This window comes from Suricata suricatta, chromosome 8, assembly GCF_006229205.1.
Source record: "Suricata suricatta isolate VVHF042 chromosome 8, meerkat_22Aug2017_6uvM2_HiC, whole genome shotgun sequence".
Taxonomy (NCBI): Eukaryota; Metazoa; Chordata; class Mammalia; order Carnivora; family Herpestidae; genus Suricata; species Suricata suricatta.
Window position 1 is genome coordinate 122,893,498 of NC_043707.1, and position 71,152 is coordinate 122,964,649.

Genomic DNA, 71,152 nt, shown 5'->3' on the forward strand with positions numbered 1-71,152 from the left:
GTCTCTTTGCCCAGTGTCTTCACTAAGGGATGGACTTACTTTCCCTGCATGCATCTGGCTTTCCCGCAGGAGAGAGGTCTTTGTTCCTGCTGTCTGCTGCTCCTGCCATTCACCTTGCTCAGCTAACTCCACCTCATCCCACAGGAATCAGCCAAAGCTCCACTCCTGCAGGGAGCCTGCTGACTTTCCTGGGGCTCGGTCTTATTCCTCTAGGTTCTCATGCCACGTCTTCATCCTTCTATCCCTGTACTCATTCATTCATTCATCCAACAAATCCTTATTGAATACTAAACATGGGCCAGGTTTTAGGTCAGGCAAAGAACAATAACAACTAAACTCATATTACACTTACCATGTGCCACACACAACTCTAAGTGCAAGTGTATTAGCTCATTTAATCCTCTCCTAGGGGGACTCTGAGGAAGGTACTGTTATCATCCCCATTTACAGATGGGAATGCAGAGGCCCAGGCAGTCAGGTAGCATGCCTAAATTCCCACATCTTAGCCAGGTTTTGGACCCAATCAATTCAGCCCTTTAACCATTGGACCTGTCTCTTGAGAGACAGGTACACCCCCATTCTTGTAGAACTGCACCTTCCCTGAGAAAGACCAGGAAGCAGGCAATTACAGAACGAAGAGGGGGAGACCGTGGGAGGGCACAGAGGGGCTGCCCAAGGCAGGGGGCCAGAGGAGTCATTCCAAGAAGTGACTCCTATCCTAAGACTTGAAGGACAAAGTAGGTTTTTTTTAGAAAAACCACTGTGGCTACCCATAAGGGAACAGACAGGAAAGGGCAAGAGTGGAGACAGGGACCTTTTTTTTTTTTTTTAAGGTTCATTCATTCGGTCATTCCACAACTACTTAAAGAGCCCTCACTGTGGGCCAGGCGGGATCTAGAAACAGGGAACAAAGCAGACAGAATCTTGCCCTCATGGAGTTCACCTTCCAGGGTGGGGAGATTGGCCATGAACGAAAATAAATAAAATATCTCCTGTTATTTGGCAACAAATCCGGAGAAGGGGAGGGGCCGCAGAGTTACATGGGACCAACAGGGAAGGCTGGCTGAAAAGCTGGCATCTGAGGCGAGGGAGTGAGTGGAGAGTGTGTGCAAGGTCTGGTCACTCCAGCAGCAGGCGAGAAGCCAGGGCACAGGTTCCGGGGTCGGGGGAAGGTGTGCATGTGATGTGAGAAGCATGGTCTGACTTGTTTCTGTGACACCTCTCGGACCTCAGGGAAGAAGCTGGTGTAGGGACAGAGACAGAAGCAGGACGCCCCGGTGGCCCAGGTGAGCCATGCGGGGGAGCCCTGATGGTGACCAGGACCAGGGTGGCAGGGGTGAGAAGTAGTTGGATTCTGGGCGTATTTTGAGCTAGTGCAAAATGACAGATGTGGTGATGGGCTGGATGTGAGATTTGGCCTGAGCAGGATGGCGCTGTCCTCAAGGAGGACAGGGAAGACTGAGTGGGGAGCTCATCTGGGGGAGGTCAGGAGTTCGGTTCTCAGGCTTCAGCCTCATTCACGCATCTCATCCCAGCACTAGGGTCATAAATGTCCAATAAACACTTGTTGAATGAGTGAATGGATGGATGGGCGGACAGAGCTGGGGGTGCTAGGAGGCCGGGGCCGGCTGGTGTGGGCTTGGTAGAGGACAACTGCTTCCGAGCCCCCAGCCCCGGGCACCCTGGCTGGCTCATGACTATGTCCATACTTTTGTAAACACACACAAGCTGGCTCCTCCCTTCGGCCCTGCGAGGGAGGCTCACAGGCTGGCTGGGCCCTGGGCTCATCGGGCCTGCGATTCAGGTGGTTGTCCTGCAGCTTGGATGGAGGAAGAGAAGGCAGGGCATGCTGGCAGGCAGGACTGAGCTGGGCTCTTGCTAAAAATATACTGCTGAGCTCTGCCCAAAGCTGGGGCCTCCACCAAGCTCTTCAGGGCTCATCAAAGCCACCAGGAGTTCTCATCCTATAGCTGGGCTCTGATCAATGGCACAGTAGCCAACACTTTGGAGAGAGGGGGGTGAGACAGGACAGGAGGGAAGGGACAGCAGTGAGGAGGAGGAGGAGAAGGCCTGGACTCTGGCTCTGGAGAAGGCCTGGGCGTGGGGAGGCTTCTGGGAGAAGGCAGCACTTTTGTTTCCTGCAGGGTTGAAGCAGACCTCGATGTGCATTGGAGACGAAGAGGAGCCCTGGATGGCATCCCGGAGCAGGAGCAGTGCGGTATTTGCTTTGGAGCTATGGTGGCATCAAGCCACCTGGGGGCCGCCTGAGTGTGGGCTTGCTTCCTGCCCCAGGTGCCGGGTAACATACTGGCCAAGTGCCCCAGGCAGAAAGTGGGGGCTAACATCACTGTGTTTGATCTGGTGTGTTCCCTCTTTACACCCTGCTTCTGCCTCCCTCCTGTCTTTCCTTCTCTGGAACGGACTTAAAATTTCTAGATGGAATGTACCTCGTCTTCCAAGAGAAAGGGGGCTGAGCGTTGGCTCAGGTGCTCCTAAAAGCTATGTGTTCTTATGTAAGTTACTTCACCTTCCTGTGCTGCTGTTTCCCTCTGTCTAAAATGCTGATAACAGCACACTCCTCAAAGGCTTCTCGGGAAGAGGATTACATGAGATCATGAATGGACAACCTTCAACACGGCATGCCTGCCACAAAGCAGGCACCTAACAAATGGGTCTCCTCTGTGCTCCTCCGACCCTGGGGGAGGTGAGTCGGCAAGCACCAAGCTGTCCCTCTGGGGTGGATCAGGGCCAGGACTTGGGCTTTCTCTCCTGTGCTAGTGTTTTTCCGGCTGCACCTCCATCTCTGTTCAGAAAGACAGACACTTGGAGCTCCAGGAGGTGATCACCATGGCAACCCATCTGCTGCTTCTTGTCTGTTGCTGTTTTTTCCTCCAGCCTGAGCTTTCTGGGTGTCTCACTGCAGAATTCACAAGTGTTGGGGGCTGGAGGCCATGAGAGGCTCTAGGGTCCCGGCTCTCACTTGCTTGAGCACAGATAGCCCCAGATGGCGAGTCCCTGCAGGACTCTATGTTATTAATCAGGCTTCAGCTAAAGTGGGTTAACCCCAGTATGCAGAGCAGTTCCTGCCGACCGTGGAGAACTCAGACTTGGAACCCAGACCTGGGGCAGGACCAAGGAAGCTGCCCAGGAGACCTGGAGATGGGAGTCAGTAAAAATCAAGTTCTGGCCTCTGCCACTCCCCCAGGTACAGCTGTGTAACTTTGGACAAGTCACACCCTTTTTCTGGACCTCAATTTCTTCTTTTTAATTTTTTTATAATTCTTTCTTGGTGTTTATTTTTCTTTGAGACAGAGTGTGCGGGGGAAGAGTAGAGAGAGAAGGAGATAGAATCTGAAGCAGGCTCCAGGCTCCAAGCTGTCAGCACTGAGTCTGACATGGGGCTCGAACGCACAAACTGTGAGATCATGACCTGAGCCAAAGTCAGATGCTTAACTGATGGAGCCACCCAGGCACCCCTGGACCTTAGTTTCTTATTTTCAGCCTAACATAAGAGTAGAACTAGCTGTTTAGATGGAAAAGATCTGGAATTCTTACTCATAAATAATTCTGACAGTTTGGAAGGCCTTCCCTTTCCTATCCTATGAACACTTGACTTTGTGAGGAAAAATATACAAAACCTGGAGACGAGGCAGTGAGGAGACTGTGTGAACATCCAGCATCCCCTGGAATATCATCCAAAAAGCCCCCAAAGTTCATATAACCCACTGCTATCTATGTCTTTGGACCCAGACATTTTATAAGTATAATATCAAAGACACAAAGTTCTGGAAAACAGGTAAGATAAAATACAACACAAATGATTCCTGAGTTCTTTCCAGAGGTTATAAGTCATGCCCTGTAAGGTATTTCCTGGGTTAGAATCTGACTAGTAATCTTACATGAGCATTCTCTGTGCTTTATCTCTGATTTTCAGTAATATCCCTGGACCAGCTCTCTCATCCTATAGTTTCCTTATGAATGAGTGAAATACAACTTTGACACATGCTCACTATGCATTGGTATGATCATTTTTTTTTTAACACTCGGAAGATTATAAGTTGAGAGCTCAGTGAACTCCATTTCACTCTTCTGTAAAATTCAAGGGAGGAATTCAAGGAACTTCAAAGGAGGGGCCAGTACATTTGCTCCCCATGGGCCAGACACTCTTGAACTCTTTGGATCCATGATTTCATTTGAGCCTCACAGTAAAGCTGTGAGGATGGGTGTCCGTTCTCCCCATTGAACAGGTGAGGTTAGTGAGGTTCAGAGAGGTGAAGTGATTGCCCCAAGGCTACACAGCCAGTCAGTACCAGCCTAGATTTGAACCACTACTTCACAGGGGGTTAATTCCTGCTTCAGAGATTTATTGAGGAGCTGGTGGAAGGGGACAACACGTGGGAAAGGGCTCGGAAACTGGACAGACATGTGCTCATGTGAATAATTATGATTAGCCAAGGCTACCTTCTAACCAGCCACACGCAGACACAGCCCGGGGTCTGGGTCCTCTGCCCCTGGGAGGTGGGTCTCTGCTTCTCCTGGCTGGGTGTCTATGAGCTGGAGAAAGCCAGAGGGGATTGAGGTGAGCAGGCATTCTGGTCCAGCCACTCACAAACAGGTTACCATCCTTGCCTGAAACTGCAACTTTCAGCCCTGGCCACTCCTTTGGGCCTGTATTCCTGAGACAGGGGTCTTGGGGCAGGGGCTGGGGGACAGCAGGCCAGGACTGGACAGGCCAAGTAAAGGAAATTTCAAACCTGGTCATAGTCATTCCATTCCCCCCTCCTGAGTGTTTCACTAGAATTAGTCCCTCTCTGAAGGCTCCAGAGCCATGCCCAGCTGCCTCATTTCCTCGACCATGCCAGGGCTGCCCACACCCACACTCCTCCACCTCAGCCCCGGGTGCCAAGGGGTTAATCGACAGGCCAGCTTGACAAGTGTTTACATAGCGGTTGGGCTGCTTGGAACCCCAGGTAATTAACAGCCTGCTTTTCAAAGCCAAGGCAGGAAGATTTATTTCTCTTCTCCTCCCTCCCCAGGGATGCCGCTTGGCAGAGTAAACACAGCTTTCTGTTGGCTCTTTGAGGAGGTGCCCAGCAGAGGACTAGGAGGTAGCGGCTGGAATTAGGCCCAGAGGTGGGCTTCAAGGAGGAGATGAAGGGGACTCAGTTCCATTTCTCTGGGAGTCTTGGCCCCACCTCCAGAAGCCTGGCTCAGAATGACATTCCTTAAGACATGATTATTATTGCTGTAATTGATGGGAGAGCATGCAAGGGCTGGGCCCCTTCTATCGCCTCATTTAATCCCTGCAATCACCAGAAGAGCTAGTGCCTCCGGATTAGGGAAAGGAGATGCAGAGAGATGAAATCACTTGTCTAGGGTCACCCAGCTAGTAGAATGTAGAGCCAGGACCAAACCATGATCTGTCTGACATCGGACCTGCTGGACTTTATACTTTCTCTTATGGAAGAAAAAAGCCTGTTTATTTGTTTATTTGTTGAGTACCTACTATGTGCCAGACACTGTGTTGGACACTTTATTTCCATCTCTAATCTGGGAGTATCATCTCCTAGAGTCTCTTCATTAACATCAGAATAGTGAGATAGTACAGACCATACTGGGGGAGGAAACACAGGCATGAATCCTGGCAATAGGGACAGGAGGGGCCGCTTACAAGTTGCCTCTTGCAATCCAAACGGCGCCCTCAGCAGATGCCCATCAGGTCCCACTGGCCCCAGTTTGAAACAAACCCTGACAGTAGCCTGGCTACCAGCTCCTGCCCCCATCTAGTCCAAGCCCACCATAATTTCGTGTGTGTGTGTGTGTGTGTGTGTGTGTGTGTGTGTGTGTATCATTACATTGTCCTCTGGCCTCTCTTTCCTCTTGTCTCACTAAAATACTATTTCCTCACATCAGCCAGAGGGCTTTGTTAGTGTAAACCCCTATATTAACCTAGGCTGTAACCCTATATTAACCATGTCTTCTTATTTTCTGTATGTTGATGCTTTGACACTGGGGCCTTGCTGCCCCTCCCAAGGCTAGCCCATTCCTGGAGATAATAACAAGTCACTCTTGAGCTTGCCTTTCAAAAATTTTCAATGTTTATTTTTATTTTGGGGAGGAAGAGAGAGAACATGAGTGGGAGAGGGGCAGACAGCAAGGGAGACACAGAATCCAAAGCAGGCTCCAGGCTCCGAGCTGTCAGCCCAGAGCCCAGACATGGGGCTTGAGCTCTCCAATTGAGATCTTGACCTGAGCCAAAGTCATCACTCAACCAACTGAGCCACCCACGAGCCTCTTGAGCTTGTATTTCAAATGCAAGCCAGCAGGTCCAGAGCCCAGACCCCCAGACACCTCCTTAGGGCTCTCAGACTCAGGACCACTATCTCCTTCTCTCACCCCAGGGCCAGATACTAGACTCCTGGAGACGGCCTTTATGTCTCAGAGCCTGCGGGCATTATTCATATGAGCCAATCCTACGCCACCTTCCCCTACCTTATCAATTCCTCCCACAGACACTGCCGTAAAATCCCCTGCCCAGTTTTCTTCCCCTTCTCCCTCTGCCTCCTGACCCCTCGAAGCAAGGTGTCTTGAGACCTGTGAGTAAAACAAACTTTCTCTTCAGTCCTAGTTGTCTCCTGATTGGTTGGCCTAGCCATACCTAAATAATAAAACCTCTTTTTTATGAAACAAAATTTTAATGTTTATTTTTGAGAGAGAGACAGAGTGCAAGTTGGGAAGGGGCAGAAAGAGAGAGGGAGACACAGAATCTGAAACAGGGTCCAGGCTCTGAGCTGTCAACACAGAGCCGGATGTGGGACTCGAACTCACAAACCCGGGAGACCATGGCCTCGAAGGCCCTATGTGTTCTAGCCCCTGCCTCCCCTGCAGAGCTTGGTCTCCGGCCCCCTCTCTGGCTCACTGCTCTCCAGCCCACTGCCTTCTCTCTACTTCTCTGACCCAGCAAAGCCACTTCACCTTATAATCTTTCCCCTGGTTCTTTCCTCTGCCTAGAACATTCTTCTCCCAGAGCTCAGCAAGGGTTCCAGCACCCAAGGCTCTGTGGACGTGTCGCCTTCATGGAGCGGCCTTCTCTGAACACTGGCCATCATGGAATAATAATAAGAGTAGTGCTTCCTGGGTGTTTTCCATGTGCTGGGCACAATCTCATATACTTTCCATGTCTTCGCTTTTTGAATCCTCACTATAACCCCATAAGGTAGGTGTTATTATTTCCATTTTGCAAGTGAGGTAAGCGAGGCTCAGAGAGGTTAAGTGACATGACCCAAGGCTCACAGCTAATAGGCGGGAGGGCTGGGACCCAAACCTGGCAGCCCATTTCCAGAGTCCACACTCTGAGCCACTGTACTGTCTTTCCTGGTGCAGAGTAAGTTCATCATTAGCTACTGCTGTTGTCGTTAACAGGGGCTGAATTTCACTCACCCGTTTTCTTTCATCGAATTCAAATTCCTTTGGGCAAATCACTCAGTCCAGTTTGCCACAGTCCTTCCTGCTCCCGACCACGTTACAGTGGTTTGGTTGAGTTGCTTGGACCCCAAAGGCACTTCTGTTTCAACCCCTGCTCTGGGTGTCTCTTACTCATTCGCTCATTCTCTTACCCAACACCCACTTTGCCAGGCAGAGGACATCCTTGTCCTTGAGGAGCCCCTGGCCAGGTGGGGAGGCACACCTGTCACAAGAATGTCAGCGTGTGTTAGGGGAGCACCCTAGAGCACAGTGGGGTTCAGACAGGATTCCCCAGAGGAAGAGACATCTCTGCTGGGTTTGGAAGATGGGACAGGAAGCAAATGGGAATGGTGCAGGAGACACAAATGGAAACAGGAAAAATACGTGAAGGTAGCTGAGCACATGCATGTCTGGGGACCAGGCGGTCGCTTTGCAGAAGGAAGAGTGAATCTGACTGGCAGAAGGAGGAGACTCAGATCATGAAGAGCTTCCAGGGAGGACCGTGAGCTTAGTTGTGGAGGCCAAAAGCTGTCCTGAAAGGATTAAAAAAAAATTTTTTTTACTGTTTTTATTTATTTGAGAGAGAGAGAGAGAGAGAGAGAGTGAGCGAGCATGAGCAGGGAAGGGTCAGAGAGAGAGCGCTAGCTTGACACAGAGCCTGATGCGGGGCTCAAACCCACAAACCGTAGATCACGACCTGAGGCGAAGTTGGATGCTTAACTGACTGAGGCACCAGGCACCCCGAAAGGATTTTAAGTAAGGACTGACATGAGATGGCTGGTAAAAGCTCCACCCTACCCAACTCCATCTTCCCAAACCTGCCATGAACTTGGTGACTGCCAGGCCAGCTCCTGTTCTGCAGGCTGGTGAGCCTTTACCAGACATCTGATGGGCTTGATCTGATGGGCTTGATGATAACAAGGCTGGGGGTCAGGAAGAAAAAAATTGAAAGTGGGAATTCACGACCTCCTTGGCCTCTGGGCATCCCTGAACTGGCTTAGCCTTCAAGAACCATTTTTGATGAGAAATTCTGGGAAGTAGGTCATTGCCAAGACCAAGTAAATGCCTGAAGACATAGAAGGAGCCAGGAAGTAGAAAGGGTAATGCCTTCACCAGTTTTCCCCTCCCTGGTGTGGGTGAGCCGGATGCCCAGCCCCCTCCTTTGCAGGAAGCCCCTTCAGCCTGGCCTCCTTCCTCTGGGTTCCATAGTCCCTGTGCCTTTCAGCCGGGTGCTCTGTGACCACGTTGGGGGATGTCCCCTTAGCTGGAGAGTTAGGTCTGACAGAGGGGAGATGTTGGAATAACCTCAGAGACCCCTGTGTTTACCTGTTTCCTCCAGCCAGATGCCGGTTATGGTAGCAGAACTGGTAGACCTGGGTTTTGGTCCTGACTTCATCTTCAGGCGCATTGTCACAGGGCATAGTTGTTAGGACTGTGAACCTGGAATCACACTGCAGTTCTGCCACTTGGTTGGGTGGCCTTGGGAAAGTCATTTAGTCTGTCTTAGTCTGAGTCCCCTCGAAAGCAGACCCTGAGACTTAGGGGCTTGTAGTCTATTTGAGGGGTGATATCAAGAAACAGAAGTAAAGGCATGGAGGAGGTGAGTCCAGAAGTGGAGACAAGTTAATACAGGCAGGGCACTTTCATGTGAGGTTTGCTGCCAGGAGCCACTGGGTTCAGTGCTCCCCGGGGACTCTCTGAAAGACAGCATGAAATGCACCTCAAAATCACCTTAGCTCAGGATAGGGAGGCACCAACTTCCTTGATGGCTGAAGGCTGCCCTTGGGGTATGGAACGCTGTCACTCCCTTCCCCTTCCAGGCTCACAGATGCCTAAGAATGCCCTCAGGCAAGGAAGCAGGCAGAAGCAGGACCTTGAGTGGAGGGGCCCTCAGTGTGCTGTAAAGTACCACACTAGCAAGGGAGCTCAGAGAAGATGTGAGGAGAGATGCTGCAGGTATTAGCACTTCTATTACCTCTTTGAGCCTCTGTCTTCTTGTCTGAAAAGTAGAAAGACCATGATATATTTTCCAAGCAGATTAAATGACATAAAGTATTGGCAAGTTCCTAACGACATATCTGACACAGAGTAGACAATCCAGAAATGGTAGGTGTGGTTGAGCTCAGCTCAAATGCAGGATCTTCATGGAATCCTTCTCTGACCATTCTATTGGTCTCCATCAAAGCATCCTGTCTGTTTCTGTAGAACATTTAATATAGCATGTGATTCTCTTGGTTATATATGTTTGTTATCTGCCTCTCTCCAATAGAATGAAAGTACCATGTGGGTAGGGCATTAATTTCTGGATGTGCTGCCTGATCCCGAGTGTTTAGGACAGTGCCTGCGACATGCTAAATACATAATATTTTTTTAATGGAAGAATTATTATGTTACTAATAATAGAGAAGGACAGTTACAATTCTTTATTAAGTATATACTCTATCTGTTAACAGGACATTAAAGATCTAGCTGAATTCATCTGGACTCCAGCCGGGGCCCAGTGCTGAAAATAGTAAGTAGAGCTATATTCAGAGCAGGACCCAAGTCCGTTCCTCAAACGCTAGCCTACAAACTTCCAGGCTATGATGCAGGAAAGAGCTAAGAGTAGTCAAGCAGGTTTCAGCCAGGACAAGGGTATTTTGGGAGAACTTGTTTGAAAACAGTGATTTGAAAGATTGAAGATATTGCATAATTTTGCCTCTTCCCAAGGTCAGAGTTTTAGAGAAGCTAATAAAGTTTAAGCTTCAGCATCCCTTCCAAGGCCCTGGGAGGGTAACTAGCAATGTGTTCATATGGTCACATGTTTTACAAATTTTGTAAGAGTGGGGCACCTGGGTGGTTCAGTCGCTTGAGTGTCCCGCTTCGGCTCAGGTCATGATCTCATGGTTTGTAAATTTGAGCCCCACGTTGAGTTCTGTGCTGACAGCTAGCTCAGAGCCTGGAGCTTGTTTTGGGTTCTGTGTCTCCGTCACTCCCTCTCTCTCTGGTATTCTCTCTCTCTCTCTCTCTCTCTCTCTCTCTCTTTCTCTCCCTCTCTCTTTCTCTCAAAAATAAATAAACACTAATTTTTTTTTAATGTTTATTTACTTTTAAGACAGAGACAGAGCATGAGCAGAGGAGGGGCAGAGAGAGAGGGAGACATAGAATCTGAATCCGCTGTCAGCACAGAGCCTGATTCAGGGCCCAAACCAGTGAACTGTGAGATCATGACCTGAGCTGAAGTTGCATGCTCAACCGACTGAGCCCCCTAGGCACCCCATAAACATTTTAAAAAATTAAAAACAAAGAAACAAAATTTGAAAATGTAAGATATTTAAAATTCTTTAAAAAGAGGGTCTCCTGGAATTCTCTGAGCTTCAAGCCCCACAAAATCTGCATCCACCTCTGGCCCCACCAAATCCAAGCTATTTAAGTAACCAATGATCCAGGGATTAGCTCGTTTGATCCTGGCATCAATTCCATAATGTAGATGCTATTGTTGTCCCTATAATAGATGGGGAAACTGAGACCTGGAAATAGTAGTCATTGCCCAAGCTCTCTGTTAGTAAGTAGCAGATCTGGGATTTAAGTTTGTAGCTTATCTCCGGGGCCCAGACTCTGTGCTTTCCAATGGTATATATTTGTTCTCTTGCCCATTTCATGACCAGCCATGAGGTTCCCAAGGACACAAAGGCAAGTAATTTCTATTTACCCAGCCCAGAGCAGACATCAACGTATGTTGATATATGAGCAAGAGGAAAGCAGCCCCTGACCTCCAGGAGTTGGCCTGGGACTCACACTTGAGCCTTGGTGTACCTAAGCTGAACAGAAACAATTTCATAGAACATCCATATCGGACAAGGCCACTCTGTGTCCATGATGGACCAAGATACAAACAGGACCTTTCCATAATCATGTCTGAACAAAATACGGACATTGTCCAAGCCACAAAAAACACCAACCATCCCCCTCTTCTGGCTAACAAAAAAGACTATTGCTTCTTACTAATGACAGCTTTTACCTAACTGATATCTTCTCCTCCTTCTAGATAAAATTAAGATCCCTGGCCATAGAATCACCCCTACTTCCGGATAGCACACAATCCAGAGCAAAGCTCTGCTTCCTTCAAGTCTCCTTGAAATCATCTAACAAAAGCCCCAATTCTAAATCTCTCCTGAGCTGGCCCACGGTTCCTTTTCATGTTTGCTCTCCCTCATTGTAACCAGTATCCAATTTATTCAATTACAGCTGTGTTTCTGGTGGTCTTGTACTGCAATGGCATCAGGTATCGATCAATGATGATCGACCAGCATAAATATCACTGTCGGGGCGCCTAGGGTGGCTCAGTTGGTTAAGCATCCAACTCTTGATTTCAGCTCGGGTCATGATCTCACAGTTTGTGGGTTTAAGCCCTGCATTGGGCTGCCCGTTGAAAGCATGAAGCCTGCTTGGGATTCACTCTCTTCCTCTCTCTGCCTCTCTCTCTCTCTCAAAATAAGTAAACAAACTAAAAAAAAAAAAAAAACCACTATCAAAAGTTACAAAATGTTGCTCACCCCAAATTAGTTGATGATGATAGAAAAAAAATAGTGGTTCCCTTTGGGGGATGAGTTGTTATAAACTGGGAAGGAACATGAGACAACCTTTTGGGGTATTGGAAATGTTCCACATTTCAAACTAAGTGATGGTTACACCAATTTTTTAAAAAGGATTAAGCCGTACACTTAATACTAGTGCACTTTACACACTTTATTGTATACATATTATAGTTTGATTTTAAAAAGTGTTGTCCAACAACTTCAGCAGGTTGGAGGGGGGGACAGGAAATCCAAACTAGTCACCTAAATATCAGTTTAGTAACTTAGCAACAAGGAGAAGGCTAGAGTGGGATGGTGGCCAACTGGAAGGGGAACTTGGGCCATTGGAGGATGGGATCTATGACGAAAGCCTAGAAAGTCAAATGCTTGCTAAAAATGTAAAGCATTTGGGTTGTTTATCTCAGAAAAGACTAGTTTGCAATGAAATGCAATTGAGCTCAAGGAATTTATTTTGCAACAGGAGTTTGGGCCCAAGACAGATCTTCCTAACAGTGACCAAAGAGGTAAAGGAGACTGTGATGTCACTGTCCTTGGGAAGTTTAAAAGTCAGTTGCCCAGCAAAGACACTCTCCGTGGCCCAGTCAGGGAGTAGGAGACACAGGAGATGTGAGCTGCCCCTCTCGTAATTAGGGACTCTGCTTAGTTGTGGCTGTGCTAGGCCAGCTGCAGAGCACCGATTAATTAACGCCAAAGAGCATTCTCAGATCTGCACTAAGCTTTTTATATTCTGCCGTCAGTGCCACCAGCCGCAGCTTTAATTAAATCCAGGGCTTAATTACCACAGTGCGGGGCTACCATCACTCTTTCCTGATGGGTTTATCTTGGCTCCTGGAAGGCTGGTGGTGATGACAGCATGTCAGGAGCAGAGGTGAGCCTAAAGAAGCCTAAAACAGGGACTCTGGACCCTGGTGATCTGAGGGTATGTGAGATGGGGGGAGGGGGTCACCTGTAGGACTCAGCACCTGACCTCTGAGAGCTCACAATTTCTTGGAGGGTTAAGACCTCCCACTTAGGACATGACACAAGGCAGTGGGAGGTAAGCCCCCAAATGAGAGGTGCACACAAATATATCAGCAACTGAGAATGGGTAGAGGTCCTTTGGGACTGGAGGAATCAGGGAAGCTTCATGGGGAAGAGGACCTATTGGACTTTTAAAGGAAGAAGAGGATTAGACAGGTCACCAGGCAGGACAGCACCTAGTGGAGGGAAGAGCATGACTTAAAGGGTGGAGGTAACAACAAAAACCCATCTCAGAAATGGCGAGGAGATGAACTAGCGGGAGGCAGAGCAGAAGAGAGGAGATCCCGGTCAGAGAAGCATGAGCACCACTTCTGGGGAAGTAGTAGGAAGCCAGGTCGGGGAGGATCTCCAATGCCAAGCTGAGACACGGAAACTGAAGGAATCTCTTGAGAGAAAAAGCTATTTTTTTTTCTTTTGCCTCTTTTGGGCTTCTATTCTTGCTAGGACCTGCACCTCCACCCTATGGATGCCTTATTGTATGTCCTCCTTATAGGGAAAAAGAGTTAATGATATCTTTGGAGTCTTCTAGCACAATAGATAATATCTAAGGAATTACTGGACAATTGCTTCTCGGCCTTTTGGCTAAGATCAAGTGTAGGAATTACTGGACAAAGCCATCATGTGCATGTTCCAAACGACTGGCACTAGACATCTCGATGCCAAGACCCCTGGCTCTAAGGAGTGAGTGACTTATGATGGACACGTGGACATGTCCTTTTGTTGACCAGTTCTTGGATGTCTGAGAGAACACGTGCATCAGATCACAATTGTCGACAAATCCCTCAGATCCCAAGCAAAGACGAGACTCATGCTCGCTCCTTTTCGAGTCTCCCAGATGCTCTCTGTCTGTGTCTGTTCTTCCTGTATCTTTGATAAACTGCTTTCACCTCCTGCTGGCTCGAGTTTGATTTCCATCCTGCGTGGAGCCAAGGACCTTCTTTGGGTCTTCAGATCCTGCATGCCTGCATCGAAGCAAAGAAGTTGGGATCTCGTTCAGTAAGTAGTCTGAAGCTGTTGAAAGTTTTTGTTGTTGTTGTTGTTGAAAGTTGCTCAAATGATCCAAATTTCTTGCAGAAGTTTACAAGACTCGAGGGTGTGACATCCCTCACACTCGTAAAACATTCTTCACAATCCCTGCACTCCTGGCTAAGTCCTAGTCCCTCAGTTCTTAATTTTAACATAGGTTTTTAAAAAATCTTGCTGACACCATCCCATTTCCCCCAAGCCTGAGCAGGTGTCCCTTTCAGGGTTGCCACGCCCCTCGCTGTGTCCCCCATTAGCGCCCATATCGGTGTGTTGTAGTTCATTTGTCGGTCTCCTCCGCTAGATTGTGATTTCACAGTATCTTATTCACCACTGTGTCCCTAAGACCAGCATAGGGGTAGCAAAGTGATGATGGATGGAAGGGCTGGGCTGAGGGCGGGGAGTACCAATGATCACTCAGGTTCGTCCCTGTTCTGTGTGAGTTTCTGGAGGACAATGGAAAATCACAATTGTCAACAGGTTACGGATGGGTAGGAAATGTGCGCTTAATTTGAACGATCAGTCTCATACTCTTATAGGAAGCAAAATGGGGGGGAGCCAAAAAAAAAAAGCTCCGATCCTTCCCCTTCCCCCCGCAACTCCTTGAGAATAAAACGGAAGCCATTGCTATTTCTAGGCACGCCCGGGAATTATTTGAGGAACGGTGAGGCGGAGGGTTACTAACCGAGACTAGTAAACTGTAACCCTCCGCGCGGGTCTTGTAATTGTGGTGGCGACACCGCAGACCACCAGGGGGAGGAATCGCGCCGCATCCCGGACCTTCGGAGGTTTCATCGAACAAGGAGGGGGTCGCGTGGAACTCTGGGGATTGTAGTTCTAGAGTCGTTAATGCACAATCTCACTCGAGGCACCTCGGGAGTTGTAGTTCCGGACAGAGAACAGGGGACTCCTTTAAGGCGCAAATGGTGAGTTCTGGAAACTACAACTACCAAAGGGCTACGAGCTCCCGGAGTAGTTTTTGGTTTCCGTCAGTTGACCTTCTGAGCTACTTCTGAGGGGTCAACTTGACTGGGTAAGTTGGGTTGGAGAACGCTCTTGTTCTGAACTGAGATGTGAGCCAACCTTTTTATCCTCCAGCCGGTATTGGGGGCTGTTCGTCTCGATCCGAGGAAGACTGACCGCGTTAATCCTTCATCCTTTTCTGTTTCCTGTTCAGACACCTCCAGTATCCACCCGCAGCGTTCACCCTTCCACTATCACCTTGCTCCTTCACCCCCAACGGCCCTGGAATCCCACACTTAGCTCTGGTGCTAGGACACCCCTCCCCGCCAACCCTTCTCTGAGCACACAATGTGACCTCCCTGAGACCTGGGCTTCTTTATGCTCCACACCTCCTGTGTGCTTTCTCACCCCCACTTTCCGGTTTTTCATGGAAGTGGAAGAAAGGTCGCCATTCCTTCTTCCTAGTGGAAGAGCCCTGGACGCAGCCGACCCGGGATCTAGTCCACCGCTGCAGCTCACTCGCTGTGTGACCTTGGGCACCTCAAGCAATCTCTCTGCGGCTCTGCTCTTCATTTACAAAATGAAGATGGTTATTGCTCAGTCGCTCTTAGGGCGAGGCTGTGTTGTGGAGCCAGTAAGCTAATATGTGTGAAAGGGATTTTGAAACTGTAAGGCCTCCACAAGCGAGAGAGCTTATTTTTATTATACTGATTGCTCTGGAACACTCTTATCTTGGCTCCTTTTCTATCTCTGCCCCCTTGTTGCTCAAGCACTTGCTGCCTCCATTCTCTAAGAGCAGGATATTTCCTCACTTCCTCCAGAGACCAAAGGTCAGACTAAGGAGCTGTAGGTCTCCAGAGAGCTTTGTCTGAGAGGAAGCCCCAGAGAAGTGTTAATCGTGGACTCTGTCCCGAAATAGCCAGTGAGGAGAAGTCCACCCGGCTGGACCGAAGGGTGGTTGGTTTCTGCTCACTGGAAGCAGGGCCCCAGCAGGAGAGGGACAGCTGCATTGTGGACACTGTCCATTCCTTGTGGGCTCTTGTGGGCCTTTTTAGTGCATTGTGGTTTTGGTTTGGGTGTTTCTGCCCCAAAAAGCCTGGGAAGAAAGAATCCATTTTGCCAAAGGGCTTAATCCAGAATAAACGAAAGAGATCTTGGTTAGGTATGGCGAAAGAGAGACATAGCGTAGTTAATTAATTTTTAAAATTTTATGGGCACTTAAAATGTACAAGCCACAGGCAATATCAGTGATCTTACTTAAATTTAACTAGAAGTGACCTCATTTTCCTTACAAAGAACCTAGGCTCAGAGCTACCATCTCTGGCTCTAGTGCCTTCTACATTTCAGGTGCTTTATATACATTATTTCATTTAATTCTCATCAACAACTTCATGAGTACTATTACTTCTATCATATGGATAAATTACCAGAGGCTTGGAACTTAAGGAATTGCTCAAGGTCACTGCTGATTAAGAATTGGGATTCAGACTGTTGCAAAGCCTTTTACACTATACCATATAGTCTTATATTTAGGTAAAAAAGGCAGATTAAAGAATTGGGGTTTAAGTCAAAGCCAAATAAGCATTTATTGGGTCCTTACTACATAGGGAAAGCATGAAGAAAAATAGTTTTGCCATTTTTAGTATAAAACACAGCCTTTATCTCTGGTATACCCAAAGAAATGAGGCATAAGTGTGTAAAAAAGCTAAATCAGATTCATTGGATAAGTTCATTACTGAGAGTAGTTGTATGCAGGGCACTACATTAAGCCTTGTAACCAGCAAGAACGTTCTGGGTGGCCATGGGGATTAAACTTGATGAAATCGTATTCATTATCATTTCATTAATATGCAGTGGGGGGTTGGAACACTGTATACACTCAGTAAATATATGTTGCACGCGTGCATCTCTGAATAACAAGTTCTATGTTCCTTCTGGACCAGAGATTCTCAAACCTTGCTGATGAAAAACATGGGCAGCTTTGAAAAACTGACCTCTGGGAATGAGGGCCCTAAAGTCTATGTCTTTGAATGTTTCTTGGGTGATGGTGATGATAGGTTCAGGAACCTCTGAACTAGGTTCTACTTGGACTATTCATAGACAAGTCACGGGTTGAAAACTGCTAGAATAGGCAGTAATCCAAGAGCTATCCTAAAGCAGCCCATGATTGGTTACCAGCTGCGGGATGCGGACAGTGCTTAGATTTGACGGGAGGGAAAGTGGAAGGACTTGGGAAAGCTCAGAGAACCAAGGATGTCTCTGGGCCTTGATGGATGGGGTAGCTTTGCATGGGTAGAGAGGCTTCTAGGCAGGTTCCACCTTGAATTGTTTGGATAAGGTAAGCAAAGCAAGGTAGAGACAGCTGGGCTGATTCCTTGGAAATTACATGGCGTTTATTAGAAATGACTCTGGATACGCTGCGTGGTGTCTTGTAGGCAAAATTAGATTTTCCCATCTCCCCCTCTTCCTTGGATGCTTGTTAATGTGAGCCCAGGGAATGCAGATTCATTTTTGGTATGCCTCACTCTGACCAATTAGCTTTCATTTGTATTTATTTCCAAACTTAGTTGATGACTCTCCCAGGTCCAGATTACCAGAGAGTTCTACTTCCTGGCTGTTTAGTAGTCTTTAACTCCATTCATCCTGATTCCTATCCCAAGCACTGTTCTTTATGTGCAGTAAGACCAAAATCTTTTCCCATAAGAAGCTACTATCATTCTGGTCACCGAGTCCTGAGACCTGATTCATTTTTCGCTCTTCTCCCTCTCTTGCCTCTATAAATCCAGTCAGTTGCTAAATCCTGTTGTTTCTACATTTCACTCAATCAACAAACATTTCCTGGATACTTCATAAGAGCCAGGTGCTATACTGCACTATACTAGGTGCTTTAAATGCATTATTTTATTTGATCTCCCTAGCAACCCTGTGAGGAAGGGTAGTATCCCATTGTACCGATGGGGAATCGGGCTTAATGAGATCAGGTGCTCTGCCCGAGGTAAGAAAGCTAGGCGGCAAAGGAGCTGGGCTCAAACTTGGCTCTTTCAGACTTACTATCACTCATTTCCACGACCTCATTTCCAGAGTAGATTCCAACTCCTAGCACTTGAGAGACTGCTACCCTCCATATCTGTCACACCTTTTTTTCTCACCTTGCCTCCATCGCTAACAACTAGCTCTTTCTCACGTGTGCTTTCTTATGTCTGTGTCTTAGCTCACATGCTTTCTTCTCTTTGAAAATTAACTTTTGCCGTCTTCCCCTCCCTCCATTGCCAAGCTATAGGAGTGTGCTTTCTTAGATCTCTTACATCTATCTGATCCTCTTATCTGACCCTTTTTTGGTGGCAGTTAGAACTTGGAGCTGCTTCACTGTCATGTGGGTGACGTGTATCCTGTTTCCCTGCACAGGCCTTCCATTGGTCACGCCCTCAACGACCAGGGGAAAAGATCAGGGTATGAGACTAAGCAGCACATGCTCAGTTTCACTCTGGCTAACCCGTCCACTGACTACATTAGGAGCCCAGTTTCTTTTTAAAAAGAATTGGATTCTGGGGCGCCTGGTGGCTCAGTCAGTTGAGTGTCCAACTCTGATTCTGGTTCAGGTCATGAGCTCACAGTTTGTGAGTTCAGCCCCCTGTCAGGTTCTCTGCAAATAGCACAGAGCCTGCTTTGGATTCTGTCCCTCTCCCTTTTGCAGTCTCTTCTCTGAAAAGTAAACATTTAAAAAAGAAATAAAAAGAATTGGATTCTACTACTGCAAAGTAGTAAAAAGAAAATCATTTTTATATTCCAACATTAAATAGAATGACATTAGGATTATCAGTGATTGGGTTTTCCATTGGACCAGAGTGTTGGAGGTTGGCAACCAGGAGATCTGTGTCTAATAATAGCTATACTTCTGATGGTGAACAGTTCACTTAACCTCTTAGGACCTTGATTTCTTCATTAGCAGCACATGTATACACTAGGGACAGTGGAGGAGGATTGATGGAAATGGGCTCTAAGGCCTCTTCTTGCTAGACACACTTAGACTTGAACTTTCTGATCCATCCCAGAGTGTCTTAAAGAACACAGAATAGGGGCGCCTGGGTGGCTCAGGCGGTTGGGTGTCCGACCTCAGCTCAGGTCATGATCTCATGGATTATGAGTTTGAGCCCCTTGTCGGGCTCTGTGCTGACAGCTCAGAGCCTGGAGCTTGCTTCCAATTCTGTGTCTCCCTCTCTCTCTCTTCCCCTTCCCCACTCATCCTCTGTTTCTCTCTACTTCAAAAATAAATAAACATTAAAAAAAAGAACACAGAATAGTGTAATGACTAAAAATGTGGGGCCAGGACTTAGCCTATCGGTTTAGATGCTTTTGGTTCAGGCAATAGAAACCTAAGGTCGGTTGGTTTAAACAAAAAGGGAATTTACTGACTCATGTAACTAGAAAGTCTAGGAGTGAGTGGGTCAAGCTTTTCATGTATACTGTAATCTAGAGGTTTTTTTTTTTAATAACATAATTTATTATAGAGGTTGATTTAAGCGTCTGCAACGGTGACTTTAGCCTCAACTGTTGGCTCAATACTGATGGAAATAATTTGCTTAACAATCTCAGAAGGACTTTGCAAATCAATGGGTCGCTTATATATCCTCATCTGAAAATGATCCCAGGTCTTAGAACCTTCACCACAAGGAGTTATTCTTTTTCTTTTCTTTTTTTAAAGTTTATTTATTTATTTTGAGAGAAACAGAGACAGCACCAGTGAGAGAGGAACAGAAAGAAAGGGAGAGAGAGATTCTCAAGCAGGCTCCACATGCGAGCACAGAGCCCCACACTGGGCTCCATCTCATGCGCCTCGAGCACCATGAGATCACGACCTGAGCCGAAATCAAGAGTTAAATTCTTAATCAACTGAACCACCCCTAATTTTAAGAGATTAAGAGATTCTTAATGTCATCACAGATAGGACTCCAGTTTTTTCCAATTTGCTCACCTCTGCTACCCATCCTCCTTGGGTAGCTTCACCCTTGAAGTCACAAAGCAGCTGCAACCTTCCAAGGCTTCATATCTACACATCACTCTAGTTCAGAACAAGAAAGAACTTTTCTGTCCTCAAGCATCAAAATTCCTGAGCTTTGCTCTGAATGGACCAACTAAGTCATGTGCACACTCTTCATCCGGATACTGACCAGGGAACACCCAAGGGCTGATTGGTTCAGGTCAATTAAGGCCCAACTCTAGAAATTAGGGCGGAGGCAGCCCTGCCCAAGTCACATAGGAGGGCTAGATAGAATGCATATTGAGAAGTTTGACCATATTCTCCACTGTTAGAGCCACATTGCCCACAACCAAATCCTGGCTCTGTTAGCTATATGCTTTTGGGTAAAAACCTATTGGCAAGCATCAGTTTCCTCATCTCGGTTTTTCAGTTAATAATAGAGTAAAGCACTTGGTGTCCCTCCTGGCACCCCGTAGGCATAAGGATGACGATGCTGCTGGTGACGATGAGGCTGCAGAAGGATAGAAGCAATGGCATTAGCTCCTGTTTGGGGAGTAGCCAAGTTCCCAGAATGTGGGCCAGTCAGGAGCACGCATGCCTGCCACATCACACTCTTCCCCTATCACTGCCCTTTCTTGCTCTGTGTAGAAATGCTTTCCTGCCTCTCCCCTGCCTCCAGATCTTCCCCATACCTCAAAGCCCAGCCTGAGTGCCTCCTTGATAGTCCGTAGTTTACGTCCGTGCTTTTGTAAACCTGCAGCTGAGTCCCCCCCAGGATCTGTAGGGGTTAAAAGCTCAGGTCTGGATTAGGCAGACCTGGATTTGCTGCCTGGAAGCAGTATAACTTAGGAACATTCTTCAACCTTTCTGTGCCTTCATTTTCTTATCTGTAAACAGGGTCTTCATAGGACCTTCCTCAGAGACTTGTGGAGAGAATGAAGTGACATACTATATATAAAGAGCTTAGTTCAGTGCTGACACAGAGCCAATAACACATCATTATTCCTAGCCTGAGGACATGGTCTGGGTTACGTTGTCTGCACAGGTGACTGCTATGCGGGACACATAGTAGGTGCTGAGTGAGTACTTGGCAGTGCTTTGAAGAGGATGGAAGCTCTCTTTCTTTCCCCAACTATCTCTTCACCCCGCTCCCAAGAACAAAGCAGCCCTTAAACCTTGGCCAAGTCAGGGTAGCACAGTACATGGTGCGGAAGACTGCACTTGTCCCTGGCAAGGAGATGGGGTGATAAGGAGCAGTGGACACGGGTAGCAGATGACACAGAGAAGCAACAGGAAGCTAAGAGGAAACCAGCAAGAGGCTCTTCTGTGTTCCACCCTCAGCCATCAAGTTCAGCACTGCCCAGGCTGTTGTTTGTCTCAGCGGGTGATGACATGGGGGTCAACCAGTCCGTGGGCTTTCCACCTGTCACAGGACCCCACCTCGTAGGCTGCGGGGATGTGATGGAAGGTCAGAGTCTCCAGGTAAGCGTCTCCGCCCCTGCCCCCACACATCTCCGCTGCCTTTTCCTGCACCGTGACTTACAGTAGCTATCCTGATAGTGTGGTTCTCAGTGGAGGAAACTGAGAGCTGGTCTGGATTTGGTGATAGAGCCCCCAAGTCTGTCTTTCCTGACCTTTGTCTTCGTCTCTCCAGTTGGAAACCTCTCAGTACCCAGAGACAGGTTCCTTTGCCAGGTAGGAGGATAGGGGGGCTCTGGCTCCAAAGGCAGCTCTTGGACTTGCTGCCCTATCTTGAGGGCGGATGCCCGATCCTGGCCAGGTCTTCAGTCTCCTGCTAGTCTGATGGTACGAGATGAGGAGCCGTGGGGCATGTGCTGTTGGCCTTTGACTCCCTGACCTGGGTTGGAAAACGTGTTCCTCTCTCTGCTGCCATCATCCATTTTCCTTCCTGCTTTGGTTCTGGACTTGCCCTCCATCGGTTCCTAGGTGCTTCTTTGCTGGCCCTTGGATTCCCCCTCTCTCTTGAGAGAGGCACATACTTCCTGTTAAGCCCTCACCCAGTCCCTAGTCCCTATCCTAGTGTAAAATGAGTGTGCTGCCGCTTCTTAAGGGCCAGCCTGGAGGACTGGCCTGGGCGATGCCCCCCACCCCCAACCCCCCAGCACGAGGGCTAAGCTCATTCCCAGGGTTCAGGGCCATATTGAAATCGTTCTGATCCAAGCACTGAAAATATTGTGGTGCTCCCCAGATGTAATTCAAAATCTAGGCGGCTATTTGAAATCACGTAAGCCTTACATGTATGCTAAAAATAAAATTGCTTCTTTCAGGATTTTCTGAGCACAAAATTCAGGTCTGTGAATTAGAGCTTAAGTTCCCCATTTTGGTGCCCTGCTCCGCCGGCGCCTCAGATACCCACTGAGCGTGTCTGTTGGGCAATCTAAGCAGAGTTGGGCTTCTTGCTCTAGCAGTTGCTCTCTTCTTTCCTACAGGGGAGCTTCTTTCGGCTCTTCTACCCCTGCCAAGAGTCAGAGGAGACCGTGGAGCAGCCCCTGTGGATCCCTCGCTATGAGTATTGCACTGGCCTGGCCGATTACCTGCGGTTTAATAAACGCTGGGGGGGGTTGCTGCTCAACCTGGCTGTGGGTAAGGGCTGGCCTCCCCCGCCAGATGCTTTCCCAGCTTCTTGGTTATGTTCCTAAGAGATCCCTAGGCAGACACAGTACCATTAGTTTGCATTTTCCAGCCCTCTTGTCACGGGCATGCGTCAGCCAGCGTGGTGTAGAGAACTGGGAGAGGATTATATATGTAAGAGCTTTGGTTACAGAGGTAGATTGTCCTGGATTCGAATCCAGACTTTCTCATTTACAGTTCCTCCTGAGCTCTCCTCTCTCCGGAGAAAGTCACACTGAAGCATCCACTTCCCCCAGAGGCCCCACCATTAGGACGTCTACCCACTACCCTGGCATCTCAGGGGTTGCTCAGTGATTGCTGCATTTATCTTCCCATTTTCTATTAACATTTGTGCTTTCTAGGGAAGAAAAGGGGAAAGAAAAGGTGATTGCTTGCCCTGGACCACTCAGGGGCAAAAGTGAGAAGGGGCATACATCCCCATGCACCTGTGCCCAGGCTGCCCTTGGGATGACAGATCTGGGGCAGCCACAGATTCTGTAGCCCATGTCTCTGCTAGGATCCTGTCGCCTGCCTGTGAGCTGGAATGGTCCCTTTAAGACGAAGGACTCTGGATACCCCTTGATCATCTTCTCCCATGGAATGGGAGCCTTCAGGTAAGAGCTTCTGTCTCCCCTCCCCCCAAACTTGTCATATTCCTCAACCAGTGACAGCAGCTGAGTCTGAACTTCTTCTCAAAGGGCAGAGAACCTGCCATTTCCACCTACCTGCCAGCTGTCTTATCTCCCGTCTGCTTCCTTCCATCTCATGGGGTCCCCTTCCCTTGAAGGCCTCTCCCAAGCCCCTTGCACCTGGCGGAGTCTCAGCAGGCTTCACATCCTTCGCTTCTCTTGCTCAGCACTTGTAATGAAATAAACAAACATAATTTATTTTCTGTTTATATTTAAACAGAAACACTTAGAAATAAAATAAGCACTTTTAGCCCTCTTTCTATATAACAGCACAGAAGTATTAGAAAGGAGTTTACGCCTTATAGTCCGAGTAATTTCTTCCGTGTGCACGGAGGGACAGCTCTGCCTGGGACCGACATAGTGAGGTGGGCTCGGAGCCTCACTGCGAATCTCAGCCACGGCCCTGGGCTCGGCAGAAGCCCGGGACGGCAGTAGAACTCTCTGAGCCTAGATCTCATCATCTCCCCAATGGGGATGTGGCTCCCACGGTGTGGTTTGCGAGGATTCAGTTAGACCAGCACCCGGAAGTGTCTGCACACGCAGTTCCCTTTGTTTCTCTATGTTGAGGAATGTCGAATGGCCAACAGTAGGATCTCTCTTACCAGACTTGGGTAGGCCCTGCCCGAGTTTTGTAAGTCAGTATCCATTCTGAATTCTTCCCAGGAACCCTGATTTCTACACCTTGCTGTGTTACATGGCTTAATAACTGTAGCCCATATGTTCCTGTTTAAATTTGTGACGATTCTGCCTATCTGTTCATTATCAACATACTAGTCTGGCTTACGTCCTAGAGGGTTACACATCTCTGAGGTATCTATTTTTGCCTCCCCACTCCCTAAACCATTGTCCACATGGTAGCCAGGGAGATCCATTTTTTTTTATGATTTTATTTATTTTTGAGAGACAGAGACAGTGAGAACAGGGGAGGGTCAGAGAGAGAGGGAGACACAGAATCTGAAGCAGGCTCCAGGCTCTGAGCTAGCCATCAGCACAGAGCCCAATGCGGGGCTCGAACCCACGAACCATGAGATCATGACCTGAGCTGAAGCTGGACGCTTAACCTACTGAGCCACCCAGGCACCCCAGAGAGATCTGTTTTAAAAATAGATAGGACCAAGTCGTTTCAGCACCTAGAGCAGTGCCTGGCAGATGGTAAGTGCTCAATGGATATTTGTTAAATAAATGAATGACTGTCGCTTCCGTGCTTAGACTTTTTAATGGTCCTTTGAACTAAATTCAGTTCTTGTCATGATCTGAGGTGGATGCAGGTCCCAGACAACGTCTCCAGCCTCGTTTCCTACTACTTGCCTCACTCTGGCTCTTGAGGCAAACTGACCTTTCACTTCTATAGAAGCAGTATGTTATTTTCTGCTTCAGAGGTTTTATCTGTGCTGTCCTTCGTGGCTGTTCCCAGTGCCTGGAAGATTTGCTGTCCCACTCCTCTCCTCTTCCTCTGGCCCCCCAACCCCTTCATCTTTGCCTGGCTAATTCCAAATTACCCTCAAGGTCTTAGTTTAGATGTCACTTTTAGGGACACCCATCCTGACCCCTGCATTATGTTAGTTTAAGTTTTTCAATAATGTGCTTTCATAAGATAATATCCAGTACTTCTCAGTATTTATCATAATCGTAATGAATTAATTATGTGTGATTATTTCTTAAATTAAAAATTTTTAAAAATTCTTTAAATTTATTTTTGAGAGAGAGAAAGACAGAGTGTGAGCTGGGGAGGGGCAGAGAGAGAGGGAGACCAGAATCCAAAGCAGGCTCCAGACTCTGAACTGTCAGCACAGTGCCTGACACGAGGCTTGAACTCATAAATTACGAGATTGTGACCTGAGCTGAAGTCGAACACTTAACTGACTGAGCCACCAAGGTGCCCCCATGTGTGATTATTCTTTAAGGTCTGTCTTTTCTACTAGATTGTAAGCTCCATGAAGACAGAGCCCATGTCTGTCTTCTATCTCTTCCAGGGTCTAGAACAATTGGAAAGTAATAGTTTCCCAACGAATATTTATTAAGTGAATACAAGGGCTCTGTTTTGCAAGGTTCTCATTCATTTAGCAAATATCTGTTGAGCACCTGTTCTGTGCCAGCCCCTTGGCATGAGGATAAGGTGAGTCCATGGAGATAAATCAAGGAATTGCATCCACTCGGGGAGCCTAAACATGGACTCACACAGCTAGCCCATGGCAGGAAGTGGAGAGTAAATGTGGAGATGAGGCTCAAAAGGCAAATAGATGGTTTTCGATGTTGCTTTTCTTATTCAGTAAATTCAGCACCCGCCATATGCCGGGGCTTATGCTGGGGTTGAGTATTCCGTAGTGAATAAGATAAGAATCCTTGCCTTCAGAAGGACTGTAGTCTAGTAGGGAAAAAAGTAAGAAACATTCTCCTAAACTCACAGGTATTTTATACAGAGAGCAGGTGAGCACATGACTTTGGAGAGTGGTCTTTTTGGTCTAAGATTGTTTATTGAGATGTCACACCTCAGTTGACCTGGGTGAGCCAATTATAAATACTCTTCAATAAGCGGAATGAAGTGCTAAGAGAAAAGGCAGGGAGGGAAGGAGACATGGTTTTCTCTTGTTGTCTATATGGTTACTTCAGGATCGGAAATCCTTCCAGACCTCTGGCTTCCCATCACAGGGAGGAGTGTGTGTATTTAAATGTTACCTGTTTACTGGGGCGCCGGGTGGCTCAGTCGGTTAAGCATCCGACTCGATTTCGGTTCAGGTCATGATCTCACGGTCATGAGATAGAGGCTCATGTTGGGCTCTGTGCTGAGTGTGGGGCCTGCTTGAGATTCTCTCTCTCTCTCTCTCTCTCTCTCTCACCCCTGCCCCTCCCCTTTACATGCTCACACATGCTCTCTAAATAAAGAAATAAATACACAGATACATATATAAACAAATATTGCCTGTTCACGGTGTGCCATTGTTCCTTTGGTTTCTACACAGTCCTGTAAGGTGGGTGGGGTGGTGGGGTGCAGATTTTACAGATGACCAAGCAGACTCTGAAAGGCAAACTCGGCTGAGGTTACATGTAGTTTGAACTGGGGAGGGATCAGAAATCTCTCTGGCTCTTATATCCAATTCACTGCCTCCTTTGGAGAAGTGAGAGAAGGTGAAAATCAATTTAATGTCTGTCCTTCCTGACCTTCCTGAATCAATTAGGATCCAAATAAGTTGTATTAACGGAAAAATCCCAAATAATAGTGACCTAAGCAATATGAGGGGTTTTTTTCTCGGTTAGATAAAAGAAAGCTAGAGATAGAGATGGGATATGGTACTTCCACAGTTAATCAGAGAGCCAGACTTCTTTTATCATCTTGCTCTGCCATGTGTGACTTCCATTTCTAAGGCCATCTGATGACCTTGGGTGGCTCCTTTAGCTCCTGCCCTTACACCCACATTCCAAGCAATAGGAAGAGAGAACTCTCTTGAAAGTTCTATACAACACAGCTGTCTAGTCCCATTGACTAGAGCTGCTCTGTCCGTTATAGTAGTTTTTAGCCACATGTGGCTCTTGAACATTACAAATGTGGCTGATCTCCACGGAGATGTGCTGAACTGTAAGGGAGACACTGGATTTCAAGGACTTCACATGGACAAAAAAGAACTTAATAAAATATTAATTCAGACTTTTTAAAATTTGATGTAATCTCTGCAACCAGCGTGGGGCTCAAAAGCTCAGACTCATGATTCCAAGATCAAGAGTAGGATGCTACCAACAGCCAGCTAGGTGTCCCTAATTCAGACATTTTGATTATATGTCAAAATGATAATGTCTTGGCTCTACTGAGTTAAATATAATACGTTATTAAAATTCTACCTTTTGTTTTGTTTTGTTTTGGATTGTTTGGTTTGGTTTGGTTTTTACTTTAAAACATATATCAAGGTGCCTGGGTGGCTCAGTCAGTTGAGGGACTGACTCTTGATTTCAGCTCGGGTCATGATCTCACAGTACATGAGTTTGAGCCATGCATTGGGCTCTGTGCTATGAGTACAGAACCTGCTTGGTCTTCTCTCTTCCTCTCTCTGCCTCTCTGTCTCTCAAAAATAAGTAAGTATACCTTAAAAAATATATATATATACATATATATCTACTAGAGAGTTTTAATTATGAGGATAGTATTTTAATATGAGGGTAGTATTATATTTCTGTTGCTACTGAGCTGCAACTTAATCACACAGATAAACTTGGCTGCAGGGGAGGCTGGGAAGTGTCATAATTGATGGCATAACTGTATCTTCAGCTGAAAATCGGATTCTGTTACTAAGGTGGAGAGAAAAATAAGCATTTAGAGTAGGCAGTGAACAGTGTCTGTGGTATTGCTTTTTTTCTGGGAAATTGGAGGACGGACAAAAAAATTCACATGCTCAATCACAGGGGCATATTTGCATATTACAGAAATAGCCAGAGTGTCTGTCTTCAAGGATCTGCCCAATGGATTTGGGAGACATACAACATATAGACCATAAAAATGCGATTGTTAAAGTAGCCAAACTGTACTGGGGGTGAGTGGAGGCGAAGAGTCAAGGTTCGTACGGGGTTGAAAACATCTCGGGTCAGTTTCCACATGCTTCTTGGAGCTTGAGGAGGCGAGTGGTTTGCTGGCCAGAGAAGGCACCTTGAGGAAGACTGTTCTAACCGAAGCTTCCTCCATTCAGTCTTTTGAGATGGTCAGTAGCCAAGTATGGTTGGATTGGGGCCTGCTGGGAGGCAATTCTTTTGACCGCTTCTCCCTTCCTTCCTTCCTTCTTGCATCTCTAGGACGCTGTATTCAGCCTTCTGCATGGAGCTGGCCTCCCACGGCTTTGTGGTGGCTGTTCTAGAACACAGGTAAGGGTTTGACAGTCATAACGCACTATCATGGATTGGATGCCTGCCGTGGCTAGGATATAGGTTAGACCCGTACCAAGATAGTATTTCTAGTCTTCACAGCAACCTTGTAAATGATGTATTATGCTCATTAAAAAAATTTGTTTCAATGTTTCATTGTTTTATTTATTTTTGAGAAAGGGGCAGAGAGAGAGGGAGACACAGAATCAGGAGCAGGCTCCCGGCTCTGAGCTGTCATCACAGAGCCTGGTACGGGGCTCAAACCCATGAACCACAAGATTATGACCCGAGCTAAAGTAGGTTGCTTAACCAACTGAGCCACCCAGGCATCCCATACTCATTTTAAAGGTGAGAAAACCACAGTTGCTAAATTGGGGTTCAAACCTGGCATTTCCTCCTCTCCTATGTATGCCCCCAGGTCTTTTTCCCTGCTAGCCCAAAGTTGATCTAGGATGGTCTTGGCGGGAATGGAGGATTTGGTAAAGGGGAGAAATAAGCTGAGAGTATCTTTTGGTTTCTCTGGTGGCATGTGTATTTCAGGGACGGGTCAGCCGCGACCACCTGTTTCTGCAAGCAGGCCCCGGGGGAGAACCGGCTCACTGATGAGTCACTGGAGGAGGAATGGATCCCTCACCGTCAGATTGAAGAAGGGGAGAAGGAGTTCCATGTCCGCAATTGCCAGGTAGGCTCGGTGCCAGTTGGGGAAGCGAGAGTTAAGTCTGTCTACCTTCTACTACAGTCACTAAGAAGACTTTTCACTGACCTTCTGTCCTGAAATCTTAGCCATGGTGGGTCTGAGCTTGCCACATCAGAGAAATGGGGCAGCAGCACACTGTTAGGAGGTGCTTCTGTGAGTTGCTAGGAGCTTGCTGGGCCCTTCTCAGGAGGTGGACCCCACAGTGCTTGCTCAGATGTGGGTGGGCACGCTGCCCCTGCGTTCTTCCTCGGCTCCGTTGGAGAGTGAGATCCGTGCCGGATAATCAGGCAGTGTTCCGGCTCCCACCAGGACTGTCTGTGTTGCAGGTGCATCAGAGGGTGAGTGAGTGTGCACGAGTGTTGAAGGTCCTGCAGGAGGTCACTGCGGGGCAGATCGTCCTCAACGTCTTGCCTGGCGGGTTGGATCTGATGACTTTGAAGGTATGGTGGCCGTTGCCAGGATCCCGAGCACATGTATTCATCAGGACTTTTCTGGTTACAAAAAACAGAAGCCTACCTCATTAGCTTCAACCCACAGGGAGTTTATTGGCTCAAATAAGTGGGACGACCCAAGGCAGATTGACTTTAGGCCAGTGTAGCTAGATCCAGGGTCTCAGACACTGTCATCGGAGCTCTGGCGCTCTCTCTTCCTTCTCCTGGCTCCGATCCACTCTGTGTGTGAGCGCTGTTCTCAAGGCACACCCCCCATTAGTCGAGAAAGATGTTGCTGGCAGCCCACGCCTGTGTTTTTAAGTTTATTTATTTATTTTGAGAGAGCGAGAGAGAGGAAGGGGCGTGGGGGAGCAGAGGATCTGAAGTAGGCTCTGCACTGACAGTAGAAAACCCGATTCAGGGCTCAAACTTACAAACCGTGAGCTCATGACCTGAGCCAAAATCAGACGCTTAACCTGCTGAGCCACCCAGGTTCAGCTCCAGATTTAGAAAAGAAATTCTGTCGGCCTCCACTGTTCTGGGAAGGCTGTGGCCCTGCTTGGGTTGCATGTCCCTCTGGATCAGTCACAGTACCAGAAGGACAGTCGTAAGTGGGGCAGATTGGCCTGCCTCAGTTCCACCCCCACTTCTGGGTCAGGGGAATCTGAACGCCAGGACTGGCAGCCCTCCAGGGCCACACGGATAAGGAAGAGATGGTTCGGTCCCCAGAGGAAGGGCTGTCGAGCAACAAACAGGCTGTGTCTACTGCAGGCTAATTCCTCCCCTTGGGGGATCTCAGAAATCCTCCCAGGAGGACAGAGACTGTCCCAGCTGTGGAATTTGCTGCCGATGAAGACACATTCGCAACCCTCCACTCTTTCCCACCTAATTTCAAAAAAAGCTCAGGCTCTTCAGGTGGTCTTCAGATTACCAAGAAATCACACAAAAGCACGAAGAAAAGAGAGTTTTTTTACATTTTGATATTTGTCCTTCCAGTTCTCTTATTTATTTCAAGAGAGAGGGGGAGCCTGCAAGCAGGGGAGGGGAGGCGCAGAGAGAAAATCTGAAGGAGGCCTGTGCTCAGTATGGTCTCGATCTCACAACCCTAGGATCATGACCTGTGCTGAAATCAAAAGTCGGACACTCAACTCACTGAGCCACCCGGGTGCCCCAGCCCTTCTAGTTCTTTTAAAATGCATAATGTATGTGTATACATTTTTTAAAAACAATAATGTTATCATTTAATACAAGCTTTTTTATGGTCTTTTTTTTCCTACTTAGCAAAATAGTCTGAATGCTGTCTTGTGCCAGTTAATATTTTTCTATGGCATGCTTTTTATTTTATTTATTTTTTAATAAATTTTAAAAAATTTTATGTTTTTTATTTATTTTTGAGAGACAGAGAGAGACAGTGCGACTAGGGGAGGGTCAAAGAGAGAGGGAGATACAGAATCTGAAGCAGGTTCCAGGCTCAGCTAGTTGTCAGCACAGAGCTTGATGCGGGGCTCGAACCCATGAACCGTGAGATCATGACCTGAGCCGAAGAAGGACACTCAACCGATTGAGCCACCCAGGCACCGCTCTATGGCATGATTTTTAATAGCTATGTAATATTCCATTGCAAGAGCAAGAATGATGTATGTATGTATACAGAAAAAATAACAATTACTGCCTTACTAGTACTTACAGTGACCAGAGCCCTTGGCACAAACTTATGCAGTTAGCATTATCTCTTTACATAGAAAGAAACTAAGGATCAGAGAGACTAAGTATCTACCCAAGGTGACACAGCTAAGTAAGTGGTGTGTTCAGACTGGGGCTTTGAATCCCAAAGCCTGTGCTGTGCACCCCAAAACCTCATTACAAAGTGCCTTTTAGGGGCTGGCTCAGTCAGTTGAACGTTCAACTCTATTTCAGCTCAGGTCATGGGATTGAGCCCTATGTTGGACTTTGCACTGGGTATGGAGCCTGCTTGAGATTCTCTCTCTCTTCTCCCCCTGCCACTCTGGCTCTCTCTAAAATAAAAATTAATTTAAATTTTAAAAAATTTTAAATGTTTTGTATTTATTTTTGAAAGAGAGAGACAGCGCGAGCAGAGGAGGGTCAGAGAGAGGAGATACAGAATCTGAAGCAGGCTCCAGGCTCTAAGCTAGCTGTCAGCACAGAGCCCAACGCGGGGCTCGAACCCGCAAACCGTAAGATCATGACCTAAGTTGAAGCTGGACACTTAATCAACTGAGCCGCCCAGGCAACCCTAAAATAAATTAAAAAAATACCTCTTAAAATTTTTTTTAATGTTTTATTTATTTTTGATACAGAGAGAGACAGAGCATGAGAGGGGGAGGGGCAGAGAGAGAGGAGACACAGAACTGGAAGCAGGCTCCAGGCTCTGAGCTAGCTGTCAGCACAGAGCCTGACGCGGGGCTCGAACCCACGAATGTGAGATCTGACCTGAGCTGAAGTCGGATGCTTAATAAAAAAATACCTCTTAAAGGCTCTAGTAGTGTCTTCCGGGGCAGAGTATCTGTGTCATCACCCCCAACAGACAAGCGGGGTCCCCGGCACTACCGTGCAGCCTAAGACCAACACTGGGGAGGGTAGAGTTTAGTTGGATTGTTGTATTTTGGAGAACTACAGAATTAAAAAAATTAAGAACATTTTTGTCTATCAGATTAAGATTTGAAAATTGATTACTCACTCTTGTTGCCAAATCTGGGGGGAAGTAGAGAGTGTAGACTGCCCCACGCAGGGCAGTTTGGCGATAGTTATCAAGAGCACAAATGCACATATTCTTTGACCCAGCAGCGCCCACTCCTCGGAATGTATTCTGTAGATACCTGTACACATGCAATGTGATGTATGTACAAGATTATTCATTCCATTGTTGTTTGTAATAAAGCTTGATAGCGTCCTGCGTGTTCTCCAGGAAGGGAAGTGGTTTAATAGATTAGGGAACAATGGATGTGTTCGTTTGGGAATGTTAATTGCTGTAACTCCTAAGTCTTAAATCTCAGTAGCTTAACACAGTGGAAATTTACTTCCCTCCCACGTAAAGTTGAAAATGGGTGCTCCTATGCGAGAGCTAAGTCAGGGATCCAGGCTCCTTTCAGCTCATAGTTCTACCCTCTTCCACTTGTGAAACCCTACTCCATCGTGTGCAGCAGTGGTCCAGGAATTGGAAAGGGTGTGGAGGTTTGTGTGAAGCACTTTTTATGGGCCAGGCCTGGAGGTGGAGAAAACCACTTTCACGCTCATTTTGTTGGCTAGAACTTGGTCCCAAGGCCACATAGAACTGCTGGGAAATAGTCTAGCTGTCTGTCTAGCTGAGAGAGATTTGGTGATCAGCCAACTGTCTATGCCATGGTGAGACCCAGTGTAGCTGTGAAAAGGATAAGGAAGGTCTTAAGTACTAATATTATTATGCGCAAAGGTATGACAATGCACTTAGGTAAAAAGCGGGGGAGTGTAGAGTCACATTCACCTCTATGTGCATAAGCACACACTGCAAAGACACTGAAGAAACTTACCCATTTGGGGTAGGCGTTGGGCAGCTGGAGGAAAAGGGAATGTGGTATGTGGGCGGTTTTGCTACGTACTCCTGATTTTAGGGATGTATAAATATATTAACCTATTAAAAAAAGCTGAAGTGGCTGCCGGCCAAGTTGTTGGTCAGAAGGTGCTGAGCAAGGAGGGAGAATTTACATAGACAGCCTTGGGTTAGAACTTGGGCAGAGCATGGGGGCAGGGCAGAGGCCAGGCAGCAAAGGCTGGACAGATTTTCCAAGCCCCCTAGTGGGCAGCTGCAGTGGCTTTTTATATAACCAAGCCCTGCAGGCTTCTGTGGACAACCAGAAATAGACATTCACGGAGCATGTTAGAGCAACCAGACTCACTGCTAGAGAAACGTCAGGACAGACGCCCAAAAGAAGTAGAACCGGAGTCTGTTTCTGGGCGAGTGCAGGCGGCAGGAGCTCTGGGTCTGTCCTTGGCTTGGTGCCTGTGTCACCCTGCTGGACTGGCTGTAAGGCAGGGACTGAGAGTCCGGAGACCGTTCTTGTTCTGACTCGGCTCTTACACTGAGGGGTCAGTGTGGAATCACATCATTTATGCCCATTCATTTATTCGTGGATCTTTGAATGTCTCCCCTGGTCCAGGTGTCACAGGCGGTATGATTACAAAAACAAAGATGAAAAACATAGTTTTCAGAATTCCTGACTCCAGAAAGCTCTTCAGCCTGGGGATTGCCTGCCCGGCTGCTCTCTAGGAGCAAGAGGTTTCTAATGTGCAGGTGGGAGCTCACCCACTGTACCCTGCTTCCGCGTCACTGTCTCACTATGCCTCTTGCCCTGAAGAATTCCTGGAAAAGGAAGGCCCGCCTTTCTGATTTGGCTCAGTTCTCCACTTTCCTCAGGGCGGCATCAACATGAGCCGTGTGGCCGTGATGGGACATTCATTTGGTGGGACCACGGCGATACTGGCTTTGGCCAAGGAGACCCAATTTCGGTGAGTTTCCCAGCGATGCTTCTGTGAGCTCCACACACCATTCATTCATTCAGCATGTGTTTGTCACACAAGCGTTAATATGCCAGGCACTGTTTTGGGGCCTGAGGAGTCAGTGGCAAACAAGAAAACAAGGTCTCTGATTTCATCAAATTACATTATTGTGGGAGGAGACGGACTAGGAAACAAGTTAATAATCACATCCCAGCACCCAAGTGCAGTGAAGAAAATAAGAGGCCGGTATGCCAGAGTAATTGGAGATTTTTTTGAGAAAATGACCTAAGCCAAGACTTACAAAGAAGCCAACCATATAAAGGTCTAGGAGTCATTCTGGGAAAAGCGAACAGCTAATACCAAGGCCCTGAGGTAGAAAGAAGCTTGCTGTGTCAGTGTGGGAGAGGCACAGTGAATGAGGGGGAAGTGGTTCAAGATCAGAGAGATAAACAGGGGCTAGATCACAGGGCTGTTGGGCCACAGTAAAGGAGTTCAGTTTTATTCCAAGTATGATGGGAAACCATTGAAGGATTTTAAGCAGAGAAAAATCTTTATTTATTTTACTTTAGTTTTTATTTATTACACTAATTGCTACACCCCACATGGGGCTCAAACTCATGACCCCAAGATAAAGAGTTGCATGCTCTCCCTTGAGCCAGCATCCCCCCAAACCCTGCCCCAAGAAGAATCTTATTTATACTTGTAAAGATCCCTCTGGCTCCTGTGTGAAGAATGGACTGTAGTAAGACAAGACTGAAAACCTAGTTAGAAGAAAGCTATTTCAGAGTCAAGGTCAGAGGTGATAGGCTTGCATTAGGACAGAGGTGGCAGGATGGAGAGATGTGGATAGAGTCAGGATATATTTTAAAATTCTCAGGACTTGGTAATGTGTATGAGGTAAAGGAACGAGGATTCAGGTTCTTCATTTTTGCATACGTCATTTGAGTGGGACATGAATGTCCTTCATTGATATGGAGAAGCCTGGAGCAACTTTGGGGGTGGGGTGCTAATCTTGCCTTAGTTTTGCCCCAGGTGACAGATTACCTCTTGACATCAGCCATGTCTTTGAGTTGTGGCCTCAAGGAGGCTTTCCTGACCTCCCGTGGCTGCATGCTGTGGGCTCACGCGGCTCCTTGTGCAGTCAGGACACTAAGCTGTATTTTGTTGCCTCTTCCCTTCTGTCTCCCTTTCTAGCCTGCGCTCTCCTTGAGAGCCAGACCCTTGTCATTTATCCCTGTACCCACAGCACAGGGCTAAGCACAGAGTAGCTACTCAACAAATGTTGACTGAATGAAGTACCTTCCGAGTAACTCAAGTCAGCGACCTGAGTAGATCTAGGAGATGGTCTGGCCCTTGCCCTCAGTGAGTTTAAAATCTAGAAGGATCATTGGTGACAGGTAAAACTGATCTCTATCCAAGATCCTAACTGAAGTGTCTGGGCCCTGGCACCCCCTTCCTGGCTTTCTGAGCCTTTGTCCCACTGAACGGAAGAACTCTGCCCCTTCCCCCTCTAGCCTAACTATTCTTTTTTTTCTTTTTAATGTTTATTTATTTTTGAGAGACAGAGAGACAGGGCATGAACAGGAGAGGGGCAGAGAGAGAAGGAGACACAGAATCTGAAGCAGGATCCAGGCTCTGAGCTGTCAGCACAGAGCCTGACGCAGGGCTCGAACTCACGAACCACAAGATCATGACCTGAGCCGAAGTTGGCCGCTTAACTGACTGGGCCACCCAGGTGCCCCTAGCCTAACTGTTCTTACCTGGGTTTCTGCCTGGCTGTTCCAAATGTCTGGTTCCGTCACAGGTGTGCTGTGGCTCTGGATGCTTGGATGTTTCCCCTGGAACATGACTTCTACCCCAAGGCCCGAGGCCCTGTGTTTTTTATCAATGCTGAGAAATTCCAGACAATGGAGAGTGTCAACTTGATGAAGAAGATATGTGCTCAGCATGAACAATCCAGGATCATAACTGTCCTGTGAGTAAGCCCCAGGGTCACCATCCCATGTCTTCTCCCTTCGCTACCCAGCCATGACCTTTTTAATGTCTCCTACAGTATCCATAAGTTCTGCCCATTAGTACAGTAACTAAATACTTCTGAAGTGCAAAGCCTTACTCATTTCTTTAGGATTTCGTATCTGTCAGTTGCCACTTTGTTCCACCTTGGGCCTTTGGAATCAGGTAGTTGAAATGCTAAGCCCAGAGCGCTGGAATGCTAAGAGTCCCTCGAAAGTCAGTACTTCCCTGTACTTCCCTTGCTCGTATTGGCCGGGCCATCTTCCTGAGGGCTGGCCCTCCCTTGCCCTTTGATCTCACAGCAGTTTAACGGGTTTTCCCAAGCCAGTCAGACAGGATAATGGTGGGAAGGGGGAGATTTAACTGTTGGCAGTGTCTCACTTCTAAAACCCAGTGCTGGATATCCAGTATGTTTATTCTTTACACTTTACACTTTTTCATGTGCCTTAAATAACACATTTTTAAGTCTTTTTTTTTTTTAACTTTTTTTGATGTTTTATTTATTTTTAAGAGAGAGAGAGAGAGACAACATGAACAGGGGAGGGGCAGAGAGAGAGGGAGACACAGAATCTGAAGACAGGCTCCAGGCTCTGAGCTAGCTATCAGCACAGAGCCCGATACAGGACTCGAACCCACGAACCGTGAGATCATGACTTGAGCTGAAGTCGGACGCTTAACTGACTAAGCCACCCAGGCGCCCCCACATTTTTTTTAAGTCTGTCTTTCTGCATGATGTCAACCAAAGTTTGGCATTTAGATTTTCTTCCCTCATTGAATTGACTAGTACTTTTAGTTGTGAGCAATAACCCAGAATGGACCTGCTGAGAACTTCACCTTCGAATAAAATGTATTTGATATAAAAAATGCGAACCCAGAAGCCCTCTTTTATAAGCGTTTACCCTCACTTTTCTGATTACTTAAATAAAGACAGGGGATTCCTTTTCTTGTTTACTTTATGGTACATTCCTGAAGAAGGAGGAGCTGATATGTTTTGTGAAGGTTCAGAGGTCTCCACATCGAGGCCACGGCGTGGTGGTTTATAATGACGTAGGAATGGCCCTTGTGGCAGACCTCGCTTCCTCACCCCTGTGCTTGCCCGCTGCAGCTAACTCGACCCTTTCCTGCACGGTCAGACGTGTTCTAGGGGCTGAGGCAGCTTTGAAGCCAGGCACGCCTGTGTTCGAATCCTAACCCTGTCCCTTACTCGCTCTGTGACCCCGGATTCCGTCAAAGGGGAAATGCTTCCCTGACAAGACTGTTGTGAAAATTGAGATAAGGCGCCTCAAACAGCTTTCGCCTGGTGAATGCTTAGCAACTACTTGTATCCCTTAGCCTCCAGACCCATACCGGTTACCTGTTCCTCTTTTCCTCTAGTGGTTCTGTTCATCGGAGTCAAACTGATTTTGCCTTTGTGGCTGGTAACTGGATTGGTAAACTCTTCTCCACTCAGTCCCGTGGGAGCTTGGACCCCTATGAAGGTCAAGAGATTATGGTGAGGGCCATGTTGGCCTTCCTGCAGAAGCACCTTGGTAAGGAGAGAACGGGTTTGTGGGGGAGCCGTGGGGTCCCTTAGATCTCCCTCCACAGTGGTCTATACTGACATGTCCCAGAGCAGGACGATCTATGGCAAAAGAAAAGCCTGAGCCAAGGAGAGAGTTCTGTAGAATTACAGAAAGAACACTTAGCTGAGAGTTTGGAGACTCTGGCTCTAGGTTTTTACTACCTGAATGACCTTGGCCTCGTCACATAACTCCTGAGCCTTGGTTTCCTCACTGTAAACAGAACATTCACCTCCCTCCGTTACCCGTGCCTAACTCATGATCACTCAGCTCTTGTGGATTGCGGAGGAGGTGATGATGAGAAATGGGCTAAATTTGTGAAGTGTTTTAAACAAAACAAAGCACAGAAGGCCTGTGACCAGTGTCATGCATCACAGACCAGCCGAATGGCAAAGCCTGTAGAGGTCGTTGGTCCAGCCTCCCACCCAGAGGAGAGAGCCGCACGGTGCAGCAGCAGCATGGGGAGTGCGCTGCCACCAGGGTCAGCCCTCTCCGCCTCCCCGTTGTAAGACTGATACTCTCCTTAGGCTTTTGCTCTGGTTACAAGAACTAGAGATTGACTCTGTTACCTCAAGAAGAAAAGGGGTGTTCATGGATGAAAGTACACCCAGCCAGGTGGGAAGGGAAAAGTTACAGGAACCCAAGTAGGACTGCCCTCTCTCTCTGTCTTTCTCTCTCTCTCTCTCTCATGGGCTTAGTCCTCTCTGTCTCTTCCTCTCATGACGTCTCTCTTTCTCTTGGCTCCGGTCCGTATTTTTCTTACTTTCTACTCTAGTTTTCCTCTTGCCGATACCTCTGCTGATTCATGGCTGCTGGTTCCTCAGCCCCGGTCGGCTCCAACCCCTCGTGGCTCAGTCTTTCTTTCTTCCTTGGGCACCCTCTCATCTTTGGCCCCCACTGTTCACTGCCCTGTTTCCTTGGATTTCCCAGACCAGATCCCCAAGAGAGACAGCTTGATTCTCCCAGATCATCTTTACCTAGCAGCACATCATCAGCCACTGTCCAGCCTAGGCCCGGAGCTCTCTGGATCAGATGTCCCTCTCTGATCCAGCCAGAATGGAGGCAGCCACTGTGGACGCCGGCTGATCTCAGCACTGGTGTGCTGGCGCAGCATCCTTCAGAAGGGAGCACGGCCAGCCTGGGTTCCCAAGGTTCCACCTCACCCTAGCCTCAGACCAAAATGTCCTACATTGTGACTCCTTCCCACTTGCCCTGATCATCCCCTCGAGGGCTACCCGGAGAAGCCTCTGAGCCCTTGCCCATGGCAGGTCTTCAGATACTTGAAGTCCCCTATGGTGTCCTCTCCAAGTTTCCAGCTCAGTGAGCTAAATGTCCACGGTCCCTCCGCCTGTTCCATGGGCAGCTCCCCATGTTGCCATTTATTATCCCCTCTGGATGCACTGTTCGTCACCACACCTGCGTGGTGCCCGACTTGAGCAGCGGGGTGTGGCACGGCAGGACCGTCCCCTCTGGGCTCTGGACACTGGACTTCCGCTTGCATGGCCTGAGCCGCTCTCAATTCCAACAGTTGCCTAACAGATTTGGTTTGGATTGAGTGTGCTTTTAAAACACATCCATTCTATTATGAGTTTATTGACTTTGTGAACCTACGTTTGCATTTCTAACGTTTACGCCTGTTCATTTTGTCTTGCTCGTTGTGTGAGCCATTATGCCTGCCTGGGTGTAGAGACGTTAGGGTTAATAGAGACCTTAGAGCACCACCTTGTCACCTCGTCGGAGAATGGACCCATGACTCTAGACTCTAATGGGGACTGACTGCATGGTCCTCTGCCCGCTTCCTACCAGCACCATGCCATTAGGTAAGAGCTAAATATGACAGGGGAGCCCACATGGCATGATTGAGCTGCCTTTAATACTAACGTCTGTTGAGCTAAGATATTTAATACTGGAGACCCCCAGAAGAGGAGATGGAGGGGAGGCGAGCCTTACACTGCAGGGAGATTATTGAGGACTTGCATTATGCCAGCTTTCCACTGAGTACATTAGATTCACTGTGAGGTGTAATCTGAAGATGACCCTCTCCAGCAGGTGCTTTTTTAAATTTATTAAAAAAACATTTTTTTAATGTTTATTTTTGAGAGAGAGAGGGCGGGGGGGGCAGAGAGAGAGGGAGACACAGAATCTGAAGCAGGCTCCAGGCTCTGAGCTGTCAGCACAGAGCCTGACATGGGGCCTGAATTCACAAACTATGAGATCATGACCTGAGCCGAAGTCGGACGCTTAACTGACTGAGCCACCCAGGTGCCCCTCTGGCAGGTACTTTTATCATTAACTCCGCTTTATAGACGCAGATATGAAGCTTAGAACATTTCAGTAATTTGTCCCAGGTTATCTGGTTATGAAGTGGCAAGGCCAGGATGCAGCCTAACTTGTCTGATCCCAAAGCTCATGTACTTAGTTGATCACTGTTCTGCCGGGGACTCTGGTGGCCAAGGTGTGCACTCAGGCTTGAGGGGACACAGAGGGCAGGCACCTGGCTGATGGAAGCGAATGGACAGCCAAGAAAGGAGGCTCCCTCAACAAAGTGATGCTTGTCTTTAATCTTTAAAAAAAGGTTTTTTTCAATGTTTTTATTTATTTTTGAGAGAGCGAGACCGCATGACTGAGGGAGGGGCAGAGAATGAGAGGGAGACACAGAATCCGAAGCAGCTTTAGGCTCTGAGCTGTCAGCACAGAGTACAATGTGGGGCTCGAACTCATGAACCACGAGATCATGACCTGAGTGGAAGTGGGAGGCTTAACTGACTGAGCCACCCAGGGGCCCCTGCTAGTCTTTAATCTTAACAGATGAGTACAGTTCGCCAGGCAGGGAAGGGGCAAGGGTCTAATGATCAGAAGGTGCAGATGCTTGCGTGGTCAGTTTTGAGAAACCGTGTTTAGAGTGTCTGACGCTCGGGATAGTGAGTTGGTAGAACACACAGGCAGAGAGAAGTGGGCAGAAGCCAGAGGAGCAGCCATGTGCTTGCTGAAATGAGAGTGGACTTTATTCCACCGGTGGGAGAGGGTCATGTGTGCAGCTGGCTGCAGCACGGAGGACGGGCAGTGGGCCTGCCTGTCAGGCCGTGGCAGAACCAGGCGGCAGGAGATGACGCGGGGTCTGAAAATTCAGTGGGTCTCCACTTGGGGCAATTAGCTTTGCCGCGGGAGAAAAGCATTTTGGTGGCCACACGGTACATTGTCACACAGGAAAGTGAGACAGGTTGTAGTGAGCTGACCCTCTTAGGAGTCCTACAGAACTCCTCTGGGAGGGCACATTCTTCCTCTTCTGTTAAAAAGAGTGGTGCTTCTGGGGCGCCTGGGTGGCCCAGTCGTTTAAACATCTGACTCCCGATTTCGGCTCAGGTCATGATCTCGCGCTGACAGTGCAGAGCCCGCTTGAGATTCTCTCTCTCTCTCTCTCTCTCTCTCTCTCTCTCTCTCTCTGCCCCTCACCCGCCTCATTCATTCTCTGTCTTTCTCTGTCTCTCAAAATAAATAAATAAAGAAATAAACTTTTAGGAGGATGGATACTTCTTTCCATCCAATGAGCTACATGTAGCTCCTGCCTTGCCTGTCCCTCCTCTCTTCTGCTCTCCCGGAAGACTATTTCACACCGCCTCCTGTGCGGACGTCTGACACCCTCCCCTCCCTGTCTGTCAGCTGATGAACTTCGCCTTCCATTGCGCTGAGAAAGTGGAGGGAGTCAGGACTTCCTCGAAATCCCAGCACCTCGTCTACACACCTTCTTGCATAAATCCAGCTGTGCGTCTGGTTCCTAGAGATTCTGGCCGGTTGTCTGAGGCTATGCCTCCACTTGCCCAGCAGGTTCCCTCTTCCACAGGCCAGCAGGTTTTCCTCTTTATCTTCCATCATCAGTTTTTCCCTCTCTCCTTGGTTCACTTCACCCTGAAATTTCTCTTTAAATATAGCTCTCTTGGGGCGCCTGGGTGGCTCAGTTGGTTAAGCTCCGAAGACTGATTTCAGCTCAGGTCATGATTCCAGGGTTGTGGGGTCGAGCCCTGCATCGGGCTTTGCCCTGAGCACTGAGCCTGCATAAGATTCTCTCTCTTTTTTCTCCTTTCTTTCCCTCTACCACTCTCCACCACTTGTGCTTTCTTTTTTTTAAAAAAGTTTTTTTTTAATTAAAGATATCTCTTTTGACCCCACTTTCCCTCTCCCTTGACCCCTTTTCCGTGTTCCTCCTAACAGCAAAACTCATCAAAAGAATGTCCATCTTCACTTTCTCTTGTTCTTAGGTTCACATTCTCTCTCTTATTTATTTATGAATTTTTAAATTATTTTAATGTTTGTTTATTTTAGGGGGGGGGGCTGAGACACAGAATCTGAAGCAGGCTCCAGGCTCTGAGCTGTCAGCACAGAGCCCAACGCGGGGCTCAAACCCATGAACCGTGAGATCATGACCTGAGCTAAAGTCAGACACTCAATGGACTGAGCCACCCAGGTGCCCCTCGCATTTTCTCTTAAACTCACTCCAGTCAGGCTTTTGCCTCCCAGGTCCCCATAAAAACTGCTTTTGTCAGCATGGCCGGGGACCCTCCTTGCCCTCCATCATGTGGTACGCTCCATTCCTCATCCCCTGGCATGCTCAGCAGCTCCCGACAGAGTCAGGACCGCCACCTCTGTGAGACCGATGTTTGCTTCTGGGACACCCGACCCCCCCCCTGCCCCCACCTCGACATCTGTTCCTCTTTGGTCTACTTTGCTGCTTCCCGGGCTCAGGGCTTGGACCCTGCTCTACCTGTATCCCCTCCTGTCATCCATCTTGCCGCTCTAAGCGTCATCTCCATGCTGACAACTCCCAACTTTATGTCTCCAGGTGAATCTCTTCCATGAACATCGGGTTTGTCTAAACCCACCACTCAACCTTTCTACTTTGTCACCAGCGAAACCTGATCTCAGCGGCAGTCTCTGCCTTTGCTCCAGCTGAAGTCCTCATTCTTGTCTCTGCTGTCACATCCCCCTTTCCAACCTGTCCAGAATCCCCTCGGCTCTGCCTTCAAATTACAGATGGAGTCGCGTCTCTTGTCCTCACCCCCACGATGCCATCCTATCCAAGTCGTCTCTCACCGAGATTACTGTAAGAGTTTCCGAGTGGCCTCCCTGCTGCCACCCTTTCTCCCTACACGGTCTTTTCTGAACCGAACAGCCAGAGTGATGCTGGTAGAAAGTGAGTCAGATCCTTGACACCCCATTCAGATCCTCCAGTGGCTCCCCGTTTCTCTGAGAGTCAACCGCCAACATCCAGCCTCCTGCTGCACCCATATGATGCGGCCCTCTGGTCCCTCCTGACCCCCTCTCTTCTGTTCCTCCCCAGGCCTCCTGCGGTGTCACTGCACAAGCCTCCTGCATGCCAGGCACTCGCCTGCTTCAGGGCCTGTGCACTGCTGTTCCCTCTGCAGGAACGCTGTTCCCATGTAGTCTCATGGCTTCTTCCCACCGCCTTTAAGTCTTTGTGCAAATATCACCTCGGTAAGGCCCACCCATCTTGACTACCCTTTTTATTTTTAATTTAATTTTTAAAATGTTAAGTTTATTTATTTACTTAAGTTATCACTACACCCAACGTGAGGCTAGAACTCCCAACCCTGGAGTCAAAGTCACATATTCTTCCAACTGAGCCAGCCAGGTGCCCCGACTACCCTTTTTATTTTTTATTTATTTATTTTTTTAATGTTTTATTTATTTTTGAGAGAGAGAGGGAGACACAGAATCTGAAGACAGGCTCCAGGCTCCGAGCTGTCAGTACAGAGCCCGACACGGGGCTCGAACCCACGAACTATGAGATCATGACCTGAGCCGAAGCCAGACGCTCAACCGACTGAGCCACCCAGACGCCCCATGACCACCCTTTTTAAAACGTTGTCCGTTCCCTGCCTGCCCTCACCTCATGCCCTAGTCGCCACCACTGCTCTCTTACCTCACTCTATTTTTTTCCTATAGTACTTATCACCGTTTCCCATCCTATGTAATATCTTGTGCTTATTGTTATCTGCCTCCTAGATTACGAGCTCTGTGAGGATACGGGTTTCTATTTGTGTGTGGATGTATTTTTAGCACCAAGAACAGATTGGCACCTCACGGGTGTGCTCGCTGTTTTTTGCATTAACAAGCCTGTAACGCTTACTTGTTGATCCCCACGCAAGGCACTGGGGATCCAAAGATGAAGGGGAGCAGTCCCTGCCTTCTGCCCCAGCTTTTGTTTGGTTTGAACGAACGCACAATTGGCCTGTTCATCTGTGTCCCGCTCCCTCAGCCTGCGGCCTTGGGCCCTTTTTTGACTGTCACCGCTGTGTATTTAGACCCATCTGCCTATGATGCCAGGGCCCTCTCGTGAATCATACCCAGTGTTGTGCCGCCTCACGGTACTGTCGTCCTGCTCTCTCCTGCCCTGCACCCAGGCGGCCCTGAATTCGCATCCGCAGGCTGGTGTGCAAAAGGTCTTTTCGTGTTCAGCAGCTTCCGTGAGCTTGGAAGTAGGCTCTCCATTTTCTCACCCTTTCTGACCTGGCTACGAATTCTGTCTCTACCACTTGGCAGCTGTAAGGACCCTGGGGGAATCGGATAGCGTTCCTGAGCCTCAGTTTCCTCAACCGTAAAATAGGGTTAATACAGCACTGAACTCGGCAGCTTATTGTGAAAGAAAAACGATGCGTGTTTGGCACAGTCTGTAGAGTGAATTATCCTTCAGGAAGTGCTGCCTTCTGTTATTATTATCACTCCTGAGTTGTTATGGGTTAAGCAAGTTGTTTACGAAGCACATGTCAAAGCCCTGAATGAAGCACTGTTATCCTGTCGTCACCACCGCAACCGCTGTGACCCGTCCTGTTGGGAGCCCCAGAGCTCCCTCGAGGCTGACCCACTAAATCCACGGTAGCTGCTCTTTGATCTAATGTCACGAAGATTGACCTAACCATCCTGTGTTTTCCCCCATTCAGACCTGAAAGAGGACTATGACCAGTGGAACAGCCTCATTGAAGGCATTGGACCGTCGCTCACCCCAGGGGCCCCGCACCATCTGTCCAGCCTGTAGGCACAACAGGCCATTTGTGAAAGGTCACTGAGCTGAGTTCCCATTCGGGGCCTGCGCAGGGACACCCGTAGGCTCCTATCGAGAAGTGGTTGACGGTGACCCTTCTTCACAGACTGAGAGCATGCAATCACTCTGCTGATTAGATAACTTGGTCCTTGGATCTTGGACTTGTTGATTTCAGACTCCTGCTGGGGCATGGATCACTGAATGGTTGGCAAACTGACTTTCTGGGAACTGAACCCTGATGGGTGGGAACAAGCAATGGGGTAGAATTGGGGCGGGGGGGGGTGCTTCAGGCCCCAAGCACCATTAACCCCGTGGCGTGCTCCCTCACCTTGGGCCGGTGTGGCTTCTGAGGCGGATGAAATGAAGCCAAAGGATGGAGTGAAATTCCCAGCTTCAGGTCCATCTCTTCCCACCTCTCAGCCTGCTCCCTCGCCAGGGCCACTTGGTAAGTTCTGAGCACTTTAGGTAACTTCCTAGGATAGAGACCACCATCTCCTGTTTATTTTCAAGCCTTCTTGTTACATGAAACATGGTCAGCACTCAGGCCTGTGAGCCCATGGAGGGCAGAAGCACTGTCCTCACAGCCAAGGTGGGGGAAGCCAGGTCCAGACTCGTATCACAGAAGCTCTGGATGTCATGGACTTTTGCTAAAAACGTATCTAGATGAGAATCAACACAAGTTGGTTGAGATGGAGAAGACAGATTAACACCATTAAGTGGCTTTTTGAACAGGCCCTTGCCACACGAGGGATAGTTCAGTTGGTCAGAATTCAGGCAGCCACCCCTGGAAAGCTCTAGGGACTCTTTGGTCTCGCCCCTTCCCTCAGGTACCATGAGCCTCCAACTTGCTCAGGGTGCTGTAGGTGTCTGTTTTCTGTCTCTGAGGCCCTAGCCTGAAATGTAAGTCAAGATATGGACCGAATTTCCATGCTGTTCCATTTATAATATGAATGACATTAATACTCATGTTTGCCTAATGATATGTTAGAATATTTTCTTTATTTAATCTGCATTAGAGCAAGATGGCGAGCCATCTGGAAGTGACTTTTCCTTCTCTCTTTTCTTTGCTCACTTACCACTTATTCCCAAGTGGAAAAAAACTTTGAAAGGAAAGGACCTCTTCCTGGGGTTCTAACTCAGAGTTATCTGGGAACATCAAGCCAGAACCCTCCTCTCCACTACTCTAGACTTCATACCTCAGCCCAGGTCGTAGGGGACCCCAGATGAGGCAGGAGCAAAGGAGAAATGCACCTACAGAGTGGGTCCAAGGTCAGTGCCGCCAAAGCAGGCTGGGACCCTGTCTGCCATCTTACAACAGCTGTTCTTCTAAGAGGACCCTAGGAGGATCTATGAATTCCAGCGAGACCGAGCATAGGAGACTATCGTTGGAGTGCTGGGCTCTAGAATTCTGTACCCTGGCCCTGCGTCCTGACTCTACCACCACTGAGTAAATCTGAGCAAATTCTGTTCTCTTTCCATTCTTAGTTCCTGAATTCTCAAATGGGGATCTGCATCATGAATTGCTAAGAGGATTAAGTGTCAGGATGTGTGACCCAAGGGTTATTTAAAAGTATGCGTCTGGGGTGCTCGTGGCTCAGTTGGTTAAGCTTCTGACTCTTAATTTCCGCTCAGGTCATGATGCCACAGTTCTTGAGTTTGAACCCCATGTAGGGCTCTGCGCTGACAGTGTGGAGCCTGCTTGGGATTCGCTGTCTCCCTTTGCCCCTCTCCCATGCTCTCCCTCAATCTCTCTCAACAATAAATAAACATTTAAAAATAAATAAAAGTGTGTTTCCTACTTTCCGAATATGTGAGATTTTTGTAGTTCTCTTATAGCTGTTGTTTTCTGGCTTAATTACTTTGTGGTCAGAGAAAATAACCCATATGGTGTTCATCCTTCAGGATTTGTTGAAACTTGCGTTTTGGCCCAGTATAAGGTCGGTTTTGTAATTTAAATGATTTAAACGACTATGTATAAGAAGTTTTTGGCTTGCTGTTTTACTTAACAGCACATTATGGACTTCCTTCTAGGAGAATGCCTCTAGATATTTAATAGAGCCTGCCAGCCCTCAGATGGGGACTAGAGCCCCTCCGCACTTGCAGAACCAGGATCTACTGGTTCTTGAGCCTGGGGCCAGTTCTGGCAGCATTAGAACATGAGACCCAACTTCTACCTTAGACAGATAAATAATGCAGATATATTTTTGTAAAGAAGGTACTCAGAAATTGGATCCATCTCCTCCATTCAGTTCATGTTCTGGTAATGACTCATTTAACAACATTGGAGTAGGTGACTTTTTATATAATTGAAAATTATATCCTGTAAGCTACAGAATATAATATTGACTCTTTTGGGGTTTTTTGTTTGTTTCTTTTTTAAGTAATCTCAACATCCAACATGGGGCTTGAACTTACAACCCCAAGATCAAGAGTTGCATGCTGTACTGACTGAGCCAGCCAGGCGCCCCTAATATGGACTATTTTAAATGTCAATCTACCAAAAAGATAATGCACATACTTCTTAATGTAAACTGACCTCATTTAACTTTTTAGGATGTTTCTTTTAAGATAAACTAGATTATATGGTATAACTAGCAACCCCAAGCAGCAACAGAAGTTTTATTTCTTGCCCCTGTTCTTTTTCTCTGTTGGTTGGCTGGAAACTGCCTTGTGTCTCTTTTATCCTCCTAAGACATAGGATCTATGAGCTCCAGTGAGACAAAGCATAAGGAGAGTATCATTGAAGCGCTGGGCTCTAGAATTCTGTATCCTGGTTTGGGGACCCAGGCTGGTGGAGCTGCCGCTGTCTGAAAGCATCCACTGCCAGTTGCCAATGGCACCCACTAGCTTTAGAAGCTTCTGCCCAGAAGTGCCACTAACTCTTTCCATTCGTATTTCATTAGCCAAAACTAGTAATCTGGCCGTCCCTAACATCCCACACCACGCCCAGAGAGCCGACCTATCCATGACTGGGTCTGATGTCTGTGCCGCGGCGCCCTCTGGTCTACAAAGCTGTGGGTGGCTGCACCTATCCTGTGTGGACCCCAGCAGCTGTCCTCTTGGTTTTTTTGGTTGCTTTTCAGAGTTTCTGTTTGTCTCCCTTGTGGTCAGGCTGCCAGCCATCGCTCCTCCTTGCCTTTATTGTGCTAACCCCTATTCACTTGAGATTTGTGACTTGTGATCAGCCACATTGTTTACGACTGTCTAGAGTAAAACCAGGTAGTCAGGGCTTTGGAGACTTCCACAGTCAGAATGCACTGCCTTCAGCGCTTGGGCTTTATAACGCTTCCTTTGACTGCTCAGAAGGGATATCACAAGGCCTTTGGTCCTTTGTCCTGGTTTTTTGTTAGCTTCCAGGGTATCGAAAGACACCAGATAAATGGCCTTTAGATAAGTAAGGTGATCTGGCATATTATTTGGCGTTTGCTGGTAAATTACATGCTGGTGAGTCCTTTCCAAAAGCAAAGAAGACATCTCAGGTTTCTTTTGCATCTTGTTCCCCATCCCATTATTGGACTATGCCCATGGAAGCCTCCTGGTGGTGTATTGGGAAGTTTCTGTGCAGGGGATGATGCACAGTTAGGAGGGAAGGTTGGTAAATAGAGACCGGAATGAGAGCCCTCAGCCCTCCCACCTCCCGGACTTGTCAGGCTGAGGCCGGTCGGGTTCTTGCTGTGCCCCCAACATAGCCCCTAGACACATTTCTAGTACCTGCCCTGACAGGTGCTGTCTACTTGCTCATCCTCAAGAGGACTACTAGGCTTTTGAAATGTCAGTTGAACTCCAACTCCATGTCTTGACCTTGTGCGGGGCAACATCTGCTCCCCTTTGCTTCTTGGACACACTTATCCCTGGGCCTGCAGACCGACAGAGGGAGGGACAGAAGAAGCCATCCTCTGTACTCAGGACCCATCCTCCTTAGGAAGCTTGCTTTCTGTCCTATCAGAACTACACGCAGACGCCAAGTGTCCCTGGCCATTGCCGAGTGGCAAAGTAACGGTGATCAGGACCATCCTCATAACCTGGGTTAATGAGCCCTTCTTGTACATCAGAGACTATGCTCAGGGCTTTACATGCGTCATCTCCCTTCTCACAGCAACCCCCTGAGGTGAGGTGGTATTGGCCTCATTTCATGTATGAGGAGACAGAGCCTTAGAGAAGCCACTTGATCAGCTCTCACAGCAAGATTTGGCAAAGCTGGGATTTCGGTGTCAAAATCCAAGCTCCTAATCACGGAGCCACACTGCCAGATACACATATGCCGTTTTGCACCTGCCTCTGTCTTTTTAAACTGTCAGGGTATGAAGAATGTAATTTCATGAGAAATTGAATCAAAAAAATCAGACTCCATGGGGCTCCTGGCTGGCTCAGTTGGTGGAGCTTGTGACTCTTGATCTCAGGGTTGTAAGCTTGAGCCCCATGCTGGGTATAGATCTTAAAAATAAAATCTTGGGGCGCCTGGCGTCTCACTCAATTAAGTGTCTGACTCTTGATTTTGGCTTGGGTCATGATCTCACAGTTTGTGGGTTCGAGCCCCAGTTGGGCTCTGTGCTGGCAGTGTGGAGAGTGCTTGGGATTCTCAGCCTCCCTCTCTCTCTGTGAAAAACAAATAAATAAATAAATGAACAAACAAAACACTTAAAAACTCTTGAAAAAAAACTAAACTCAAAAAATAAGTGAAACTCTAGAAATTTCTTTTTTTTAATTTTTTAATGTTTACTTATTTTTGAGAGAGAGAGAGAGAGAGACAGACAGAGTATAAGCAAGGAGGGGCAGAGAGAGGAGACACAGAATCTGAAGCAGGCTCCAGGCTCTGAGCTGTCAGCACAGAACCCGAAGCGGGGTTCAAACTCAAGAACTGTGAGATATGACCTGAGGCAAAGTTGGACATTTAACCGACTGAGCCATCCAGGTGCCCCAAACTCCAGCAATTTCTATATGACTTGTATTCAGATTCAGTGACATCCTCAGCATTATTGAGAAACGGGTTGTGGGAGAGAAATGCCCTTCACCGAGGACTGTGGGTCAGGTGCTTGCTTCATCTGATTTATGAGGAAAGCAGTTCAGGTGTTAAGAAGATAGTCTTTGAAATCAGACACCCCCGACCCCATTAGCCCTGTGGCTTCACGCTGTGTATTCTGTAAACTCTGTTTTCCTCATTTGCAAAATGAGAATTCTAATAGTATTTACCTTTTTGAGTTGTGATAGTTAAATGAAATTAATGCATGTAAAGCGCTTAGGCCCGTGTGTACACAAGGGCTTCGTCACCACGTCCTGTGACTGGCAGTGTTTCCCTTGCTGCTCCTTACGTGCCTGTGAGGTCAGGTATCATTTGCCCTTCGCTGCGTGGACCCAGTGGTTCTGGTCCAAGTTCTTCTGTCAGCCTGTCCAGTTCCCTAGGTCCCTCCCTCACGAGAAACCTGCTCACTGCGACCCAACTGCTTCTGCTGTGGGAGGTGGAGCTGGATGGAGAGCCGGTTCTGTTCTCCTTGCCCCGGTTTCCCTGCTCCCCACATCAAAGCTCAAAGCCCACACTGCCGTTCTGGCCTCTCTTCATCACCGGGGAGAGTGTCCGCTCCCAGGTTCTGGTTTGGGTGTTAGTTTCACACCTGATCATCCGACCACACATGTCTGTACACCAGCCGTAACCCAAAGGTGGGCAAGTCCGAGGTCTGCGTAGTGGTGGGTGGAGGAAGGAGGACCTGGGGGTGGGGAGTTTGTGGTAGAGGCTAGTTGCAGGGATTATTGTCTGTCGTGTTCGAGGCGGGCGTGGAGGGGTGAAAGCGCCTGTGACCTCCTCAGGAGACGCCCCTCAAGCTCTCCCCCTTGCTGCCTGCTCTGATTTCCCACCAGGTCCTTTGGATCAAAACGCCAGCCTGGCAAGGTGGTCTGATGGGAAGAGGACCAAACTGCTTGTTTGGAGCCCAGGGTTTTTGTCTCGGCTCTCAGTCACCTACTCTCGTCACCGTCTCTCTTGCTTGGTGCTTTTCCTCCTGTGACTTCAGTTTCCCTGCCTGTAAATTGGGACACAGGGTGGTGGGTGTTGACCTGGCGGACCCCTGAGCTCCTGCGGTTGTGCCATTTCCTGGCTCCATCACCAAGTGGATTTTCCTATAGGACTGCATCTCACCCCCTCATCACGCCTGGTCCTGCCCTACCCCGCCTGTCCCCCGCTTCTTACTGTACACTTTTTCCACAGCCCCCCTCATGTGCCCACCCATTCCCCACACAAACACCCATGTCCTTTCTCACGACGTTCTCTAGCCAGCCTCCTCCCTGTACATCCAAGTACTGCTAATCTTTTAGGCCCCTTTTGAGCTCCAGCTCTTCTCTGAAAGCCTTCCTGTGTAGACTCGCCTAACATTTGATCTCTTGGCCTCCTGCTCCCCAAGAGAAACACATCCGTGCCATATTTAGTATTGTGCTTAATTACATTATTCCGGGAGCAGGACCCATCTGTTGCACAGGACAAGCATCCTCCTGTTGGCTGACATGGGGAGCAGGGATCACCATCCCCCCCCATCCCCCTCATCAGCAGGCTTGTTCCCCAGCCAGACTGGGAACAGCTGGTGTTCGCCCAGCCCTCCCATGTCTCCAGCTGCCCCTGCTTCGTTTTCTTTGGGTTTTCCCAGATCCCAGGTGTGGGGCCCAGGGCAGAGCCAGTGACATTGTGGCCGAGGGGAGCCGGAGCAAACGGAGACGTGAAGATACTTGGACACGTAGCGTTTGAGAGTTAGAAGGAGGGCAAAACTGAGCACAAGTCATACCGATACTGAAAATGAGGGAAAGTTTGCCAGCTTATTTTTCCCATCTTGCTTTCACCTAAAAAAAGAAGCTGCTCAGAAACGCAGTCCTGCTCAGCCTGCTAAGCCAGATGGTCCCTAGATGCTCGGCCTGCCAAGTATGCGTGTATAATTATTCATTTTCATGGTATCACAGCCGGGTCTGAATCCAGACACTGACACTTTCTTACCATTTGATCTGGAGCCAGTGAACCCTTCCGAGCCTTTATTTTCCTATAAAATGGGGTCATTAGTGTCTGCCTTGCCCACCTCAGGATTTGAGGGGGAGAGTTCATTATAAGACATAAGGTGCTTTGTAATTTACAAGGCACTAGACAAATATATGTTACTATTAATAACAAAAGTGCCATCTTTTGTTTTTTGCCAATGTGCTGCTATATAATGAGCCCTTGTCTTGTGCCAGATTCTGTGCTAAGTGTTTTACATACATTGTATCATTTAATCCTAACACCATCCCTATAAGGCAGTACATGGTATCCCCGTACGACAGATCGGGAAAATGAGGTTCAGGAAGATGTATTCGCTCGGCCACCATCACCCAGCAAGTCGGTCAGTCTTGGGGCCAGGATTTGAACCTAAACTATTGGGTTCCAAAGTCAGTGCTCTTACTTTCTGTTCTTCCCTATCTCACAAAAAGAAACCAGTTCTTTCCCCTATATAGGCTAACATAAACCATGATTTGATCTCCAGTAAATGCCCTAAACAGTTGGGTCATACGAAGACTGGTATTTGGTGAAGATCCAACTGAGTCCTGATCGTACACCCTGAATTGCTTTTCCAGCAGTAGAGATGGGGCCGGTCCCACCAGTCCATCCGTCATCTCTCCACCTCATATAAAGTTAACAGTTCAGAGAACAAACCCATTAGCTCTGTACTCTGTAAACCACAGAGCCAACCAACTGGCAGAAAAAAATTTTTTGATCTCTAACTTACATATTGTAGATCAGTGAGTCTCAGCTCTAGATGTATAAAAATACAGATGCCCTGATCGTGTCTCCAGAGACCCAGAGAAACTGATTCAGCAGATAGAGGGTGGGCTCCAGGGGTGTGTGTGTGTGTGTGTGTGTGTGTGTGTGTGTGTGTGTGTGAGAGAGAGAGAGAGAGAGAGAGAGAACGAATAAGCTCCAGGGGGATCCTGATATGAAGCATAGTTTGAGGACCCCTGTTACGGTTTAACACTATTAGCCTATTTTTCTCCTCTTTATGGAACAAGAGTAATTACTAGTTGAAAATACAGAATCATTAAATTTTAGACCTGGAAGAACCTTTAAATCTTCTGGTGCATGAGGAAACCAAAGCTCAGGGAAATTCAGCAAGCAGTTGGCAGATTTGAGTTAATATCTAGATCTGAATTCCAGTCCCGTGCTGTAAATGCCTCTATAGATGCCAGGGCTTTGTTGGATTATTAAGAAAATCCTCAGGAGGCGCCTGGGGGGCTCAGTCGGTTGAGTGTTCGACTTTGGCTCAGGTCTTGATCTCACGGTTTGTGAGTTTGAGCCCCACGTCGGGCTCTGTGCTGACAGCTCAGAGCCTGGAGCCTGCTGCAGATTCTGTGTCTCCCCCTCTCTCTGGCCCTCCCATGATCATGCTCTGTCTCTATCTCTCAATGATAAATAAACGTTAAGAAAAAGAAAAAAGAAAATCCTCAGGGGGCACCTGGGGGGCTCAGTCGGTTTAGCATCTGACTCTTGGTTTCAGCTCAGGTCATGGTCTCATGATTTGTGGGATCGAGTCCCCCAGAAGGATCGCTGTTCCGCTGACAGTACATGGAGCCTGCTTGGGATTCTCTCTCCCTCTCTCTCTGCCCTTCCCCTGCTGGTGCTCTCTGTCTCTCTCTCCAAGTAAAAAGAAATTAAACATTTAAACTGGCAATAAACTAAGTTTTGAAGAAAAAGAAAGAGGGAGGAAGGGAGGGAGAGAGAGAAAGAAAAGAAAGGAAGGAAAAGAAAGAGAAGAAAGGAAAGAAGGAAAGAAAGAGGAAGAGAGGGAGAGAGCAAGAGGAAGAAAGAAAGAGAGAGAGGGAGAGAGAGGAAGAAAGAAAGAAAAAGATGAAAGAAAGAAAAGAAAGAAGGAAGGAAGGAAAGAAAGAAAAGAAGGAAAAATAAGAAAATCCTCAGGACATACTCACTGTGACATCCGTGATTTCCAGAAGTCATAATTGGAGCTTTTGTGTGGGGAAGAAGCCTGGACTGAAAGGTCTGTGAGAATCAGCTCAGACGGCCTTTCTCACATGTGTTCGTTCACGTGACAAGCACTTACACGGCTGGACACGGTTGGCTCTGTCCTTCTGGAACTGAATCTAGAGGGTAAGAAACGCAAGTCAACCATTAGGCCCCGTGTCAGGAATTCATAAGAGGGGAGAGTTAAGGCTCAGAGTCGGCACAGGGTGATTTGTTCAACCCCAGCAGAGGAGAAAAGCTAAAAAAGCTTCCCAGAGTATCATTACTTGAACTTGGTATTTGTATTAGTGATCTATTGCTGCAATTTAACCCCAAATTTAGCAGCTTCGCCCAGCACCTGTTATCTCCCACTTGGCGGCTCAGGAGTTCTGGAGTGGCTTAGCTGGGTGGTTCTGGCTTAAGATCTCTCTCCAAGTTGCAGTCAAGATGTCAGCTGGGATCACAGTCGTCTGAAGGCTTGACTCAGACTGAAGAATTCACTTCCAAGCCGGCTCACTCGCATGGCAGGAAGCTGTTGGCAGGAGGCCTCCCCTCACGGAGCTCTCCGTGGGGCTGCTGCTCAAGAAATGGCCGCTGGCTTCTCCCAAAGTAAGTGATCCAAGAGATGGTGAGATGGCAGCCACAGTGTCTGCTATGACCCGTCCTTGGAAGGCATTTTCCATCGCATCCACGGTATCACATGACACAGGCCAGGCCTGTTCGGTGTGGGAGGGGACCCTACAAGGTGTGAGCACCAAGAGGGGGGATTACCGGGGGTCATCCTGGAGGCCGGCCACCACAGTATTGAAGATGAATGGAGCCTTCCGGACGGGCAAGGGAGGAGGCCTTCCAAGGCCTCGGTCCTTCTGCAGAAGATGCAAACCACAGAAATGTCAAGAGCAAGGCACAGCATATTCAGGATGTTGTAACTGTTTTGAAGAAAATAGGTGAGAAATGGGGATAAGGGGGAGCTTACGGAAGAAATCCAGGCTTTCCATGACAAGTGAAGGAGTTAGGCCTTTGTCCTCTCTACTCTCAAAAATGAAACATCTAAACTTTAGCAGCCCCCAAGAAAGTTCCCATCATGCTAAATTGCCTATTTATAAATTTCCAAACCTAATGTCGATGCCAACATTCTTACATTAACATAATCACTCTGGAGAAGTTTTGTGGTTTTTTTCTCCCCCCTTCACACTTTCATATATGCATTTCTCTATTTCTGCATGGTCTTCCCATCCAACAGGAGAGTGTTAATTAGGGGCATGGCCTTCTGAAGCAGATGGACCTCTGGATTTGAGTCCTGATCTCATCACTTATTAACTTGTTGGGTGACTGAAGCTCTCAGGGCTTTAGCTAACTCATCTGAAAAATGCAATCGTATCTACCTCAGAAGATGCTTGAGGATATTAAATGAGATCGTGTATGCCAAGACCTCGCCCCAGTGCCTGGCACATAGTGCCCAATAAAAGTTGATTATTATTCAGCATTCCAAATGACATTATTTAAGTTTGTTTATTTATTTTGAGTGGGGGGTGAGGGCACAGAGAAAGGGAGAGAAAGAGAATCCCAAGCAGGCTCTGCACTCAGCACACCACCCGACACGGGGCTCGAACCCACAAACCGTGAGATCATGACCTGAGCCCAAGTCAAGAGATAGATACTAAACCAACTGAGCCACCTACACACCCCTACAAATGATGTTCAATTTTTTTTGTTATGTTTTTATTTTTGAGAGAGAGAGAGTACATGAGTAGGGGAGGAGCAGAGAGAAAGGGAGATACAGAATCTGAAGCAGGCTCTGGGTTCTGAGCTGTCAACACAGAACCGAACTCGTGAACTGTGGGATCATTACTGGAGCTGAAGTCGGACGCTTAACTGAGCCACCCAGGCGCCCCTCAAATGACATTTTAATATTCTGTTACATCAACCACCACCTTTTTGTTTGGGTCTGCTTAGCAGTTCCCCCCATTGCCAGGGTTTTGAGCCATTTTCAGTTGTTTTTAGCTATAACAGTTTACATTTCTTTGTATAAATTGATGCAGTTTCTCTTTAAAGATCTTTCCCTAATATTTTTTTATCTTTTCTTTCTTTATTCTTTTCTTTCTTTATTCTTTTCTTTCTTTCTTTCTTTCTTTCTTTCTTTCTTTCTTTCTTTCTTTCTTTCTTTCATTCTTTCTTTTCTTTCTTTCTTCCCTTCCTTCCTTCCTTCCTTCCTTCCTTCCTTCCTTCCTTCCTTCTTTCCTTCCTTCCTTCCTTCCTTCCTTCCTTCCTTCCTTCCTTCCTTCCTTCCTTCCAATTCCTTGTGTGTGTCAAGGGCTGACTTTCAATAGATTGCAGCAAGGTCCCTAATGTTTTAGAGGTGGAAGCTGAAGATTGGAAAGATGAAATAACTTGTCAGACAAAGGTCTTCCTTCTTGTTAGTGTCAGAGCCAGGACCAGGGCCAGTCCCAACACCCTGAGGCTTATCCTCATTTTCCTTCTCCCCTACCACCCAGATCGCACAGCCACTGGAGACTTGCAGACTGGCCCTTCTTGCCTTCTCTTCTCCAGGCTGAGTGATTCGGATCTCCCAGTGTGCCCTCTGACATCTCCTCTCCCACCCTTTCATCATCCTAGAGGCCCCTCATCAATCCACTATAATTGGAGCAGCAGCACTGCTGGGCCCCTGAGGCTTGGGAGCAGACGATGACTAATGCTTTAGAGACCGGGACTCATCTCTTGGCGCCGCTGGATCTCTCGTGCTTGATGTTGTGCGTTCAGATAGGGTTGGGGATCCTGTCTGACCCATACCCCTCTCTCCTGCTTGGAACGCTGTCTGATTTCATCAAATCCACCTTCCCAGAAGAGTAGAGCTTGAAGGGATCAGAGAGATCATTCTCTAACTTAGCCCCCTGTTACTTACAAAAGGAGGAAACAGGCTCAGTGATACAGATAGATCAGGAGCAGATCTAAGACTGGGACCCAAGCCAGGAAACTTCTAGTGTGATGTTGGGGAGAGGGCTTTGAAGCCAGGCAGGCCTGGGAATGTATCCCACCTGTGTGAACTTGGGCAAGAGAGTTAAGTGATGCCCGATTTCCTCTTCTGTAAAATGGCTGAGTGATGTGATAAGGAGTGAATGGGATAACTAATGTAGAGCATAAATGGTGGGCAGTCACACAGTGGTGTTACGAGTCTGGGCTTTGGAATCAAAAAACTATTCAAATCCTAGACACCCATTGGCGAGTTGAAGTATGTGATCTTGGATGACTTATTTAACAAGCACTAGTATTATTGAACTTACTTGTTGCAGGCATTATGCCAAGTGCCTTAGAGATATTATTTCCTGTGATGTTCGCAACAATTTTATGAGATGGATACCATCAGTATCCTGTTTTTACGACTGAAGATACTGAGACATGAGTCAATTTAGTAATTTTACCTCACCATCTTGTATTTTCTGATTATTCTCTGGTTTAAGTTCTTTTCTGCCAAACACACCCATCTTCTTCCCTCAATTCTTAAGAATTTTCTCCCACTTTTGAGCTTTGGGACAGGCCACAGTCTCTTAAAAACTCTCTCCCCTCTTCTCTTCATCAAGTTCCATACCTTCCTCTGTTCCCATTTTGCTGCTAACTCTCCTCTACAAAACCCACCCTGCACCTCTGACTGTATTCAGTAGTTTTTTAAATGTTTATTTATTTCTGAGAGAGTGTGAGCAGGGGAGGGGCAGAGAGAGAGGGAGACAGAATCCCAAGTACCTCCCCCCTGTCAGCGCAGAACCCCATGTGGGGCTCAAACCCAAGAACCATGAGATCATGACCTGAGCCGAAGTCAGACTCTCAACCGCCTGAGCCACCCAGGCATCCTTCTGTACAGTATTTCTAAAGTGGCTGCACCAACTTACTGGTGTTCCCAATGAGTATCCCCACAAATTCCACATTTATGCTGGCATTCATGTTTTCAGACTTCTGCATTTTGGGTGTGAAATCTGAGATTCAATTTTTGCACGGGTGGCAAGCCTCTTTTCCCCTGCAACCTGTCAGCACCTGGGATCGATTCTGCAGGGTTGTTAAGTTCTCATTGTACACATTGGTCCCCCTTCACACAAAGGACTTCACACCAGACAAGTGTCCCTAGCCAATTCAATTCAACCAGCATCACACCTGCTTGTGTCATCGGTGGACCACATGTTGGGTACAATCCTGACTGTTAAGTCAGGCTGACAAATCCCATACCGCTCACCCCTGGTAAGTGTGCAGGCCCTATCGGAAGCAAGCCTCCTTTTAGGCAATCTTGGGATCCCCGAAGTTCTAAAATAAGGAGTGGAACAATGTGTTACTGGTCTGTTAGTTGCAACGGCCAGAAGACAGGCATGATCCAGCTTACGCAAAAACAATGTATAGGCTTAGGAAGTTTGGAGTGGGGTTGCTGGCTATCTGCATGGTGGCAAGATGGCTGCCAGCAGCCCCCCGACACCCATGATCTTTATCCACAGTCTTTATCCATCTTTGTCCACAATCCCAGAGGAAGATCCTGGAGTGTTCCCTCACAGGGACCATATTATTAGACCCCCAAGGAAGGAGGCTGACCTTGCTTGAATTCTGTGTCTTAGACCAGTCTTAGACCAGTCACTGTGGACAAGAGATAGGTACTAAAATTGGCCAGGACTGACCCATGGCCCACTTATGCCCGGGGCAGGCCTGACACTGTGACTGTGTACCAGGATCACGTGGGACCCGCAAAGGGGCCAATTCCCAAGAGGTAGACCACCTATGTCCTCATAAGGACATTCACTGCCAGATGGAGTTGCCTCTTCTTTTCCCTTCTAGGACCTCTGGCTTTTTCACTTGAGAACCCTCCCTGAGGTCTCTCGCTCTGTTTGGAAACCACTTCCAACACCTTCAGCAGATTTGAAAGCCATTCAACCCCGGAATGCATGGGCACAGCACTATTCATATGAGAACATCTACCCTAAAAACCAAACCATTAAATATAAATTTTAAAAAATGTTTATGTATTTACTTTTGAGAGAGGGAGGGGGGCAGGGAGTCAAAGAGAGAGGGAGACAGAGATACCCAACCAGGCTCTGTTAGCACAGAGCCCGACGTGGGGCTCAAACCCATGAACCGTGAGATCATGACCTGAACCGAAACCCAGAGTAGGTTGCTTAACTGACTGAGCCACCCCTGAAGCCCCTTTAATTTTTTTTTCCTCACTGTCAAGTGGTACATGCAAAGCAGACATCCTCACTTCCACTTTGAGCACCACCCAATGCCAGCTCTCACTGCAGTGAAGAGGGGGTCAGACGTGGTAGAAATCAGGAATGGAGTCAAGGTCATGGGGGAATGAGACTCAGGGTAGGTGAGGGTGTGAGAGAAAGGGTGGATATATCTTTCAGAAGCTACTTGTTAATTTTTGTTTGTTTCAAGCTTTTTTCTTTAAATTTATTTATTTTGAGAGAGAGAGAAAGCATGAGCAGGGAGGGGCAGAGAGAGAAGACGAGACAGAATCCCAAGCAGGCTCCGAGCTGCCAGCACAGCTGTGTTCGATCTCACCAACCATGAGATCATGACCTGAGCTGAAATCAAAAGTCCGACCCTTAACCGACTGAGCCACCCAGGTGCCCCTGTTTGTTTCAAGTTGTTATTTAAACTCCAGTTAGTTAACATACGGTGTAATATGAGTTTCACAAGTAAAGTGTAGGGATTCATCGCCTACATACAACACCCAGTGCTCATCACAACAAGTGCCCTACTTGGTAATTTTTAATGGTACTTTTTATTTCGACTGTTCTATCAAAACGTCTCTCATATCAAATTGGCTTTGCCAAACTGCCCTGCTTTGAGGCCTGGTTGGAAGGAGACTCAGGGAGCTGGCTCCCAGGCCAGGACTCTTATCAGATAAGTGCACAGTCTCCTTGCAGAGAGGGCCCAGACCCAGGCAGGGAAGATTTCAGTCTGCCCTCATTGTCTCCCATGGGTCATGCCTCTGCAGATGCTCCGCCCATCCTGTGTCTCGCTCCCCACTCCCCCTTCCTCTTCCTCCTGGGCTCAGATCAGGAAAGTGAGTGTAGAACAGGCAAGGGTGAGCTAGTGAGCTGCTCCCACCCTCTGCCCTTGGCCTTCTGTCTCTCCAGCCTCCTTGTCTTCCATAAATAAGGCTGAGACCCAGAGGATGCCTGCACCTCCTTGTTGCACCCTGTTCAACACTGGGAGCTGCGGGGCCTGTGGACCTCCTCCAAACTGGCACCGGTGCCTGAGAAAGCCATAGGCACCCCCAGCCCATGGAGCCCCAGGAGCTCTGGACAGGGCAATTGCCTCCCCAGGGAGCAGTCCCTCCTCCCAGTAGGGTCTCAGCCTTGAGTCAAAATTTTTGGTTTTAATTTGGTTTCTCTTCCCTTTCTACCCTCTTGTATTTCCCTACACACAAATGCCACCACCCCCATTTTTTGCCTAAGAGATGCTGTCTTAGCCTGGGCTGCCATAACAAAATACACACCGGGGCTTAAACAACACACATTTACTTCTCACCGTGCTGGAAGCTGGGAAGTCCAAGATGAAGGTGCGAGTATTTGGTTCCTGGTGAGGGAACCACCTGCCTGGTTGGGCATCTAACTTCAGCTCAGGGCATGATTTCACGATCTGTGGGTTCGAGCCCCACATTGGGCTCTTGTGCTGACAGCTCAGACTGCAGCTTGCTTCCAATGCTTTCTCTCTCTCTCTTTGTCCCTCCCTTGCTCACACTCTGTCTCTCCCTCTCTCTCAAAAATAAACATTTAAAGAAAAAACAAAAAGAATCAAAAGAATCAGATGCTTAAGCAACTGAGCCACCCAGGCACCCCTTGTAGTCACCACTTTAAAGGACTGAATAATACTTTACCCTATGACTATACCACAAGTTATCTGAGCAGTCTCCTGATGTTGGGTGCCGAGCTTATTTTTACTTTTTTAACTGTAAAAATTAACATTATTCCTTGTGAGAGAACGGTTCAATCTTGACTATGGGGGCAGTCCCACAAATCTACATGTGATAAAGTTGTGCAGAACAAAATACACACACACAAATGAGTGCACATAAAACAGTGAAATCTGAATAAGGCGTGTGGATTATATGAATGTCAATTCCTCGATTCGTGATTATATGAGATATTTTATTGCCATAGACCGAATGTGTCCCCTCGAAATTCGTATGTTGAAACTTAATCTCTGGTGTGATGGTGTTAGGAGGCGGGGCCTTTGGGAGGTGATTAGGTCAGGTGGGTGGAGCCCTCGTGAATGGGGTTAGAGAGAGATACCAGAGTCCCTTCCCCCGTTCTGCCATGCTGAGGACATGGTGAGAAGACCACCACCTCTGAACCAGGAAAGGGGCTCTCACCACACCCGTAATCCGCCAGCGCCTTCAACTTGGTTGGACTTCCCCACCTCTAGAACTGTGAGAAATAAACGTTTTTTTATTTTTCTCAATGTTTATTTTTGAGAGATAGAGAGCATGAGCAGGAGAGAGGCAGAGAGAGAGGGAGACACAGAATCTGAAGTAGGCTCCAGGCTCTGAGCTGTCAGCACAGAGCCTGACATGGAACTCGAACCCACGCACCGTGAGGTTGGACGCTCAACCGACTGAGCCACCCAGATGCCCTGAAATAAATGTTTTTTTAGACGACTGCATCCTTAGTGTTTTTTTTAATAGCAGTCTGAACAGACAGAGACAGTTACTGTTGGGGAAAACTAGGCGAAGGGAATAGGGAATCTCTCAATAGTATTTCTTACAACTGCATGCTAATCTAAAAATTAATTCCAAAGGAAAACGTTTCAGGGGGCGCCTGGCTGGCTCAGTCGGTGGAGCATACGACTCTTGATCTCGAAGTTGTGAGTTCAAGTCCCATGCTGGGTGTAGAGATTACTTAAAAAAAAAAGAAAAGAAAAAAGAAAAAGGTTTTAGGAACCCACTATAGTGGACATTGTCTGTATGTACGTGTATACATCTCAACTTCTAGTTATTTCCTGTGGGTAGGTTCCTATGAGAGAAATTCCCAAATTTGAAAATTTGGTAGAAAATAAGAGCTCTCAGTCTCAGCACGTGGAAGACTGATCTGTATGTCCGCACAGGAGAGAGGTTAGCCATACTCACGACTGTCCTATAAACCCAGAATGCTAGTTTACTATTTACAATGAAAAATGTGAGTGGAGGGGACCCAACTCCCTGTCTTTTGGCCAGAGCCAGGGGAATTAGGCGACGTGATTCAAAATGTTAAAGATATCAAGCTAAGGCCGACTACACACGCCTCGGAAGTAGGGCTGGACCCTTGCTACCCGCGACAGACAAATAGGCTCTTGGGCCGGGACCCCCCTCCCTTAGCAGTGGGGACTAAGAATGGAGACAGCCTATATTTGTCTTCTGCACTCCCAAGGTTGATTAACCCCTGTTCCAATTAGCACATTGTTCCTTTAAGCGTATGATTCTATTCTAGCGAGTTACAGCCAAATCTTGTTGATCCTGGAGCCCTTCTGTCTCATCAAGGCACTTAATCTTAACCCCTTGTTCAGTAGACCTGGAAGGCTCTGGAAGGCTCCTATCCCCTGTGAAACTGTATGCAAAATTTTGAGTGTGTATGATCAAATGTGCATTTTTTTCTGCAGAGAGAGTTTGTTAACGTTTATCAGATTTTCAGAAAAGGCTATCAGTTTCATAGTGAACATCACATGGTCCCCATATTCTAGACCTTGTGCTCGGGGTTTCACACACATTATCTCACGTTTTTCCCACTGAGACCAAAAATTTGCCCCCAAGTTATCAGTGCGGGAAAGCTAAAGAGCCACTGTTCTCAAGTGACTTTGTATATCTTTTCTCTGGTACAGTCGATATCTGTCCTACAGGGAAGTCTTACCCCCCCACCCCCAACTTTTTTATCTCCCTAAATGAAGACAAAGTCATTGGCAACCGGCACACCCACAACCCATGCCAGACGAAGCTGTGGGAAGGCTTTGTTGATTCTTCCTAGAGACTGAGCACCACTGTCTGTGTCAGCGTCTCTAGTTACCTGTTTTATTTTCTTATCCACAGATCCCTGTGAGCACCCGCATTAACTTGTGAGCTAACGCCTCGTATTTGCGTCTCACCCCCTTGCCATCTCGAATGCCATCTTCTGCTCCCCTTCCTTCCAAAAGGCAGGTCCACCGTCAGTTTACGCTCCCTTTTACTCCATCAGACTCTAGAACCCTTAGGTTTTCTAAAGGATCATTAGGTTGCTTTTTATCAAAAGCATTATGCATGTCGATGTGAGCTTTCCAACAGAAAGTCAGGCAAGATGGGGCGCCTGGGTGGCTCAGTTGGTTATGCGTCTGACTTTAGCTCAGGTCACGATCTCACAGTTTGTGAGTTTGAGCACCACATCGGGCTCTGTGCTGACAGCTCAGAGCCTGGAGCTCATTTCAGATTCTGTGTCTCCCTCTCTCTCTGCCCCTCCCGCCCTCATGCTCTGTCTCCTCCAAAAGTAAATAGAAACATTAAAAATTAAAAAAAATATATCCTTAAAAAAAGTCTGGCAAGAGGTTTTTTAGCATTCACTTACTCATGGAATATTCATTAATTCAGACACTGTTCTAAGCATTATGGATATAGATAAAAATCTTCGCCTTCATGGAGCCTAGTTTTTAGGGGAAGGGAATAGACACTAAACAAATAAACAAGTAAAGATATAGTAAGTCAGATGCTTTTTTTTGCCTTTTTTTTTTTAAGGAGAGAGAGTGGGGGAGGGGCAGAGAGGTAGAGAGAGAATCTCAAGCAGGCTCATGCCATCATCACTGAGCCCAAGGTGGGGCTCGATGTCACAAACTGTGAGATCATGACCTGAGCCGAAATCAAGAGTTGGACGTTCAACCGACTGAGCCACCCAGGGGCCCCAGGTCAGATGCTTTTAGGGGCTGAGAAGAGAAATAAAATAGGGGCAGTGCCTAGAAAGTGCCAGGGACGAGGCACTGCATGTTTACTTGGGGGTCCTCAGGGAAGGCCTCACTGAAAAGTGACACTCAAGCAAGGGCCTTTGTGGTGTAGCAGACAAAACATGGGTTTAGGGGCTGGACAGGCCTAAGATCAAATCCTGACTCTATACTTCTAAATGTGTGACCTTGGCCTTGACCTTGGCCTGAGCTTTAGTTTCTTCCTTTACAGCATGCAGATACATCTGCTCCGTGAGAATGCTATTAAGATTGGAGCAAAATAAGGTCTATAAAATGTCTGGCCCCAAATACACAAATGGGAACCACTGTCATCGCTTTTGCTATGTGGTCTTGAGGGTCCATCCAGTCCAGAGGTTCCTTTAGTTTTGGAGGGTCTTACTTGGGTCCAGAGTCCCAAGGCGAGGGGCTGGAGTCTCCTCCTTCCCTGCGTCCAGCACCAAGATGAGGTCTGAACCTTCTCTCGTGATGATTTAGATGCTAGTCACTCCACAGCAATGATAGGAACACTCCTCTCTGAAATGAGGGGCTTTCTGTTCTTACGGAAGACCCTTCATATTTCTGTCTCTTCCCTGCCTGTCAAGGGTGGGGTCTGCAATCCGTTCACTGATTGCAAAAAAACCTCCATTGATTCAACACCCTTGATCTATTTTCATCTCTCTACCACTTGTTTAAAATAAGGAGCTCATTGCTATTCTGCCCACGGCTGCCTCTAAATCATAACTGGGCTGGGAGTTGAATACATTTTTCTCTCTCCTGCTAAATACCACTTTTATCTTTCCGAGCCCATCAGCCCTCAGACGGCAGTATCTGCTTCAGTCCGGGCAGGGGGCCCCAGGGAATCACAGAGGTGAGGGACCGCCCCCCCACCCCCCAGCTCACAGTGAGCCTCCCTCCCCATGACCTGTTTGTCTCCCACTGCAAATTCTCCCACACCGGGAGCTAGCCAAAGCCACCTTCCAAGTTGTCACCTCCTCCTGTTCTCACCGTCCTTCGCTCCTGGGTGGGGGCGGAGACTTTGGGAGCCTTCGAGTCTCCAGTCTGTCCTGGGAAGGTTTGAGACTCAGCACCCTTGGGACTTCTGTCTCCCTCTTTCTGACTCCTGTTATAGGAGGGAGAAGATTAGCAAAATGAGGACATTACGGAATTCCAAAAAGCAATTTCATAAACATGACTTAAAAGAGACTTTTGACTCTGAAAAGGAATGATGTCATGCTCTAAAAGCAGCCTGAAACTCGTGCATTTTCATCTCTAATCTTTTCCCATCTAAGACTTAACTCCTCCCCCCTCCCCCTCTCCCTTTCCTTCCCTTGAGCAGGGTCAGCATTATTACCATCATCTCATAGACCATCAAATCAGCCCCTCCGGGGAGGGAGGTGAGTGGCTTGGGCCAGATTAAGAGGTGAGGCTCCCCGAGGACAGGCAAGCCTGAAGTGTCCCTGTGCTGCCTCATTATTTTAATCATCATGAACTTTTCCTTTTCCGTGAGCCCCCGTGCACTCGTGACAAGAAATCCCTGCCCCCACCATTGCAGACATCAGGCAAAGGAGTGAATGCCCCCTGCTGTTGTTGAGGAGACTGAGAGTAACTGGGACCCCAGAGTCAGGAATGTACGAGAGAGAATCAGAGGCAGCCTCTGGCCCGAAATGGCGCTCACAGACAAAGGCTTTTCCAGCAGTGGAGGTGGGTGGCGAGGAGCCGACGACGAAATGGCAAGGACACATGCTCGGAAGCTAGTCCGCCTCTCTTCAATCCTGAGTCTGCCGTGTGCTGGCTGTGCTACCCTGCACAAGTTACTTCGCCTTTCTGAGCCTCAGTTTCCCCATCTGTAAATGGGAATCATAATATTTCTCCCTAGAGATGTTGCTGTGAGGATTCCGGGAGAGGATACGTGAAAAAGTGCCGAGTGCAGCGTGTGACAAACGGTAGCTGTAATTACCAAATGACCACAATGTGCAGGCCCTGTGCGGGTCACTGGAGATCCTTACATGGATATGGCAGAGTCCTCGTCGCGGGGGTTGGCTGATGGTCCTGTGGACAGGACAGGCGGGCTCACGTTCACACAGCATGTCGGCGTGGTTCTGTCTGCAGCGGTGAATAGATCCCCCTGTCTCTAGGTGGCATTGATTGTGTGAGAGCAGAGACTGAACCCATAACCTTAATAATGGAAATGGGAAAAAGTAGTAATAATAATAGCAAGTAGCAACTGGCCGTTTCCAGAGAGAGGGTATAAAATGTCGCAGTAGCCAGTGACTTTGTTTTCTCCTCTGCAAGTCTTGATAATATCTGGTGATGAATAACTGAAGAAGGGAGTGTGGCTTTTCTAGGGCCTTAATGAAAGGAATTGTCCCTAAGGCCCTGTGCATAGGGACTCCAACTCCTATAAAGGCCGGCAGGGTCAGGACGCCTACGGGCTCCCCACCCACCTCTGAGAGGGGAAAATAAATAACAAAATGGCCAAAGGGTACTTTGGAAAGAGGCTGCTGGCTAGAACCTAGTGACTCTAGGAAGCAGATCTCCAGGTGCCTGGCTGGCTTTGTCCGTGGAGGACCAGACTCTCGATCTCTGGGTTGGGAGTTCCAGCCCTGCCGTGGGAATGGCGATCGATTACTTTAAAACAAATAAATCAAGTGATCTCAAAATAAGCAGATCATTTTTATGAGGTCAAGGAATTTAGGAAAATGCCTTGTTTGCAGGTTTAAGTTAAAGTGGAGGAGCCCTCTACCCTGTCCTTCCGTCGATTGACCGTAGGGCCTGGCAGGAGAGGTGGGAATGACATGCCGGGAGAGGGGCATTTGCCCTGTCGCTGTGCCCGTGACCTCCGCGCATACATAGAGCTCCGTCTGAGGGAATGTCCTCGCCCGGTGAGTTCAGACTTGAGGCCTAGTCCACTCTGCTCAGCCATGTCATTTCTGTCTTTCCCCTCACATGCATATGATACCTCAACAGAGCATACATTCTCTTCAACTCTCGAAACCCCAGATTCTAAAACAGCCTTGCGAAGCAAGCACCTGTCAAATGAGGTGAAAGTAAATGAGGGGCACGTGGGTGGCTCAGTCGGTTGAGTGACCGTCTTCAGCTCAGGTCATGATCTCATGGTTTGTGGGCCCCACGTCGGGTTCTGTGCTGACTGCACAGCCTAGAGTCCGGAGCCTGCTTTGGATTCTATGTCTCCCTCTTTCTCTGCCCCTCTCCTGCTTGCTCTCTGTCTCTCAAAAATGAATTAAAACATTAAAAAAATTTTTTTTAAAGAAAAAGTAAATGACTTACCCAAGATTAAACAGCTAGAACGTGGAAATCCCAAATCTGGAACCCAACCCTGCTGGCTCTAGAACCATGATGCCTCCTTCCTGGGGGCCTTGGATTTGGGCTTTTGCTAAGAAGGAGAGAGTCCCCCCAGAGGGCTGAAGGTCCATGGCCTCAAAGTTCCCTTCCTTTTTCCCATGCCCCCTTCAATGTGGGAGGTCACGGGGACATCAGGAAGCCAATGGTGGGGCTGGAATGAACCCCAGCCTCAGATCAGACTTAGGAGTTCAGTGTTCTTCTCCAACTCAGAGGCATCTCTCCTGTGACCTTGAGCAGGTCACTGCACTTCTCAGAGTCTTGGGGTAACAAGGGACATTAGAAGTGCTTTGGGGGGGGGTGCCTGGGTGGCTCAGTCCGTTAAATGTCTGACTCTTGGTCTTGGTTCAGGTCATGATCTCATGGGTTTGGGAGTTTAAACCTCTGTGTCTGGCTCTGCACTGGCATCTTGGAGCCTACTTGGGATTCTTTCTTTCTCTCACTTTCTGCTCCTCCCCTTGTCTCACTGTCTCTGTCTCTCTCAAAATAAATAAACAAATTAAAAAAAAACACTTTGAGAGTATTAAAAGCATGGTAACAAGTGCCGGGCATGATTCTTAACATCTTCATATAAAAAATGAGGTCTTCTTTCTCATTGCTACTTTTCATGTATTCACTCAGTGCTGGAAAAAATGTTTACAGACTACTTCTCCTGTCCCAGACACTGCAGTAAGTACTGAGGACCCAAGGAAATCTCCAGGCTTTGAGGAATTTATAGGGAGAAGAGACAGATCTAAACAAAGAATTATGGCACATGGATGTAAGGACTTCATTTTATATTTTATTTTTTTAACTTTAATTTAAAAAAAATTTTTTTTGAGAAAGAGAGAGAGACAGAGCATGAGCAAGGGAGGGGCAGAGAGAGAGGGAGACACAGAATCCGAAGCAGGTTCCTGACTCAGGGCTCGAACTCATGTGCGTGAGACCACAACCTGAGCAGAAGTCGGATGCTCAACCAACTGAGTCACCCAGGCACCTCCCAACGCACAAACAAGGACTTTAAAATGATGTCCACAGTCGAGGAGACCTCTCATTGAGGGGTCCTGAGGTGCTGTGGGATCCAGAAAGGAGTGTGGTAAGCAGCATTTGGAACCTGGGGAGGCCCCACAGAAGGAAGGTGGTAGGAAGTGACACGGTGTGTGCAGAGGGGCGGGGCAGTGGGAAGAACGAGGATGACTGTGGGAGGGCATGTGGGTAGTTCAGCAGGTAGGAGCAAGGGCTGTTGGAGGAAGTGTGGTAGCTCTTTCTTATTGTTGCAATGGAGCCTAGGGATCAGCCTGGAGTTCCCTCTGGGGCATGTTCAGCTGTGTGTGTCTGTGTGTATGGGGTTGACTTTCCAGGTTACAAGAAGGCCATGTCAAGGAAATTCAGTGATGGAACTTTGTTCCGAGGTTCCACTGGAGGAGGAGGGGTTATTGGGTTGCTGTTTTACACTGTCTTGACTACTAGACATGCCCAGGATCCCCAGCTTCCAAGTCAGGGCAGCACTGTTCACATTACAGCCTGAACTGCAGGGTCCCATGAGCACCTAGTGTCGGCGGCTCCTAAGAGAGAGAGGCTGGTGGCCCTGCTCTGCCGCTGATGGGCATAACTCGCCCCCTTACACAGGGCTCTCAGCCAAGCCACCATGGCAGGAGCTGGTTTCCATTGGGCCCGGCATATGCCGGGCCATCCCATCCCAGGTCCAGACAAGATGGGTGTTGGTCACAATCCTCTATCACCTTGTACGGAGAGAACTCCTCAGGACCCTGTCCTCAGATGGGGCAGTGAATAGCGTAGGTAACTTAGCTCTCCAGAATTCATCTTGTCGATGGTGTTTAATTTGCATCGACTGTGCTATTTCTTCACTGAGCCCTTTCCAGTTGGGACATTAGGGTCCCAAAGTTACCATTTCATGATTTTTTTTTCTTTAATGTATCCCAGTCTTGACCCAGTTTCCCCTATGGAGAGCTGTGTGGATTTCTCCCTTGGACACAGGGTGTTGGAGCTGAGGAGGAAGCTTTAGAGATCACAGTCCAACTTACTTCACAGATGGAGAGAGTGTGGCCCAGAAGAGGCAATAGACTTGCTCAGAGTTGCACAGCAAGTTGGCTACAGAAGAACCAGGTCTTCTGACTCGAGTCCCATTTTTTTGGTTGGTATATAAAGGTGCATCCGTGCTATTGAAGTGTTCATGAACCCATCTGCTGCGTGCGAGGCAATATGCCATATCCTGGGAAGAGACAGCCATATAATCCCTGTCTTCTAGAAAGCTCACAGGCAGGCGAGCAGAGCAGAGCACAAATAGAAAAAGATAGCTGTCTGATTTAAAATGGCCCTGGGGGAGGCCAATGGAGTTGGGCAAATTTTACTATGTCCAAGGGAGAGATCTGGAAGCTGAGGATGTGCCTACCCCTCCATGAACTTCTGAGAGAGGTGATGGTCAAGATTTTTGTGCTTCAAAAGAAAAAAAAAGATTTCAATCTTGTGAGAACCAGACAGGTCACAGCAGGACTTCTGGACCAGCCATAGGCTAGCAGAGCGGCGAGGAGCCTGAGGGAATGAGAAGGAATAACATTGGGGACCTTATAACCAGTGAACCTGTTTCCTAAGCCATCCGTTCTCGCAGACCCATGCTAGCAGCCCAGAGCAGCTGGGGAGCAGGACAGGGGGTCCCTGAAACACAGATCACCGGGGATTATAAGGCTATCGGGCAGGAGGCTGTGTGTCTTTCCTCTCTCGAAGTGGGAGAGGTTTTGTAAAGGACACGTGGAGTATTTTTTCTGGCTGGCCCAGTGTCCTTCACATGCCATGGCCAGGAGATGCTGCTATCAGAGGCTCCTGGGAGTGCCAATGGATTGGCTTGCAGAACGACATGTTAAAACCCTGCTCCAAGGTAAGCTGGACCCTGGCAAATTAGTCTTTTGGCCTGGTTGCCATGGAGACAGACAGGCAGCAGCTGCGCTGGGAAAGGGACCCGCAGCCTCACCACCATCTAGGATTCTGAAACAGCCATGGAGGGGGAGGGGACGCGACACCGCCCTTTCTTCCCCAGATACAGAGGCTCCTGTCTGCCCCCGGCCGCGCCCAGATTCACAGGATCTGGTGAGTTGTCACGGTCATAAAAGGAGACAACGCGGTGCTGGCTCCTGAAACCCCTCTTTACTGGCTTCTAGGACAGCAGCCTCCTGCTGCACCATAGTTGTCTCCTGCTCAGCTTTTGAAGCAAACACATCTTCCAAGGCTGAGCTCCTGGGCCCCAGAGGGTTCCCAAGCTCCCTCCTTGGAGGGGATAAGTCATTAGAGGTGAAGCCCAGAGTGGCGGCCACTGGAGGCCAATTTGGCCCCATGCTCTGTTGCAGTCTCTCTGGAAAACCTGGCAGAGGCCGTGTGGGGATGTGACCAGCCAATGTCTGGGAAAGGGGCTTGAAGCTGAGCCTCGAAAGAACTCGGCAGATGATGGAGTTTATTGTTCCCTCATTTGATGCTACACTGATATTATTAATTTGTAGCTTCCAGCCCTGTCCTCCCTGCCCTGGTGGAAACAGTCCTGGGCTCTCCCTTCCTATGGGTTATATCTGGAAATTGTAGGTGGGTGAGAGGGACCTGGGATCCAGGTCGCCTGAGTCCACTTTCCCAGCAGAGCTGCCAGAAGGTTGTGTCTCAGCGTCTCCGTTTCCTCCTCTTTGGTAAGAGGAGAAAGGAGCAGGGTACTGTCCGGGGCTTGGAGCGCCTGGGCGGCGCATGTGACCAGAGTGGTTACCTAAGAGCATGGTCCTAGAACAGCAACAGTGGAGCTGGAGAAATCAGAGGCTGCTGCCGATCAGACAGGACTTTTGATGTTGCCGGTTTCATTATGAAGGTAGCTCAAGTGTGGGTGTAAAGGAAAACTCAGTACCTAAAGTGTATAAAGTCGATTGAGAAAATTACCCATCACTTCAAGCCCCGATACGTCATTCCTGCTGACAGCTGCTGGTGATTTTGTGTATCTTTTTAGAGCTTTCTCTGTGTGTATTACTTCCCCCCGTATTATGTTTTAATTACCCAAGTGATGCCAGAACATACGTTTATGAAAGACACAAATGCCACAGACAAATGTAGAGTCCAAAGTATATTCCCTTCCCCAAAGACAACTTTTAACACCCTCCATACATTTTTGTACAAACACACAGTTTCAGCTTTTCTTTCTTTTGCAAAAATGCAGTCATGACACCCATATTCTCCTGCAAGTTGCCATTTCTGCTACAATAATATGTGACCCTGTAGATTTTTCCACGTTGGTTTACCTACCCCGTTCTCCATAACGGCTGCTTAATACTCTCCATCATGGATGTTCTGTGCTTATTAAATGGTCTCTTCCAACAGACGCTCGAGTTGTTTCTAATCTTTGGTTATTCATATTATGCTTTGGGCATTTGTGTACCTATCGATGTAGGTTTATTTCTTGAGGTAGAATTGCTAGGTTAACATATTTGTATATCTTTAATTTTTCTAA

The 71,152-nt window shown here is 47.8% G+C and overlaps 1 protein-coding gene across 2 annotated transcripts; it reads left to right on the forward strand.

Moving 5' to 3' along the window:
• The first annotated feature begins 14,983 nt into the window (after window positions 1-14,983).
• PAFAH2 (platelet activating factor acetylhydrolase 2) lies at window positions 14,984-45,421 on the forward strand. Of its 2 annotated transcripts, XM_029950123.1 has the most exons (11): window positions 14,987-15,010; window positions 21,367-21,507; window positions 22,476-22,629; window positions 23,174-23,270; window positions 28,122-28,190; window positions 28,731-28,872; window positions 29,214-29,327; window positions 33,730-33,821; window positions 35,617-35,787; window positions 37,200-37,354; window positions 44,341-45,421. In XM_029950123.1, exons 1-11 carry the CDS (start codon window positions 15,008-15,010, stop codon window positions 44,433-44,435), a joined length of 1,233 nt encoding a protein of 410 aa, XP_029805983.1. In that variant the 5' UTR covers window positions 14,987-15,007; the 3' UTR covers window positions 44,436-45,421. The 2 variants fall into 2 exon arrangements, with proteins under 2 accessions (XP_029805984.1, XP_029805983.1); XM_029950124.1 differs by lacking the exon at window positions 37,200-37,354 and having other exon boundaries at window positions 14,984-15,010.
• Window positions 45,422-71,152: the final 25,731 nt, after the last annotated feature.

Excerpts from the sequence above, each read along its gene's own strand:
- PAFAH2 (XM_029950123.1), top strand. Across the intron at positions 28,191-28,730 it reads GTGGCTGTTCTAGAACACAG|GGACGGGTCAGCCGCGACCA; the intron begins GTAAGGGTTTGA and ends TGTGTATTTCAG. Across the intron at positions 37,355-44,340 it reads CTTCCTGCAGAAGCACCTTG|ACCTGAAAGAGGACTATGAC; the intron begins GTAAGGAGAGAA and ends TCCCCCATTCAG.